The sequence below is a fragment of the Rhinatrema bivittatum genome, chromosome 15 (genome assembly GCF_901001135.1).
Source record: "Rhinatrema bivittatum chromosome 15, aRhiBiv1.1, whole genome shotgun sequence".
NCBI lineage: Eukaryota > Metazoa > Chordata > Amphibia > Gymnophiona > Rhinatrematidae > Rhinatrema > Rhinatrema bivittatum.
In genome coordinates this window covers 28,907,434-28,979,522 of record NC_042629.1, presented here as the reverse complement: position 1 = coordinate 28,979,522, position 72,089 = coordinate 28,907,434, and the positions used below count along the sequence as shown (strand labels likewise).

Genomic DNA, 72,089 nt, shown 5'->3' with positions numbered 1-72,089 from the left:
CAGACCGAGGTGAGGTATTCTGTTAGGGTGTAACTTCTGGTGGGGATCTATAGCAGCTTGGCTTGTTCTCTTTATCCTAATAGGAGGTGTATTGGTGTTTTAGGGTCTGGTGTAATAGTTGCAGTGTTGTCTTTTCATAGGTAGGGTTGTTACTATTTGAGTGCTGGCAATTAGTGAGTTTTCGGTATGGGAAGTTTGCTATATTATAATCGTAATTTTAGTTTGATTTACTCATAGCTTTCTGAGTGCCAAGTCCACACCCAATGCATGTTAAATATGAGTACAATATATCATTTTACCTTTTTTGCAGGGTTTTTTTGTTGGCACCACAGCAGTGCATGAGAATATAGTAAACATACTGTAATATTTTTACTTCAGAAGACTGTACTATAAATGTGGATTTTTCAGGTAAAATCTTATTACAAATGCATAATTTTTAATTGTGCGTATGGAGGGTGAGGCTGCAGCTGGAAGTTGCAAGGCTGTAAGGTTTTCCTAGGATATCTGATGACCTGGTTCCACTTGAGAAAGCAGAGTTCCGTCTGGAGCTATGCTGCCATGGGCCAGTCTCTGCTCCAGCAGTAATGCTTTAGCCATGGCTTAATTTTTCTTTTTCTCAAGCCTTGGAGGAAGCCAGCAGTACTTTTCCTCCGCCCCCCTCCCACAGGATTAGGTAGGTAGAGCAGAGTCTAGGGCACCTTCAAACCTAATCAGATGTGCCACAGAAAAGTCTCCACTACCTGATGCACTGATCCAGGCCACCATCTGAGCTCTGCTCCTAGCACCTTGAAGCAACAAGAGACACCAGTGGTGGCTCTTAAACTGATAGGAGCTCCTTTTTGAAAACATGTGCAATCTTGCTTACCTCATCCTAGTTACAGCATGAGCCCTGGAGTGTGGTGGTAAATGGGCAGAGATAGCTGGGACCCGCTTTGTACAGAAGACACAGTGCACATAAGCCTCTGCTCGTTTTCCCTGTCTGAGTCCTTGAGGCCTCCGTCTTATCCACAGGCTGAATGAGATGGGGAGAGAGTGTGCACTGGATGTAACAAATTTTGGATGCTAACTAAGTAACTAACTGAGCTGGCTGCTCACACCACACCGATTTCTCCCTTTTACCTTGGGAACTGATGCATGCGTGTCTTTGCCCTCTCTTTTCTGTTTTGGAAGAGAGACTGGTGGGGCTTTCAGTGCTTCCCTAGCTGTTTTGACCGTATGAGTCCTCTCCATGTCTGCATTGCCTGCTCTGTGGAGGTTGGTGTACCACGCCTTTTCTTGAATGTAGATATGCCTTGGGTGTGAAAAGGGAAACGCTGGCATAGGGAACCATAAAAGCAACAGATTGGGGTGAGGGTTGGGGGTGGCCCTGAGAAGTGGAGGCAAGCTACTGCAGTAGGAAGGAAGAAGGGGAGCCAGAAGGAGGTGGCTGTGCAGTGTTTGTGAGGCTTCTGTCTGTGATGACTGGGCTGAGCTCGGAGAGGAGCAGCTGGCTGTGGAACTGGTGAGTCCCCTGGAGTATGAGAGTGCCAAGAAGGGAGGAGAATGGGAAAGGGACTGCGGCAATATGAGGAAGGGCTGGCAGCAAGTACCAACTTTTTAATAATGATGTAGCATTGCTGGGAGCAGGAGGACCCTCGCTGAATGAGCACATGAGCAGCAACATAACAGCAAATGTCCGAGTGTGTGTCTTTGTGCCTGAGCCACTGGCTGGTAGTACGATTGTCTCATTGCTTAGCACCTGGTTCAAGAGCTGATTGATTGGCAAAAGACTAACACCAGACCAGGAATCCAGGATATACGAGAGCTATAACTAAACTTGTGGGGGCTGACTGAGTTCATAGATAATAGTGGGACTGCAGTTCCGTATGCTCATCATTGGTCTAAGGTGTGTTCTAAAAACTGTTTAAGAAAAACCTGAAGTTTATGTTGGAGATTTTTTGTCACAGTTCTGCCAGGCTTCAAGCCATATGATGGTACCTCTCAGTAATTCGTTTGATGTGCTTTTGGGAGCTGTTGCACATGCCACACAGAAAGCACATGAGTAGGTCACAGATACCCCGTGGGCTAGTTTTGAAAAAATCCCCCGGGCTGATATTTTTCTGCAATCCGCCCCTGCCTATCACCTTCCCAACTCGTTTATCATTGCAGTAGGTTTCTACCACCTGAGACACAGACATCTACAAAAATTAGTAGCTGATCCAGGAGATATGTTAGAGGTCAGGAAGTCTGACTCCCTTTGTAAGTATGTGTTTGTTCCACCTCTTTATGCCAGGAAATACGAAAATAGATTCACCATAATTATATATAAGATTTAGGGGCTTATCTTGAATTATGGTTTGTCAACCTACTGTATTTAATATGATTCAAGGTGAATCACTGTTTCCCTTCTTCATACCCACCTCAAACTCTGTGAAATCTGGTACTCTGTAAATTTGAATAATCAGATAAAAGAAAAAGGGACATGTATGTGCATCTGTGTGTCTGCGTGGTGAGATTATATCAGCAAAGACGTGTTGTCAGGTACAATCAAAGCGCATTCTGGAATATCCGAGTCAGTCAAAGTCTCTTTGTGATTGCCTCACTCCAGGCTTTATTCTAGCTCATCACCTCTTCAATGCATGTACTTATGATTTAGAGCCAGTCAAGGCTAGTAGCTATTATGTATATATATGCAGATGAACTAGGAAAAGGACCTTGAGTCACTGAAGATAATACCTTGAAATCCTCAGCTTAGTGTGCAGCAGTGTCCAAAAAAAGCAAATAGAATGTAAGGAATTCTCTGGAACAGAACAGAAAAAAAACTGGTAATATAACAGTGCCTTTGCATCAATCCATGCTGCAGCTACACCTTGGGTATAATGTGCAATTCTGGTTGCTCCATCTAAAAAAAAAAAAAAAGATATAGCAGAGTAGAAAAAGGCAACAAAAATAATTATGGGGATGAAACAGCTCCCATATGAAGAAAGGCTAAACAGGTTAGAAGGGATATGACAGAGCTTTATGTGCGGTGTGGAACAAGTTAATAGGGGACGCTTATTTACTATATCAAGTAGTACTAGGATTAGGGGACACTCTATGAAAGTAACTAATAACAGATTGAAAACAGATTTAAGATTTTTTTTTCAGTCAATACTCAGTTAAGCTATGGGATTTGTTGCCAGAGGAAGTGATCAGAGCTTCTAGTATAGATGAGTTTAAAAAATGGTTTGGACAAGTTTCTGGAGGACAGGGGCTATATTAATAATTATCAGCTTGATAGATTGAGGGTCTCCACCTCATTACTTCTGGGACTGAGCAATATGGAACAGACTTTCCTATTGGGATTTTGGGCTCCTTCCAAGTGACCCTGGACTGGTCCCTGTTGGAGACAGGATGCTGGGCTTGATGCATCATTGGTCTGACTCAGCATGGCATTTCTTATGCCATCTGCCTTGTTGACTCAGGGACACAATACGCACAATATCAGAGGGCAATTAGCCAGGAATATTTTTGCCTGGTAGGCACATAACCCTAAGCCCATCTAAGGTAGTCACTACACTTTTCCAACTTAACATTTGCCTATCCAATTACGTGCAGTCTATGTTGAGGGTGAGGAACACTCTTTTTTTCCAAAGAAGGTGAGTCATGCGAGAATGCAGCTTATTTTAGCAATTCCTTTTGCATTGCTGTGGTCCAGAAGTGAGTAAGAACCTGCTAGAAACAACAGTTGTGTTACAAATCTCTGTGCTAGCACTGGTGTTCACTCTGTGGATTATTCTGCAGCCTTATGGAGTAGAAGATGATGCACACATCTTATTAACTCATGACTTAATGTAGCCCTTTTTACCTCCAGGTTTCTTGAAAAGGCTTATGTGAGTTAACAATAATACCTGGTCATAATACATAGATAGATCTAAGTTCTTCCTAAATAAAACTTAGAATATGTGGGCCCTGCCACATATCAGAGACAAGAAAACCCTGATTGCAGAAAATTTAGTGCCCTGGAATATCCCCGTCTGCACAAGATACTGCTACTAAGGATGTGCATTTGTTCAAAACAAATATATTATTCAAAACAAATAGGTCCCTATTCATTTCATTTCTGTGGTCCCGAAATGAATGGGAAACGTCCCATGAATAAAAGATATCCTATTCGTTTGTTAGTACCATTGCCCTGATCTCATCACTGAGAAAGTAAGGCAGTGCTAGGCAGCCAGCAGTGGCAGTTTGCTGCTGATTTTTTTCTCCCCTGGGAAAGGGTGCAGTCTGTGTGTGGGTGGGAGAGAGTGGGGAGAATTGCAGCAAACTAGTGGGTCCAGTCCAATCCAGTGAGATAAGCTGCACAGTGCATAGAAAGTCTGTAGTAAGCAGCATTCAAGGAAGACTGTCAGTGTTTGTTTTGTGGAGCCTGTGTACAGAGCGGTCTCCACTGAGCACTAATGTACAGCATTAAACTGCATTGTCTGTTTATGTGTGTAATTTTCCACACTCATACACAGAGCATTACAGTCTGTAAATACAGTGCAGCACCCAGATCCACCAGGACCATGTTCCTCTATGGTTACTGCTTCTGAGGTAATTGAGGCAGTATTTGCGAATACTGATTCAGAAGAATAATCATGTCCTGAATATTAGCTAGTGGCTAAAGAACATTTGGTATCTCTACTTAGTAGCATCTTAGCCTCCAGTGAAGACCAACTCCAAGTCCAAACAGCCAGCTCCTCTGAAAATGACATTAGGCCTTCTCCAGGGATTTCCTCTGGCTTCTTCCTAAATAGGTTTTCTACCAATTTGGTTGATGCCCTTTGCCTCTAATTTGGAGCCTTGGTATGCTCTTGCCACTTTAGGTGGCTGCTTTGTGCCTTTCATGATTCTTTGGGGTCTTCTACCACACTTTCACTTGCTTTCACCTTCTGTTACTGTATTTGGGGATTTCTTTTTGCCTCTGGTGTTTTATTCTCCTTTCATGGTGCCTTGAGCTATTCATGCCAAAACTTGGTGCCTCTTTGCCCCTCTCCTATAGCTTTGGAGTGTTCATGCCATTGTTGTTGGTGGCCCTTTTTGAAGGCTTGGAGTGACCTTCCCACTCTATCTTTCTTCTTTGTTTGTTATAGGTGGGGGGGTTTTTTTTTCCCTGGAACAAAAATGTAAAACACAAAAATCCCAAGTTTTCTCCTCCCATTGCACCTCTTTTGTAGTTCATTTTCTTCTAACCCCATCTATAATTCCAGCCTGATTCTCCGACCCTGTTTGTTGATTATACTGGGGTGGCTTGTCAGCCCTCAGTCAGAAAGGAAAAATAGAGGCAAAACAGGCAACTTGTAGACTAGAGACCATTTCCATATTCCGAATGTGGTAACAGCTTCAAAAGGAAGAGAAAACCAAAGCAACACCTGAAAATCAACAAAGGGAAGAACCTATGTTCAGCTATAGAATTTAGTAAAACCTTTTTTTTAATAAAGCAAACCTCACAACTTACCAAGATGAGGAACCATTTTGATATTCTGAATGTAAGTAAGGACTAGGGGGCAATCCATGAAGTTAACAAGTAGCACATTTAAGACTAATCAGAGAAAATTCTTCTTCACTCAACGCACAATAAAGCTCTGGAATTTGTTGCCAGAGGATGTGGTTAGTGCAGTTAGTGTAGCTGGGTTCAAAAAAGGTTTGGATAAGTTCTTGGAGGAAGAAGTCAATTAACTGCTATTAATCAAGTTTTACTTAGGGAATAGCCACTGCTATTAATTGCATCAGTAGCATGGGGTTTGGGTTAATTGCCAGGTTTGGGCCTCTGTTGGAAACAGGATGCTGGGCTTGATGGATCCCTTTGTCTGACCCAGCATGGCAATTTCTTATGTTCAATCAGAAAGCAAATTACATAAGAATCACAAAATGCCAACCAACAGCAAGATAAAGCTCAAGAGGGGAAATGAAATAAAAGCTAGTAACCTAAAACTTATTCTGATGACACATGATTCCTTTGTACTAAATTTAACATGTGGCAAATACTTCCACTAGGAAAACAGATATTTCCCATGCCACTCTGCCTCGCTGCTATACCCAGTATCCCTACACCTTGGGGTCTTTCTGTTACTCTACCTTGTGGCCATACCACAAAGTCTACACTTTGGGGTATTCATGCTACTGGGAGGGGGGGGGGGGGGGCTGTTTTGTACTTCTCATGATCTGTTAATGTGTGGATGCCATGCTGCCTTGCCCCTTTATTGTTGCAAGGAGTGTGGGGCTTCTGGACACTGAAGCCTGGAAAGGTCAGCCTGTGCTCTAGAGTCTTTTCCCAGGGGCTGCTGGGTAAAGTATGCAGATAAGTCTTCCAGTCTTCTTCTGCTGCAAGGAGTGCAGGGGCCTCTGGAAGCTGGGGCTGTGGAGACTGAAGTCTGGACAGCTGGTGGTGACCTCTGGAGTCCTCTCCCGGGGCAGCTGTGTAAGGTATGCAGATGAACCTTCTGATCCTCTTCTATAGACACATATGCTGCACAGGATGGAGTCAGATACCCTGCAGACTGGTTTCGAAAAAAAATCCCCTCTGACTGATATTTTCCTACAATCCGTGCCTGAATATGAACAACTTGCCCCATGACCATGATCAACCGCATACTCCTTATGCAAATTATATATATAAATTATTCATCACACACCCTAATATTTTACCTCTGCATGCTCACATTATTTATAATTGCCTTTGCTATACTTTTTGGGTTATAATCTACCTCCATTTGTTTATTTCGTGCACCTCTTTCATTCCTTTAAAAAAAAAAAAAAAAAAAGGTGAATTTTAAAAGCTGGACACGAGCATCAATTAGGGGATGCGAAAATATTATGGGCTGGCACGCACCTAGCAAATTTCAAGAGGCACCCGGATACACGCGTACCTGCCACTGCGCACACAAATGAAGAGTTGTTAAAAAAAAAAAAGGGGGCGTGGTCTGGATGGGACACGGGTCTTCCAGAACTCTAATCTAAAATTTGCTTTGTAAATACTTTACGCAAACTGGCACACACCGGGGTCCCCCACCGCGTAACTTTACTTCTGCTACGGATGACGTGTAAGATGTTAAAACAAAGAAATCCAGGCAGATCGGCGGGGTTTTAAAGGGCGGGGCTAATAAGGGGGAAGCGGATTTGGCTGCTTCATCAAAGAAAATCATGAAAAGGGATGAGCCTTTCAATCATGCAAACACTGTGCCATATTTGCAATAGGTCCTCAGTCCTCCGCCGCAGAAGATGCTCTCAGCTTCAGGGTTACTTTTCCACCTTCCTTCCCCACAGAAGCAGCACGACTGAAGCTCTTCAGGTCCTTTTCAGGCGTTTTACCCAGGCCCTGACTTCTTCTCATACGACTGTAGCTATCTATGTCTGGGAATGTACGTGGGAAAAAAAGTTCAGTTTATTTGGCTCAGTGATTCATTTGGTTTGGGACCAAACAAAATTATTAGTTTATTTGTGTTATTCGTTCTATTTTGAGCTCTAAAATTGGGGATTTCTATCCAAGTTTAGTAAAACTTGCAGGAAGGCATCAGAGGCAGTGGAAAAAAGCGCTCCAAGACAAGCGTATATGACAAAGAGGCACCAAGGATGACATGAAAAGCCCAGGGCACGAAGCAAGAGGCAAAAACAGCCCAAACAGAGGCATCAACACTTGCCAGACATGCGAGAGGGGCAGAGCAGCACCCACGGTGGCATGAAGATCCAAGGCACCAAAAAAAGTGGCAACAGGCAACAAGAACAGTAGGCATGAACACATTGAACAGCCCAAGGAACTGTTAGATTGGAAAAGCATCACAAACAGAGAACTGAAGCTAGAGAAAACTCTGCAGAATGTCCATAGTACTGGTCCCAATGTACAAACTGGTTAGGACAAAAAAAAACTATTAGCTGAAAAATGGGGAACTAATGGTAAAAACCCCAAACCACAGATGAAGAGCAATGAAGGAAGAAGAGCATATCTGGGAACTTTTTATTTCCAGTCACCTTGAGATTGTCGTGGGATGGTGGGCGGGGGAGGGAGGGGTGCCAGAAGCTGTATGTACGCAAACTTTTTCACACACAACATGTTCACTCACACATACATCTATGCTCATTCTCACACACATTTACTCTCATACCTCATTCACCCACATACCTACACTCTCATACACACATGCACTCACTCCCTCTTCCACATACCATGTACTCTCTCATACACACTCCTCTCCCTTTTCCACCTACACACATGCTCACTCCCTCACCCTCTTTCACACATGCACACTCATTCTGTCTCCTATCTCGAGACCAGCCAGCGCCATTTTCTTGTATGGTTGTACAAACATATGGCTTACCAGAAAATGGGGCCAGATGGTCCTGAAACTGATGCCATTTGGACATCACACTTGGCACCTGTCTCAGGACCAGCCATTGTCATTATTATTAAAGAGATGCCAGCATGTTCCCCTGGGCCCAGCGGCAGTGGGCCCAAAAGATAGTGAGGTTAAGAGAGTGGCACGACGGATCCTATGCCCCGCTATTGGAACCCCATTCCTCTCCGGGGCTGAACATGGAGCAGCCCGAAAACGGAAGAGGGCCTGCTCGCTGGGACCCCAAGGTAAGGGCACTAAAAAACCAAGGGTGCCCGTTATTACGGTTCAGCCATTGGCACATCCAGCACCTCAGAGCAAAAATTGCAGACAGGGAGTCGAGGGGCTGAGAATACACAACCCCGCCAAACATGTGATACAAATGACATGCAAAGCAGCTCATTATAACAGGAGAGGGAACCTGGGCAGAGCTATGCAAAATATAGGCATATATAGTGCAATATTGCTGCTGATAGTGCACTATCGTGTGATAAAAAGGGTATATCGCAGGATAAATAGCATATATTGCGCGATACTTGCTGTTTAATGCGCATTAGAGCCCTAACACAGCTTGATGCATCTCCCAGTTGGTGAGTTATGCTGGCTGTCGCATGTGGCTGCCAGCCCTCCTCCACTGCTGTTCCTCCTAACACCCAGAATGAGTCACGTCTAGTGATCAGTGCATAATCTCCCTGTCTGACAGCCTAGAAATAAAACACAGTTTGAAGGACTCGAAAGAGGAAGCTCAGGAGGGTGTGAAGATGAGGAGGTGCTATGTGCAGTGAGTGAGTCAGACAACGTGAAGCCGGGCTCTCTATGCCCTGCATACTGCCCATTAATTACCACACTCCGGAGTTCATGTTACAGCTAGCAAGAAGAGGCATATATGATTATACATGTTCTCAGAAAGGAGCTGCTACATATTTAAGATCCACCACTAGTAACTCTTGTTGTTGTATGGTGTTGAAAGCAGAGTCCAGATGATGCTCTGGATTTGAGCATCAGGCAGTGGTGACTTTTCCGTGGCACACTGTCAGCCATCGCCTGGCTGATGGACTCTGGACTGGCTTTTCAGGCTCTGGTATTTGGTAGGGACACTCCCATGCAACTAGAAATCTCCAATGGAAGTCAATTGTAAATCCATCCTCCGGCTTTCCAGGAGGTTCCCCAGGCGGGGCTCAAACCCCCCTAATGTTTGGCTGGCTGGGAGGCAGAAGCTCTCCAGGTGAGCCACAGCTCCTACTAAGCTGGGCTTCCTGCCTGAGTCTCAGCCATTACATTATAGTCCTCTTCTTGTACAAACCAAGTCACCAACAAACAATTGTCCCCAAAAAACAATCCAACAAAGAATTTAAGTCCGGCCCTGCTGGCCTATATGCCACCTCCCTCATAGCTCTGGGCCTCTACACCTTTCCCAGAGATAACTCCACCCACTTGGCAGTTTCAGAAATCATTCATCAGCAAAAATAATTCAAAATAAATGGATGTCTCCGGATTCCCAGGCTCACCCTTCCTGGCCCCAAGGTTGCAGTCCTTCTCCTTTCAGTCTCCCTTGCGTGCGCAGCTTCCTGGGAACAGAGTCCTTCAAAGACAGGTATCACAGTCCGAGATCCAACCTCATCAGTCTCCAGAAGGAGACTGAAACTGCTCTGGCTGAGGCTCGCTTTTATAGGGAGGAGGCTCCTCCCCTAGTGGCCAGGGATTGGTTCCTGGATCTTCACCCTCTCCCTCCCACTCCTGTGTCTCTTGTCTCTCTACTACTGGGAGAAGGAACCAGCGTGACTCCCTAGCTCTTTGTCTCCTGATATTCTTCCCTCTTGAATTCCTTCCCTGGGGATTTAGTTCCGGGGTTTTTAGTTCCTGGGGTTTAACTTCCCTCCCCGGGCCGGTATATAGACCCCGTCACACACACCTGATCAGGTCTGGAGACACACCGGTGTGCCATGGCAGACGGGTTGGGAAAGACTGGATTAACGCAACCTGCTTCCCCATCTTCTCTAAGTCTGGTACCCTCTTACTTAAAAAGAAAGGGAGAGCAACAGAATCCTTCTTAAATGATGAAACAGTGTCATTGGAAATACACTGAGAAGGGAGCAGTTTCCAGTTTGGCACTGGTTTGCCCAGTATGCTTGGCACAGGCTTTTGTTATTGGAATATGTTTTACAAGGCTGCTCATATCACTGTTTTCACATGCTCGGTTAATGTAGGCAATTTATCTTAATAATAACCTTCCAGCTGGGTCTAGTTGGCCTGGCAGATCTTTGGAACAAACAGCCTTCTAGCATGAAAGCCAGCAGCTCTGTGGGAAGTAAGATATGTGATTAGATAAGAAATGGAAAACTAACTAGTGCTTGGTGTTAGCATAATTTATAATCCCAGAGCAGTCGGCATGGGACACTCCTACAGGCATACCAAGCTCTCACTAAAACTCCTAGACGGACATTCATTCCCAGGGCCTTACCAGACACTTACTAAGCTTCACACAGGTTCACGTGACTTTTTTTTCATATGAAGCATCATCACAGGGTGTAACAATTATAAATTACATCTCCAAGGTTGGACATGCTGTCCAGATAAAGGGGTAGATTTTCAAAGGGTTACGCAGGTAACCCTCAAAAACCTACCCCAAACCCCCCCTGCGCGCACCGAGCCTATCTTGCATAGGATCGGCGGCGCGCGCAAGTCCCAGGGCTTTCCTGGGGGGGGGGCGTGTCGAGGGGCATGTCGCAGCCGGCGCATCACCGGGGGCATATCGTGGCCAGCGTGTCATCGGGGGTGTTCCAGGGGCATGGCCACGGCCTCTGGACCAGCCCCCGGACCGGACCATGGTGCGCAAGCAGCCGGCCCGGTGCGCCAAGTTACACCTGCCTTGGGCAGGTGTAATTTTCGTGATAAAGGTGTGTGCGTTGGGGGGGGGGATTAGTTAGGGGAAGGGAGGGGAAGGTGTGGGGGGGGTGGAAGGAAAGTTCCCGCCGAGGCCGCTCTGAAGTCGGCGCGGCCTCGGAGGGAACAGAGGCAGGCTGCGTGGTTCGGCGTACGCAGGCTGCCGATTTTGGCAGCCTTCTGCGTGTCGACCCCGGATTTTAAAAGATACGCGTGGCTATGCGCTTATCTATTAAAATCCGGCATACATTTGTTTGCGCCTGGTGCGCGGACAAAAGTACGTGCGGGCGTACTTTTATAAAATCTACCACAAAACTAACAGCTTCTCTGGGACCATGTGACTGTATAAGCCTATCATTTAAGCTGGCAGCTATGGCATACCTAGCTTTTTGTCATTGATTCACAACAACAGATTGTTGTGTTTGTGGACCCTTGGGCTGGGGTGAGATTGGCTCTAGCTGCAAGGAGGAGCCCTGCAGGTTCTCACCGCCAGCAGGCAGACGCAGGCAAAACAGAGACCGGGCTGGAGCTTCATCTTTACCAGCTCACGAGGGTCTCTACTGATGGCTAGGGACGAGCTCCAAGGCCAGGCCAGGGTCATAGGCAGATAGCGGTCGGGCAAAACTCTTGGTAAATTGGAAAACTTATTTTCAGGGACCATCCATTTAATGCCATAGCAAATTAAAAAAAAAAAGCTTTCTGCTAATACTGAAAATCAGGGAATCCCACCCCACCACACTCCTTAATGAATTTCAATTTCCACAGCAAAACGCGGGGAGGCTTACCAGCCCACAAGAAGCCAGAAAGTTTTTTTATCCAAGGAACAATAAAAGGTCTGGGGAAGAAGGTCTGATTCCATACTCAAAATATAGGTAATCTGTGGAGCAAGAGCCATCCTGATGGATTCTAATCGACCCCACCAAGAAAGGTGAAGGAAGAGGGCCATTGACTAGCAGTGTCATTGACCAGATGCAACAAAAGAGATTTCATATCAGCCATCATGTGATCAATGTGAGGGAAAAGACGCATACCATGGGATTTAAACCCAGCAGGAGAACACTTGCAATCAAATCCAGGAAGGTCAGGGGGTGTGCCATGAATATTCATCGGCATTAATTCTGCTTCATCCCAGTTTACCTTATAGCCAGAAAAAAACAAAAAAAAAAAGTTAGAAAACAGCTATAAGAGAATAGGAAGTGAAGTGTCTCGGGAGGATAAAAGCAATAACAAATCATCTGCATAAGCTATTACTTTACAGACATGCGGACCATACGCAAGTCCTTGAATACTAAGGTTTGACGTAAAGCCAAAAGGAGAGGTTCTAAAGAGAGAAAGGTGGCACCCCTGGCACGTGCCCCCCTTCCTAATCAGAAACTCTTACAAAGGGAACAGCCATCAATCACGATATACATGCCTAAATTCTGTCCTTGAGGAATTCGATCCCTAATATTAGAGTTCTTTACAATAATTGTAAAGAACTCTAATATTAGGGATGTGAATCGTGTGCCCGATCGTCTTAACGATCGAAATCGTCTGGCAGGAGAAGAAAATCATGTTTGGCACGATTTTTTAGTAAAAAAAATCGGTTTTTCCAATTAGTGCGCACTAACGGAAGTTAGTGCGTGCTAACAGGAAGTTAGCGCGCACTAACCATTGTTAGTGCGCACTAACAGAAATTGATACAATTTGACACTTTTCAGGTCAGTTAAGGTCAGTTTAGGAATGAATATGTATTCCTATTGGCTGCCCTCTTATTTATTCATGTTACCAAGGTTCCCACTGACAATATATGGGGGATGGGAAATGGAAACAGTTGGTAGCTTGACAAAAAAAGTAATGTGATCAGTCAATGTGACTAGAACTTGTGCCCTATCCCTGATACTGGGAGTGTTGTGATCTTCCTGCACACAGTGCCCTAACCCTGATATCAGGGGTGTTGTGATCTTCCTGCACACAGTGCCCTAACCCTGATACTGGGAGTGTTGTGATCTTCCTGCACGCAGTGCCCTAACCCTGATACTGGGAGAGTTGTGATCTTCCTGCACGCAGTGGCCTATCCCTGATACTGGGAGTGTTGTGATCTTCCTGCACACAGTGCCCTAACCCTGATACCAGGGGTGTTGTGATCTTCCTGCACACAGTGCCCTAACCCTGATACCGGGAGTGTTGTGATCTTCCTGCACGCAGTGCCCTAACCCTGATACCAGGGGTGTTGTGATCTTCCTGCACACGGTGCCCTACCCCTGATACCGGAAGTATTGTGATCTTCCTGCATGCGGTGCCCTATCCCTAATACCAGGAGTGTTGTGATCTTCCTGCACACAGTGCCCTAACCCTGATACCGGGAGTGTTGTGATCTTCCTGCACTCAGTGCCATATCCCTAATACTGGGAGTGTTGTGATCTTCCTGCATACAGTGCCCTATCCCTGATACCAGGGGTGTTGTGATCTTCCTGCACTCAGTGCCATATCCCTAATACTGGGAGTGTTGTGATCTTCCTGCATACAGTGCCCTATCCCTAATACTGGGAGTGTTGTGATCTTCCTGCACACAGTGCCTTAACCCTGATACCGGGAGTGTTGTGATCTTCCTGCATGCAGTGCCGTATCCCTGCTCAGTGCAGGAAGATTACAACACCCCCGGTATCAGGGATAGGGCACTGAGTGCAGGAAGATCCCAACACCCCTGGTATCAGGATTAGGGCACTGCATGCAGGAAGATCACAACACTCCCGGTATCAGGGTTAGGGAACTGTGTGCAGGAAGATCACAACACTACCGGTATCAGGGATAGGCACAAGTTCTAGTCACATTGACTGATCACATTACTTTTTTTGTCAAGCTACCAACCGTTTCCATTTCCCATCTCCCCAACCATCACCTCAGTGGGAACCTTGGTAACATCAATAAATAAGAGAGCAGCCAGCCAATAGGAATACATATTCATTCCTAACTGACCTGAAAAGTGTCAATTTGTATCATTTTCTGTTAGTGTGCACTAACTCCCGTTAGTGCGCACTAACCTGATTAACGATTTTTTAACGATAAATCATTAGAATTCCTATTGTATCGTGTTCTTTAATGATTTAAGACAATTTTAAAATTATCGGACGATAATTTTAATCGTTGAAAAACGATTCACATCCCTATCTAATATACTATATAAAATCAGCTCCAAAACCCTGAACATATAGGCCCCATTCCTCCCGATCGAATGCTTTTTCACTCAGCATCAATCAACAATACATAGCAAGAATGAGAACATTCTGGGTCTGAAATTTGGGTAGCATTATGGAAAAGGCGTGCATGATCAAAAATATATCTTCTGTTTAGGAAGCCCATTTGCTCAGAGTGAATCAGGTCCTCAAGGACAGAATTTAGGCATGTAGCGAGGATTTTTGAACAGATTTTCAATCCACATTAAGGAGAGAGATTAGTCTGTAGTTCTGGACCAATAATACTATATTAGCCCAGTTTTTCCAAGCAGCCCAGTTGGTAAAGCAGAAAGTAGCTTCAGAGAAGCTACTTTCTGCTTTACCAACAGAAAAAAAAAGAGAGGTATAAAGTTTAGGTGACAGTATATTTTGGACATATTTAATTTTATATTCTGCTTTTTGACACTTCAAAGCAGATTACATTCAGGACACCTAGAAATTTCCCTATCCTGAGAGGGTTTATAACCTGAGGCAATAGTGACATAGTCAAGGTCACAAGGAGTGACAATAGGACTTGAACCCTAGTCTCCCCAGTTCATAGCTCACGGTTTTCACCACTAGGCTACTCCTCCCCTCTCCGAATGCTCTGTAGAATTCAACTATCACACCATCAGGACCAGGTGACTTGCAAGAGGGGAGAGAATCCATTGCCATTCTATCTTCTCAATTTGCATTGGTGAATTTAAAAAAGGTTTTGTCCTCCAAGCTCAAGCTCAGATGATGCAGCTGTGAAAGAATTATGGCATATTGCAATGCAACAGGCTTATAGAATTTCTCTATAATATATAGAATGCTCCCCCATTATTGTGAAGTAGTTGATGTATCAAGTATTACATACTTACTTCATGCCCCTAGATATTCATTCTTTTTCTTTTGAAACTTTTTATTTAGAAGTTGGAGGTGCACCAATACAAAGACAGTGGCAATTCATTCCTAGAGTAACAGAAAAATCAACTCTACAATGCCGTAGATAGCTTTGGAGTTTTATTTATTTATTTATTTTATTTAAAGATTTATACCAACATTCATAGGGTAACATCATATCGGTTTCCATATAACAATAAATATAGCAACAGTGCTTTACAGGGACCAAGACATAACTGTTAACAATACAGAAATATTTGCGTTCTTGTCTCCCATAAAGCATTCAATGAAAGTGCTCTCCACTATGCTATAGGCAGTGACAGAAAACAACTAAAGAGTCATTCTTTTTCTTGATATTTCATGTATTACATTTGATTATATTGCCTTTTATGCAACATATCAAATTGATTTACAGTTAAAATATGATGTTTTCTAGGGATGTGCAGGCCCAAAAATTTTGTTTCATATTTTTGTTGTTGCTTATCGAGGGTTTAAAATCCAAAAATTGTTTTAATGTTTATTTTGTTTCGGTATCTTTACTGAAACAAAATAAACATTTAAACCCCCGAAGTCTACCCCAGAGCCACTCTGACCTCTCTCTCCCTTTCTTGAAATGACCTCTGCTTACCCTTCCTGTAGAGTCGAAGGAGAAATAAAAGGGGCAGGAGGGAATGGATGCCCCCACTCACCTCTTGCCCCATCCGTGTTCTCTTCAGAATGGCACTGGTCAGCTCTATGGTGCCATAGCAACTTTAGAAATGGTGATGGCCTCCAGACTGGAAGGTGCCATATGTTTGTATGAGGCTTCTTTGAACAGAACGTATCAAGGTCCTTACTGGTTGCAAAGCTTGAGGACTTTTTTTCTGGTGGAAGTGTGGGAGAGAGCACATATTTCAGGGCTGCATAGCGTGCTCCAAAAGGAGACCTTGACTCCTATATTGATTTATTAGCCTCCTCCAGAGAGAATCAGAGGTACGTCTTACCATGCAGGGGCTACTTGGTTACTTCAAAAAATAACTAATAATGTACTCTAAATGTATGCGCTGAGTTTATATCACCCTGGTTAGAGCCTACAAAGTTAAACAAACGGGCTCCGACTAATGACTGAAATGTGTCACGACTCCGGGTTCTCGCTCCCGTGCTTTTGGCATTGTTTTGTAATCTTTACTTTGTGGCAAAAGATTGCCGCTGTCTTGGTCACATTTTAGGTTGCGGCATTCTGTGAATGCAAGAAGCAGGATTGTTTGATGGATGTTTCTGGTCTGAAAGCTGGAGAAAAGAGGATGCGGCTACTTGTTCAGAAGGCTTTCCTCCTGGAGAAAAAAAATCCATTCTGACAACATGGAGAGAGATCACAGGCCCTCTCTTTTTGGCATTGGCGTGATTTATTCCATCATACAATGCAGATGGAAACTTTGGCCGGTTGTGAGGATGTGCACACACAAATTTATCTGCAATATTTTTTATTTTAGAAAATACAGCAGGTAAATGGTTTCCCCCACCCTAGTTCCGCCCACAGGAATGCCTCTTTCAAGTGCACAAAATCTCTGCATGAAATTGCGTCCACGCGTACTTTTACACATACGACCCTTGAGGTCATTTTCAAAACAATGTTTTATCTGTGTATATGCTTTTGAAAATTCACTCTTACATATGCATGACTTTGTTACTAATGGTCAATTTTAAAAAGCACACACACACAAAAAGCAGGGGTTACGTGCGTGGCTGGGCCTCGCGCACGCTGCGTGCATTTTAGAACCAGCCTGGCCACGCGCAGACCCCCTGTTACATGCAGAAGTGCTGGGCCCTGGTCTCAGTGGGACGGGTTTGGGGAGAGGGCCAGCCGGGACAGAGGCAATTAGGTCCTATCCCGAGGAAGCATGCGATGGCAGCCGGCCGGCGCGCGTAACTTACTTCTGCTCTGAAAGAGCAGGCGAGTTACAAAGTAAGAAAGAAAGCCTAATTAGCGTTAGTAGTATAGGGGTCGGGGAGGAGATGGGAAAAGGGAGGAAGGGGAGATGGGATAAAGGAGAGTTCCCTCCCAGTCCGTTCCTTAATTGGGGCGGTCTGGGAGGGAACTGGGCAAAGGCCCGATCGCGTCGGTGCGCGCAGATTACAAAATTTCCCCCCATGCGGGCGCGACTCACAGGTCACCCACACATGCACATGGCCATCGGATTTTACAACATGCACTCACGTTATAAAATCGTCACGTCCGTGTGCGCACGTGCGGACTTTTTTAAATCAACCCCTAAAGTCTATTAACAAGCAGGATCTGCCAAGTGATGCCTATAATAAATGAGAATTCCTCAGTTCACGGAGGGCTTTTCTATCTTTGGGCTCTGCTAGAGGCAGCACCCCTCCTAGCCACCACGCTCCTGTTCTCGAGTGACAATGGCCGAGGCAGAGGTCAGAGGTAGGTGTGGCCGGCTTGGAGTTCAAGAGGGTGAGCCATGGCTAGGATGGAGGTCCTGTCCTTGGAGCTATCACGCGATGTGCGGCATAAACGATCCTGAGCTTTCAAGGCCATACCGCTCCTGCGCAAGCCTTCTTCCTAGGCTCTTAATGACCTAAAAAGGGGAAAAAGATGAAATTAGCTCTTGTGCTCTTCTTCTCACACAGAGGCAGACTAAATATTGTCACCAGACACTATTTTTACGAATGGCCAAGCTGGCTCTGTTTAGCTCACGCCAGCTATTTCTAGTTCTGACTCAGCCTGGGTAACAATTATAAAAGATAATTAGAGACAGATGAACTTGTTGTGCCACATTTAGAATGCACTAGAATATTATGGGTTTCAGCTCTGGCAAAGACCTATGATTTATAATTTCACCAGTTTTATTTTCTCCTGGACATGGAGCAGACAAATGGGAACATGATCAAACTTTAGAAGGGATTTTCCCACTCCTTGCCTCCATAGTCTCTGGTTTTTGCAGCTTATGTACATCCTATGCTAGCCTGAGGAACTGCGAGACAGGAGGGGGCGCTACTATTGGTGAGGAAGACTCGTGGTGAGGAATCGAGGCCATGCGCAATATATAATCATCATCAAAGATACACATCTCTAAACAAATGTGCATAACCTAATGGTCAAAACATAATAGAATGGAATAATTTGAGAGTGCAATGGTTTTAAGGATGAACTTTGACTTTAAAGGTGTAATCGTTATAGCTGTAGGGCTTGGGACATTGTGCGCCTCCATTGAAATAAATTGTAAAACACACATCCAGATCTAGTAGTCTTCCTTACCAGATGGGTCTGGGCAATAAATGTACTGGCAGGAACCTTCACTGCTATTCATGAGGTCCATTTTCAAACATTCCGGCTTCTCTCATCTTTCCTCCACTTTGCTACACTGCTCTACCTTTCCTTTACTCGCTTACAAAAGGGGAGAGCAAAACTACGACATCTTCTTTTTTGTGCGGTCTCAGACAGGGACAGTACTGGCAGGGATTGTCAGAGACGAAAGGGCTAAACTAAAGTTATAACATTCAATAAAAATTAAATTAAAAAAAAGCAGAGTTGAGAGAATGACTACTATAAAAAAAAAAAAAAAAGCCAGAAAATCCACTGTACAAAAGCAGAATAAATTAAATCCTCTCTTTACAGAGGGTAATTTTCAAACAGCCCTGATACTGGGAAAGCCTGCGTATATATTGTAAATACAGTCTTCACCAATATTTTCAGAGCAAATGAATGTGCATGTTCCCTTTGAAACTAGTTGGTTAATTGGCTAAGCATGCACACACATTGCATCGCACAAAGTTACATCTGCTTCTCTGAAGGTATAACTTGTGCAATGTAATTTCCACACATAATTTTTAAAATAGAAAAGCATGCATTTAAATCCTGTGGCAGTGCATAATTTGCAAAATTACATACTAACACTTGGACATACAAACTTCAGCTAACCATTCAAGCTGAAGACAGCTGCAAAATGACAGGCCTGCTACCTATACTATGGATGCCAAGCTGACAATGCACTGCCAGACAGTGAGAAACGCTGATTTTGGATAACAGAAGTAAGATCAGCATTGCTTTACTTATTTACGTATTCTTATTTATTTTATATTCCACCTTTCAGCTCTTCAGTGTGGATTACATTCAGGAACTGTAGGTATTTCCCTATCACCAGAGGGTTTACAATCTAAGGCCTGGATTTCCTAAGCTGGGATAAGGTGATAATGCATGATAAATAGTGTTTAATGTATTTTAAATGCTGTATGTTGTGTGATATCACCATATTATGGTAATATGACGTGTTCTTTTTAAAATAAATCCACACCCTATGGGAATTACCTGATTTGCATGCATACAATTAACTAATGCATGCAAATCTGCTCATTGATAGTCAATTTAATGCAAATAAAATAACAGAGCTGATAGAAAAAAATTAGCCCCATTATTTTCTCACATTTCAGGGAGATGTACTTATTTTCCGGGGCCATCGGGATGCTAACATGCATCCCAATGGCCCCCGGGGTGAGCTGTATAGGACCAAGCGGCCTGAAACACCCCTCCCAAAAGCATCCAATGAGACCCCTGCCCACTCCCTTTAAAATGATGGCGACCCTACACGAACCACGTTTTTTTTTTCTCGTGCAGAGTTTTCACGCTGCGATATTTTGTTGGGGAGGTACAAAGTATTGCGTAACCACCCCCTGCAAGATTTTGTCCCTCCCATGATAAAATATTACGGCTTGGTGTATAGCCCACAAAGTTTGTGCCTGAGGGTAATGGAGGGTAAATTGGCTTGCCCAAGGTTACACGGGTGAGCCCTGATGTAAAAATGCGGAATGCTTATATGTACATTCCCACAAGCACATTCTCCCGTTCCCGAGACCATGAGCGACAGTGTGGCGACGTCATCCTGCTCCTACAGCCTGGGCTTGAAATTCAATGGGCAGGCGTGATGATGGTGAATGACAGCAGACCCCCCCCCCCCCCCGTCATGGACAGGACCAAAGAGCCATGCACCTGCCCTGCCAGAATCCAGAGAAAGACCAACTCCAGAGGACGGCTCCTGAAGCTGAGCCCGCCGGTCGCCCACTCATGGTCTGTCGCTGCCAATACTTTCTGAAAGATGCCAGACAAAAGCGAGCAAGTACAAGCAATTATACCGTAATTTGTAATAGATTATAAGGTGATTTTGTTTTCTGATGATAATAATAAAAATCAATATTAGTGACTTTCTGGTCTCCTGATTATTATCATCAGGGTGATATTTTTCTTATAGCTAATGGCCCAATCTCAAGCACATGGAGCAATCCCAGCTCCGCCCTCAGAATGCCCCTCTGCAGTTCACATAAAAATTTGCGCAAAACCATGTTACACACAAATTTTTACACAAACTGATCCTGGGGCTATTTTTGTGCAGCTCTTTATGCGCATACATATGATTTTACGCACATAAATGGCTTTAAATATTTCCCCCATATAGCTCAGAAGTAGAAATACTGCACAAGAAGCAAACAGCTTCCAGGGAAAAAAAGTAGAACAAATGATCACAGCGTGAGGCTACTCATGTGCTTCACAGAAAAACAAAATATGACAACTGATATAAACCACAAGACCCATCTAGTTGCTCTTTTTCCCTTACTGATGCAATACCACAGATTGCACGTGCTTCTCCACAACTCAGGAGCCTCTGCGCTTATCTCAGGCTTTCCTGAACTCTGTTGTTGTTTTGGCCTCTAACACTTCCACTGGGAGTCCATTCCATGCATTCACCATCCTCCCCGTGAAGAAATATTTCCACATGATATTCCCGAGCCTATGCCTTTCAGCCACAGACCACAACTGCTTACTTCCTTTTCACTGAAAAATGTTTGTCTCTGTGCATGATTTATATTTTTGAGACACTGAGGTCAATATTCAAAGCCATTCAGATGGATAACTCGTAAGGCTGGGCTGAACAGTTCTGGTGATGGCTTATGCTTCCCGCGTGGCTGCTCAGAGCTGCGCTGGAAGCGCCCGGGATCGCATCCTCCTGTGATCCTGGTCCTGGGAATGGGGCCCTGCCTGGGTAGGGGGCTTGGGGGGAGAAGTGGGTGAGTAAGTGGAGGGGGCCGAGGAGCCCATATTTTGTTTATTCTCCGGGAAGGGAGGTGGAGCACGGGACGGGGAGGGCCAGCAGCCTGATTAGGGATCTTTCAGTGTTGGAGGGGCTCTGGCAGCAGGAATTTGAAGTGAGTGCAAAGGAAGCTCTCTGGACTCATTTCAGCAGTATCCAATAGAAAAGTCTTTTCTGTTAACATTGGTGATGAATCCACAAAACCTCAAAACTGCAGCACCACAGACTTCTCTTCTCAGTCATTGCAGCCTCTCCCCTCTATCTGTGCAGGACTCACTCTCTTGGGTTTAGAAGAAGAGGAGTTCCCAGATGGGGAAGGTCTTTTTAGCTGGACAAGACCCCTCCCAAACTGATAAAGAGAGGATTTTCTCTCTGTGCCATAGTCTCTAACATTTTTCTCTCCCCAGGGTGGAGAAGCACCTGTTGGGTGTTCCCAGTGATGCTGCTTTCCTTTACTCAGGGTGAGGAGATCTTCTGGATCTCCGTGATTTTGACACAATCTCTTTAGTACTCTCTGCAGGGTCCTTGATGCTAAGGAATGCTCTTGGAAACAGGAAGGAAGGGGCAGCCAAACTTCCTCTTGGGTCTTCTTTCCCCCCTAAAGGAACAGGATCTAATCAGCGGAGTCCCCTCCTCACAGCAGGTCACCACCACTTCAGGGGTGGGCAGCCCACACATAGGGTTCCCCAGTCCCTGTGGGCAGGAAAAGTCCAGGTGTCCAGTGAGGCTCCTGAATAAAAAATCTCAAAATCCCTGAAATTAGACCCAGAGTGAATCTTAACCAGCCAGGTTCTGGACTGGAAGAAGAAACCCCTTCCTGACCCTGGTCAGGATCCACAGGCTGGGCTGGCCTGCTTTTACTGACTCTTTCCATCTCTGCACTCTTTGTAAACCTAAAGGGACTGCCTGCCGCGCTCACTGTAGAGAGCTCCTCAATAGACTCTCAGGGGGGCGGCCATTCCAGACTCCTCAAAAGGAGGAGGTGCATTTGAATGGAAGCTCGCTCTACTCTAACCTGCTCTCTTGCTAGCTAAAACAAGGGCTCACCCATGTCTTATTAGTGATGGGACTGGGGGTCCCTGTGTCATTCTCTATAACTACTTCTCTGACATGCCACTCTTCCTGCTCCATGGTCCCCTCCTAATCACTCACTCAAACGAACCTGGGGCTTAGCCAATCTCTTTAGGTCCTATCTAGTCATTCACTGACTTACTATCCTGTCCATACACATTCTAACCTCTGCATTCATAATTCCCTCTCTGATCACGGCTGTTTCCATCCCTCTTGACTTCCATATCCAGAAGCATTCCCGTCACTCACCCCATGGAGGCTGCCCAAATGTAGCAATAACTTCCATCCAGGGGCCCACACCATCCCCTTTTTCTCCTCCACCATGGACATCAAAGCTATACACCACCCGAATTACTTGCAGTGTCATCAGCACAGCAGGTTCTTAAAGAGAAGGGCTGGATGACAGAACATTCAGACAATAGGAACCTCAGTCCTTGCCTCATTGCCAGCAACCTGCCACAGATCAAAGAGGTGCAAAGCAGTAAGCGCTCCCCTGCTGTCCCCCTGATCTACTCCCCTGTGTCAGCAATGCAGGCATGGGAATGGCTTCCCTTGGTTCTCATCCTCCCTCAGGCTCTACAGGGGAGGGGGGTTTTCAAACCTCTGATAAGCAGAACAGAGATCCAGCGAAGGAGGCAAAGGTGAGCTAAGGGCAGGAGTGGAGAGACGACCATTAGTGGCAGAGCAGAGATGGTCTCTGGAAGATCTAAGATCCCCAGGACAAAAGGAGCAGACAGGCAAAGGATGGCGATAAATGAAGACGGCGTGAGACACCGCAGGTGAATATTAAAGGCATCACTCACCTGTTTAAAAAATGGGACGGTCAAAAATAAATATCCCATATCGTACAAAATAGTTCACCCTACATTAGCCCTACGAGGTGAGACTTGAAGACCTAAACGTGTATATATTAGAGAGGGGAAGAGAGGAGAGGGGGATAGGACAGAAACATTCACATAAAGTATTTCAAAGGCAGTTATGGAACAAGAGATAATGAAATGAGATGGAAAGCAATTAGACTCAACAACAGCATCAGAAAATATTTCTTCACAGGAAGGGTGACTGATGTATGGAGGCAAAGAGACAGATTCTGAATTGAAGAGATCATGGAATAAGCACAAAGGATCCTTAATGGTGGGAAAGAAAAGTAAAGCTGCTCTGTTAATGCTTGATAATGCAGGACAAGGTGAGAAAAACCTGTGCACCTGTAGCCTATTCTGCAGCAATGAAAACGAATTATTTTCTGACCCTGAATATAGTGAAGAGCTCACAATCTCTGTATCGGTTATTTACTCTTTCGGATAGTAGAAAGACTAGGGGGCACTCCATGAAGTTAGCATGGGGCACATTTAAAACTAATCGGAGAAAGTTCTTCTTCACTCAACGCACAGTTAAACTCTGGAATTTGTTGCCAGAGGATGTGGTTAGTGCAGTTAGTATAGCTGTGTTTAAAAAAGGATTGGATAAGTTCTTGGAGGAGAAGTCCATTTCCTGCTATTAAGTTCACTTAGAGAATAGCCACTGCCATTAGCAATGGTTACATGGAATAGACTTAGTTTTTGGGTACTTGCCAGGTTCTTATGGCCTGGATTGGCCACTGTTGGAAACAGGATGCTGGGCTTGATGGACCCTTGGTCTGACCCAGTATGGCATGTTCTTATGTATTAACAGAGATTGTGTATCTATATCATCATACCCACCAATATCTTTTTCCTTCATCTCTTTTTTATTTATGCCCTTTGACCTTTGAAGTTCTGGAAACAGTTTTTAAGGGTAGTGATTCAGATGAATTGAACCAAATCACAGTGAACATGGAGGATGTAATAGGCCAGATTGAGTAGCAAATCACCTGAACCAGATGGTTACACTTCAGGGTTCTGAACGAACTAGAAAATAACAGTTCAGCTTTATTATCAGTCATTTATATGCTATAGAGGTGTGAATCGTGTAATCGATCGTCTTAACGATCGATTTTGGCTGGGGGGGAGGGAAATCTGATCGTCGAGGTTTTTTTTTTCTAAAAATAGTTAAAAATCGGGGGAGGGCGGGAAAACCGGCACACCAAAAAAACCCTAAAACCCACCCGAACCTTTAAAACAAATCCCCCACCCTCCCGAACCCCCCCAAAATGTTTTAAATTACCTGGGGTCCAGTGGGGGGGTCCCGATGCGATCTCCTCCTGCTCTCTGGCCACCGCTGCGTTAAGAAATGGCACCGGTGGCCCTTTGCCTTATCATGTGACAGCTAATACATATATTGTGACATCAATCCAATTCAATAATCTTTATTGGTGAAAAATTCATGAAAAATATTCACAATTAATCCATAGTACCCCACACAATAGATATAATATCTTTATAAAAACAATAGACAAAATTCACACACCACCCATACTACACATATACACATACATTCTACATTCAACTTCTCATAAAAATCATTTCCAATTTTCTAAACATTCAAATATAAACATTAAATATAAATCTTCACATAGCACATCATCAGGTGTTGATACATTTCACTTCGTAAGCAGAAAGAGTTATATTGCAGTTTAATTCTTGCGTTACAAGAACGTCAATCCTTTTATTCTCCTTTTGTTCTCTCTACATGTTTCGCCTTTCCTCAGGCTTCTTCAGGAGAGTTCTTTCAAACAATCTCCCACTGCTCATGTACAACATCTATCCATAGGGTCTTCTAAAAACATTCATACAAAAAAAATTTTCACCAATAAAGATTATTGAATTGGATTGATGTCACAATATATGTATTAGCTGTAATTGGTTTGTGATATATGAATAATTAGCCAGGATTGGGTATCTTATCATGTGACAGGGCAAAGGTAGCGCCGGCGCCATTTTGTTTCCTGGCTCCCGACGTCACTCGTGCGGGAGATCGCCCCCGGACCCCTGCTGGACCCCAGGGACTTTTGGCCAGCTTGGGGGGGCCTCCTGACCCCCACAAGACTTGCGAAAAGTCCAGCGGGGGTCCGGGAGCGACCTCCTGCACGCGGGCCATATTGCCAATCTTCAAAATGGTGCCGGCGCTACCTTTGCCCTCACTATGTCATACGGGCGACGGCGCCATTTCTCAACGCAGCAGTGGCCAGAGAGCGGGAGGAGATCGCGTCGGGACCCCCCCACTGGACCCCAGGTAATTTAAAACATTTTGGGGGGGTTCGGGAGGGTGGGGGATTTGTTTTAAAGGTTCGGGGTGGGTTTTAGGGTTTTTTTGGTGTGCCGGTTTTCCCGCGCCCTATTTAACGATACAATACAAATGCCCCTGACGATAAATCGGGGGCATTTGTATTGTATCGCATATCTAACGATTTTGGACGATTTTAAAATTATCTGACGATAATTTTAATCGTTCAAAAACGATTCACATCCCTAATATGCTATCATTAAAATTATCCATTGTACCTGAAGATCAGAGGGTAGCCAATATAATCCTGATATTTAAAAAGGGCTCAGGAGTGATCTGGGAAACTAAAGACCAGTGAGCCTGACTTCAGTGCTGCAAAAAACCATAGAAACTATTCTAAATCACAGAGCATATAGAGAGGAGATATGATATGAAAGAGATCTATAAAATAATGAGTGAAATGGAATGAGTAAATGTTAATCAGTTGATTACTTTTTCAAAGACTACAAAGATTAGGGGACACACAATGACCTTACTAAGTAATATATTTAAAACTAATAAGTATTGTAAGTTTTAAGTTCAGCTCTTGGTGTCCCCATTCCCTGGCTACTCACCTGACCACATTCTTTGGCGTTTCCGGCAATATACCACAATCAGAATCACCGCCAGCACCGACAGTGTCACTGCGATTACTATCAATGCAATGGAAAATGGGCTGAGTCCATGGGCTGAAATAGAAAGGAAAAATTATATCAATAACTCCTCTCATGTTTGATACTTGGATGGCCTCATGTGAAGTGATGATGTAAGGAGAAGAACAGCATCATATGAGGTGGTGTTATGAGAGAGAGGATTTTGAATGGTGGTGACATTTGTGGGGGGGACAGATGGCCTCCTGTGAGGTAATGAAATTTGGAGTCAGTCAGCCTACTGCTAGGTGATGTTTCATGGTAGATAGCCTCAAATGGGGTGATGTCATTTGGGAGTGTGACAGCCTCACATGAGGTTTTGACATTTGAGTTGGGTGATGTTGCCTGACACTGGATGTGGTGATGTTTCACATAAAAATCTTGTATGTAAGTGGGATATTTTAGCAGAAAGTAGTCAGTTTATGTACTGTAAATCAATAATCCATCCCCCTCTTCTTTCCCTGGGTTAGGGATCCTTGACTTGTGGAATCCAAGACAAGGTACAATAAATAAGAATAGCAGCATACAGTCATCAGGGTACAACATATTAGGATAGCAGCAAATAATCAGGGGTCATTTGCAGCTCAACCATATTAAGGTATACAGTACACTAAGGACTAAAATAAATCAACAGTTTTGACTAAGCTTGAGTAACAACTCAGCAGAATACCGACGCCAACCTCAAACGATATTTACAATAAATAATAATTCCGCAGACAATGGTATTGTAGCAGCATGTTCAAGGCATTTGAGGCCATGTCATGCGATTCCTCATAGTCAATTCAGCAGCTTTCTAGCAAGGGGGAAGTTTTGGGCTTGGCATTTAAAGGCCTGACAGAAGACCCAGACCTTAATTTGCTTCCTGCAGTGGAAGCACTCGTGTATTTGACCGAGCTATTCTGGGAGGGAATTCCATAAGGCAGGTGCTACTCCTGAGAAAGATCAGTTGCAGGTATCGGTTTTTTGTTTTTTTATTTCTTGTGTTGATGGCATGGCATGGTTATGGAGGGTCCAAGTACTAGGAGGGCATGTATAAGAATAGCCTCTCTCTCAATGTCAGGGTTTTGAATTTTGTTCACTTGATGTATTAGTTGTATTACAGTATTTAGGGGGTAATTTTGTAACACCATGCATAAATTAGCCAGAAAACAATCACCTATGTTACTAAAAAATGTCAAGGCTGATGGAATCAGAGGAGAAACACTTTTCCAGTGACATCACCCCTGCTACATAGGCAGGTCAAATTAACAAAGAGAAATTCAACCATTTTTTTTCCCAGATGGGGGCTGGAGAAGTTTTGTCTGAGGATATTTTCCTTCCAATTTTTTCTGAAGTTTTAACATTTAGTTTTAGAGGAAATGAAAGTTTGTTAACAGAGGAAATGATAAAACACACACTTGGGCTCTCCCCAATGGAGTAAAGAAACACTTCTGTAATCCAGAGTCTTTCACCAAGAGAAAACAGCACTGTCCTTAACTTCCTGGAGGGGTCCTGGACTGATCTAGCACTATACAAGGAAAGGAAATTAACAGGTAAGATTAAATGTCTTCTTCCTTATCATCTTGCTAGACCAGTCCAGATGAATGGGAATTATCCAAATCCATCCTAAAGTGAGTGGGAGGAAGTCAGTCCACCATGAGAATATTACCCCCACAGGCTATATCTCCTTTACATGCTGATACAGTACAGTGCGCTCCAACGGAGCGCACTGTTAACCTGCTCTTGGATGCGCGTTTTCCCTTACCCCTTATTCAGTAAGGAGCGGAAAACGCGCGTCCAACCCGCGGCACCTAATAGCGCCCTCAACATGCAAATGCATGTTGATGGCCCTATTAGTTATTCCCACGCGATACAGAAAGTAAAATGTGCAGCCAAGCCGCACATTTTACTTTCAGAAATTAACGCCGACCCAAAGGTAGGGGCTAGTTTCTGCCGGCACCAGGAAAGTGCACAGAAAAGCAGTAAAAACTGCTTTTCTGTGCACCCTCTGACTTAATATCATGGCGATATTAAGTCGAAGGTCCCGAAGGGTAAAAAAAGTAAAAAAAAGAAAAAAAATTTTTAAATGGGCTGGCGGCTGTCGGGCCGAAAACCGGACGCTCAATTTTGCCGGCGTCCGGTTTCCGAGCCCATGGCTGTCAGCGGGTTTGAGAACAGACGCCGGCAAAATTGAGCGTCGGCTGTCAAACCTGCTGACAGCTGCCGCTCCAGGCTAAAATGAGGCGCTAGGGACACACTAGTGTCCCTAGTGCTTCCTTTTGCCTGTTTCTACCGCACCACCTAATCTAAATACTGCCGGGAGGGCAGGTGTTCGTCCGCTCTCTCACGGACTTTACTGAATCGGCCTGTGAGTGAATACATTTAACTTGTAATGCTTTGTGAAGGAATGTAAGAAATACTAAGTGGCTGCCTTACAAATTTCCTCTGGAATAAGAGACATAGACTTCGCCAAAGAGGAAGCCTAAGCCCTCGTAGAATAAGCACGATGAAGTCGATATTCAGTGGATAAGTTTGAATATCCAGCCACGTTCAGTGGTCACCACTTAGCCAGATAACTATTTGTCTGATTAAATAGTTATCTGGTTAAGTTGTGGGGGGAATACTGGCTAATTTTGCTGGATAAGTGCTGATATTCAGCCTTACCTTGCTAACTTAGCTGGATAAGTTAGACCCTCTATTGAGCAGGTCTAAAGTAAGCCAGATAAACATATCCTGCTAACTTTTAGATATTGGCAAGGTTGCACCACTGAATATTCTAGCTAAGTTAGCTGAATATGGTTTTCCAGCTAACCTTCTCAGCTAGACAGTGGCTGAATATCTACCTCGAAGGGCTTCTACAACCTGCCAGCCCTTCAGAAGATAAGCTGTAGAAATTGTCTCTTCAATTCAGCTGGAATGAGGAAATTTGGAGGCTGTCTCACTTTTTGAAGGCTCTCCAAAAAGAACAACCAACCTACTGATTTTCTGAAAGACTTTCAAATATCTAAGGAGAATAAGCCATACATCCAAAAACTGAAAGGATGTATCTTTACCGTGATATTCCTCCTCAGTAAAGGCTGGAAGAGAAATTATTGGATTCAGATGAAATGCAGGAGCAATCTTTAGTAAAAAGGACAGCAATGGCTGAAAAGAAATGGAAAACCCTTGGCAAGAGAGAGCTTGTAATTTGGACTTAGGTAATCAGAATAAATGGCTATCAGAAAAACTGTCTTCAAGAAGAGATCTTGAAGGGAATCCCAATTCAGGGGCTTCCCTGAGCCCTAGATTAAGATGCCATTGAGGGGCCAGGGCCCTGAAATGAGGGGGAATTAGCTTAATTCCCTGATGAAAATGAGAGACATAGATGGGGAAGACAACTGACACTCCATGGCTTCAACCCTTGTAACAGGAAATCACAGCCATGGAGCTGAGGACTAGCTCTCTAGTCTTCTCTGCAGGAAGGTTAAGATGGCAGGAATAGCCAGTTGCCATGCAGAAATGAACAATTCCCTGGATCAATCCTCAAACAAACACCAGATTCAGTCATAAGCCTTCAAAGGGTAGAAATCACCACTGCAGGTTTGTCTTTTTGCAGAAGATACCAAAATCTGCAAAAGGGTAGACATTGGGATAGTTGTCATCCTTAGTTAATTAACTTGATTTCTCACACGATAGGAAGCTTCTGAAGCCAATATGGCTGTTGAGAAATCATTTAATTCTTATCGCATTGCTGGGGACCCTTTGTATTATGGCACAATGCAGTGTTCAGAGGATACATGCATCAAACAGTGCTACGCATCACATAGGGTAGTAATACTCACATTTTTCTACCACCTTTCTGTAGAAGAACTCATCTTGATTCTGCAGAGCTCTGCAAACCAGCTCCCTGCCATGGAAACTTTGCGAGTCATTCAGAAACACCCAGCTGGTGACTGTCACTGTGCCGTTGGCATTTTCCACTTTGCTTGTATTCCCGGGGCTCTTTTCCATTCTGGGCCAAGAGAGCATGGGAGCTGGCCAGCCAGTGGCTACACAGATGGCATTCAGTTGGCCATGGGATACAGTGTACTGCAGAGATCCCCAAAGCTGCTCTAAGACAGGAGAAACATGTCATTGAGAAGGACTGGCAAGCCAAGGATTAATGACATAAAATTGTGAGCTCTGGGCCAGACCAGTGGCAGTGCTTTCCATTGCCATGCAAAAGACCTAGGTTGATTTCCAGGACTGATTTTCTGCTCCCTGGGCTGGATAAAGCTGAGGAGGCCATGGAGGTAACACTTCAGCCCCTCTTGGAGGAGTGGGAGGAGTCTCAGCCATTGCATAGTGGTGACAACTAGCAGTCACTCGATCAGGGTCCATGTTTACTGTATCCTAGATGGAGCCACAGTGTGTGTCTCTTGGCCGAGAACTATCACTACAATGGCTGGGCTAAGTATGTGTTTGTGAGGGTGGAGGATGCTAATTGTAAATGAATGCTCATGGTAGAGTAGCCCAGCAGAAGTTGTTTTTGACTGAGCTGGAAGCCTAAAGGAGTAAGTGGATACTGCTGGGTAACCTCCCCTGATTTCTACTAAAAACGTTTTATTCAACTGCTAAAGCAGCAACTCAGAAACTGTACTTATGGGATGCCATTCCACATCCCTGCAATAATAACCAAAGTGTTATATGCACGTATGCATTGGTAACCAAAGTAATCGTCACTGATAACTGGGTGTCTTATTTAGAGTATGCACCTATATCAAGAACAGGCAGCCAAGTCACATACATGTGTGAATTACAGGGCGCTGATCCACATCTACTATCGCAACCATCAGTGGGCCAATGCTAGTCAATAGATTAGGTACTGATATACAGAACTGATCCTCTCCAGTGAACAATCAGCATATCAAAAATAAACCACAGTCCTGACAAGGCATAAGATTTCAATAACTGACATCCAGTAAATAAGAATCACTTATTATATGGTTTTACAGTTTTTCATCCAAACAAGATCTCAACCCAGTGTACAATTTAATTTTTCAGAAGCATACATTTGGCCAACTCTGGGGAAGATAGACCGGCAGCACATTTCTGGCATCTAAAGTGCTTGAAAACTTACAAAATTGAGAAGAGAAGGAACAATAATAATAATATTATTATTTTTTAACTACAGTTGGTTAAACTAAGGCAAGAGGAAATAAAGGGAGGCAATATTAAGCCACTTGCAAAGTTATCCAGATAAACTTATCTAGTTAATTTTGTGGGGGTACTCTACTCAGTGGTGCAGCGGCAGCACTAAAAGACAGCTGAATAACTATCTAGTTAACATTAGGATTACCTTACGGTATAACCAGAGTTAGCCGTCTAATTTATCTGGCTAACTCTGAATATCGGAGTTAGCCAGATAACTTGTCCAGCTAACTTAGCTCTGCCCCAGAAATCCCTTATGTTTTTCTGGATAAATTTGGGCTAAGTGCCCAAAATATTTTAAAGTTTGCATTTAGTTGGATATGTCACAAGTTATCCAGTTAAATGACTTTGAAAATGGACCCCAAAGTGACAAAGAGGAAGTCACTGGCAGTGCCAGGGTTTGACTCAAAGTTCTAATAAATGTATAGCATTTATCCTAGTTATAAGGAGGTCCAAGCTATCAACCATGAGACCTGTCTGTCTATCATGATACAGAGGGAAGGCGTCTGACCCAGTCGCTTACATAGTTAAGAAATTAAAAAATCAAAGCCAAACAATGACCACATAATAATGAAAACAGTGCTAAAAATAAGGTCTGCTGGGTAAAGAAAGATACATCGATGTATATCTCTAAGAGGCTATCTTATATAACGTAGGGCTGGGGAGGCCAAGCTTTTCCACATCGAGAGCCACAAAACCAGAATTCACAGAGGAAGAGAGCCCCCAAGCCTTTCACAGGAGGGCGAGAGATCACACACCACCACCACCACCACCACCACCACACATACACACTGACTCACTCACTCAGACAAACTCTCACTCACTCTCTCAGACAAAAATACACACACACACATTCACTCGCTCTGACACAAAGACACATACATTCTCTCTCAGATACAAAGACACACACATAAACTCTGCTATTGTGCTGCTGTGCTCATGTGCTCACTCAATAAGTGCCCACATCCCAGTACTGCCACAAGATTTTCCTTGTTGCCAGCCCACAGGCTGCAGGAGCCCCCTCCCGTTCTCATTCCCAACCCTTCTTGCCTCTCCAGGAGGCTCATTGGTGCCACAGCCAGTGCATAAAGCTCACAAGACACTCACACCAAATACAGAAGCTCACAAGACACTCACACCAAATACAGAACAAAAAAAGAGATCATAAAGTAGAAATAGAAACGTGCAGACAAAAACTAAACTGGAAACCGCAACATACAACTGTATAGTGGAGTGTAACAATGCAAAAAAAAGAATCGCTATTATTCTCATAAAACATCAAGTAAAATCAAGAAATATCAACAATAATAGTAAAAACATACTAAAAAAAAAGATAAATATTTAATAGCTGCTGATGAATAGAACATCCAGTAATGAAAAAAAAAAATCACATAATTTTGTTTTAATATTTCCCCAAACATCAAAAAAATTTTCAAAACAGCAGACACAAACAGCACCCAAAAATTAATCCTATGAAGGATTAAAAAATCTCCTGCTCGCCATACCTAGGATTGTTTAATGACCAGTCTCCTTCAGATTGTTGCAAATTGGGTGGAGGGGGACACAAACTTTATCATCTCTCTCATACACATATTCATTCTCTCATTTTCTCACAAGCTTTCTCACAGGCACAGGCACTCTCTCTCACACACACACACAGAGGCACTCTCACACAAACACACACAGCCACATGTTCATTCTCTCAAACATTCTCTCACATGCTCTCATATAGGCACAAATCTCTCTCTCACACATACACATAGGCACAGGCGCACTCTCACACGCACTTACATAGGTTCATTCTCCAAAACATTCCCTCTCATGCTCTTACACAGGCACTCTCACATACTTATAAATGTTCTCTCAAACATTCCTTCCCATACTGTTACACAGGCATAGGCACTCTCATACACACAGGCTCTCTCTCTCACACACACATACACACACACACACAAGCACACACACAGGCACGCTCTCACTCACTCAAACACACATGCTTCTCAGTGCCTTATCTTTGGCTGCCGCAAGATAGGCTCTGTGATAATCCCCATCTTCAGCCACTGTGGAATGGTCTCCGCAGTGGCCTACCAGTCCTCTTTCATGGTGGCCTGTCGGGACTTCATCTTAGGCTGCTGTCGGATGGGCTCAGTGGTGGTCCAGCCACACCTCGTCTTTGGCCATTGCTTGGAGGGATATGGACATGAAAACAGGCAGCTCCTACACGCAGCAATCCCCACCCCTTCTCGGTAGCCGATCCTAAACTTACAACTTCCACCCACAAGCTGGCTGCTGAGAGGTGGGAAGATCACAGCATACAGCAGGCACAAGAAACAGTCAGTGGTATAGGCCAGATTTCTCTTGTGATCCGCAGTTTGTTCTCCAAAGAGCCACATGCGTCTCACAAAACACCAGTTGGGCATCCCAACAGAGGGTATAATTCATATTCATAACCCATTGCTTTATAATCATGACCTAGTTAACATTTTGTCCCAGCCTGCAAATTACAAGTAGTGCTTAAGCGCCAATCCAGAGCTAACACATAGGAATCCATCACACTTCTATAAGAAAAGACATTTAAACATCTCAATATGTGCTGGAAAAGATAACCAACACATTCTATGTTTCAGCAAAATTGCCTGCATCAGGGTAACGTAATTAAAACGATCCTGGTATCATGTCCATACACCAAAAATTCATACACATAAAAATACTTGCTCTATTATTTCCTTTAAAAAGGAAAAAATGCTGTGCACAACCTTAAAAAGGGAACAACGCTTCGACTTGATTGGAATGTGCTTTCGTTAATCACTAACTGAATCATGTTGGCACGTGGGCATTACTCGAAATTTTCTCACTGGGACAAAAAGTAAATCAGGACTGAAGATGAAAAGCTATGGGTTGCAAATGTATAAATTATACTTTAAATTGTGTATGATAGTCCCTTAAAAGGATTAATTTATATGACTTTTACCATTGTTTTCTTTCCCCAATAACTTGTAGGATAATCCCTGTGAATAGTTGTACAAGCCTTGGTCGTCTTCATATCTAGTCTCTAGTTTGGATTAATATCTCTAGAGATGCTGGTAGAGGAGATTCATCCAGCAGGCTAAAGAACCAGATTTATCCTAATAAATGAAATAAGCCAGAAAGCTATAGGAGTGGTGGAAGCTCACCATAGATAAAGAGGCAGGTTTTGCCCTGGATGGATCCCGACGGAAAGGTGTTAAATATGCACACGTAGCAGCCTTCATCCTGGATCCTGGTTCTCCACAGGGTGATGGCCGTCTCATTCAGCCCCAAAAGGGTGAAATTCATATGGTCTTGATGTGCACTCATAACTGTTGCCCCTTTAGCACTGGTATACGTTGCCAAGTTTTCCGGGACTTTTCCTGTCTTCTGCCATGTGACCTGCAGCACATCATAGTACTTCTGAAGAGTGCACTTTAAGCTGGCAGCTTCACCCAACTTCACCACCTTCTTCTCTTCAGTCAGTATATCCCCTGTGAAAGTTCAGTGACAGAAAAAAAAAAAGCAGATAACTATTACAGACAGCAACATCCATGATCCAAACAGTGACATCCCAAGAATGAGCGAGAAAGCATGCCATATATAGCTAGTGACAGCATGCGCCATGGACACCTTGTGCTTGATATTCAAGGGGATTTGTTCAGATGACTTTTGAGTTAGCCTGAAAAACCCTAGGTTTGAATATCTGGCTTCTTTAACCTAATAAATTGTATATGGCTAAGTCATTAACCAGATAACATTTATCTGGATACACTGGAGGCATTCTGGGAGTGTTCCGAGCAGATATTTGACAAACTCTAATATTCAGAGTTAGCTGAATAACTTATTTGGATAAGTCTGGACGTGTCTAAAGCAGGTGTAAAGATTATCTGGATAACATTTCCTTAACTGGCTATATTCATATTATTTAGCCAATTACCTGCCGAAAAGAAAATGAAAAAAAATGGTTTGTGGGCCAACCTTTGTGCAGCCCCCCCTACTCCACAAGACACTTTCAAATAAGTGCCGATCCCACCCCCACCACCTCACAATCCCAAATTTTGCAAAAATAAAACAGCCATAATGCCTCCTCCTGCCCCAAACCATCCTTCCCACTCACCTACAATCTCTAGGAACCTCCATCATGGATCCTTCTGAAACCCCAGCTGGGAGCAGGGTTGTGCTTACCCGTTCCCGATGGCTTTCAGCGTTGTTCTGACAGCCACAATGGAAGCGTGTCGATAAGAACGTTGCTGCTGACTGCAATGCTGACTTTTTTTTTTTTTAATTATTATTTTGTTTTTGGCACTATTTTGCTATATAATTTGAATGTAGCCAGTTAAGGTAAAGTTATCCAAGAACATGTACCTGGATAACTTTAAACCTAACTAGTTATCAGGGGCGGCTGAAGGCAATCTGCCGCCTGAGGCGAGGGATGAGATGCTGCTTAAAACATTTTGCCACCTGAAGCGGCTGCCTCACCCTGCCTCATTATAGAACCGCCCCTGCTTTATATATAAAAACATAGCCAGTTAGATTTCAAGTTAGCCAGCTAACTTTAGGGAAGCCTATTCAGCAGGTCGATTATCTCTACTTTTCTGAATATTGGCCAAAAGGAAGTAGATATTCAAAATTAAATGGCTAATAAATTAGTCAGTTAAGTCTTATCAGCTAACTTACAAGGGATATTCAGCAGCATGATCATGCTGTTAAATATTCCCATAAAAATCACTAGTTAGCTGGATAGACTTATCCAGCTAACTTTAGACCTCCTACTGAGCAGGTCTAACTTATCCACTTAACTGGATAAATCTAAATATCGGCACTTATCCAGCTGAGTTAATCGGATAAATAACTTCTCCCAAAATATCTGTCCATAATTACTTATCTTGATAAGTGGTGGCCGCTAAATGCAGTCAGATATTCAGCTGCCACCACTTAGTTAGATAAGTCCCTACTTAACCAACAAACTGGCGCTGAATATCAACCTCCCTATTTTTAGAGCAAAGTAGAGGAATGTGCAGGAGAGACAAACATCTTAGCTGTAAATGGATGACTCCTCTCAGCGGGAGGCGGCTGCAAATAATGAGCGCATTTCTTCCTTGGCGAGTGTATACCACCCTACCTCATCCCATCCAATGCATCCTTCTCTTTCCTCTACAACTCCTTACCTCTCTCTCTGCTGCTCCAGTCCCCATCCCATTGCTCTCCTCCTCCTCCCCCCTTCTCTCCCTACTCCCTCTCCTCTTTTCCCCTCCCCCTTCTTTACCTCTCTCCTCCTCCTGCCCCACTTCACCCAGCCCTATCACTCTCCTCTTCTAGCCCTCTCTGTGTCCTGCCAGGCCCCTAACCTCCTCAGGAAAGTGGAATTTTCAAACCCTTATAGTTATTTATTTATTTATAATATAAACACATACAGATATAGACAGAGAGATCTAACCAGACACATTTAAGAAGGGGGAACTGGGATGACCACTCCAGACCCCATGCTTTTAGGGGCCTGCTCTGCTGCAGTAACTCTGCCCCCCCCTTGCATCACATCCTTAAGCCATGCCCCTGCTGCTCCTCATCCTTCTCTCCCCCCACAGTGCAGGGATATGGGGTAGGGTGGGAACTGAGAGATGAGATTGAAGGGGCAGGGCTGTCCTGGGAGGGGGGAGGGGTGGATGAATCTTGGTCACCCCCTAGCATAATTTCCAGAGTGGCCAGACGATATTATAGGTATGTGGTGGGGGGCACATAAGGAATGCTTTGCCCCTTCAACTTCATGGTGGGAAGCCCCATTCTGGACCATTTTTCCTGGGCCCTACAATCGTCTACGGTCAGCCCTGTGTTTAAAGTTTAATATTCTCTTACTTTGCCAAGAGCGTGAAACCCTGGAATCCTAGCTTGAAGATGCCATTTCCATTTTCCTGACTTCATGGACAGCATAAATATGTTCCTTTTGAAACAGAAATCAATTTTGCCACTCTGCTTGGACTAAGCTGAAGATACGCATCCAGCAGACCAAGTTCAATAGAGCAAAATTTTATTCACATGACTTGGTTTTACCTTGAACCAAGGTCCAGTTGCTATCAAAATAATGACCAAGTAACCGGCCGTTCCAAACATCAACAGCAGTTCTTACCATGGAGGAAGAGGCACGTGGTGCCCTGGATGGATCCTGATGGATAGATGTTAAATATACACAGGTAGCAGCCTTCATCCAGGATGCTGGTCCTCCACAGGGTGATGGCCGTCTCATTCAGCCTCAGGAGGGTGACATTCAGATGCTCTTGGTATGCTTTCATTACATTTGCCCCTTTAGCACTGCTGTACGTTGCCAAATTTTCCTGGTCTGTACCTGTCCTCTTCTGCCATGTGACCTGCACAACTTCGTAGTGCTTCTGAAGGGCACACTTTAATGTCACTGAACTACCTAGCTTCTCCATCCTCTTCTCTTCTGTCAGCACATCCCCTGGAAGATGAAGACACAGTGAAAACGATGCAGTGTCACCAGAAACGGCTCTTTCCCCTGTTCCTAAAAGTGCATGTCCTTTACAAGCCTGTGCATACTTCCAACCTTCTATAAAACACACAATGTAGAGAGTGTGTGTTTTAGAAGATACATTTTTTATATATATATGATGCCTAGGCTACATATATATGAAAACAGAATCTTTGCAATGCTTGTTTAAAGAAACAAAAAAAGCCCCCTGCAGATTCATTTCTGCTCAATATAACAAATATCGGAGAGTTTCATTCTTTTCGGCTTATTTTTTTTTTTTTTAAGAAAAAAGAAGATTGAACATCAGACATGAACAAGATCCATCCCCTTGAGAAGAAAAATGAAAAAGAGTGTTCTTATATTCAAAAGTTAGCCAGCTAAATAAATATTTGGGCACTTATCCAGCTAAATCCTAGCTGGCTAATAAATTAGGAGGCTAAAATTCAGCTAAGTTAAGTTAGGGGCACTCCAGGGACTGCATTATGGAATATGCCTCTAAAGTTAGCCAGATAAGTTTGCTTCTAATTTTGCTATCCAGACTGTGTCTGTCTGAATATGGACTGCTATCAATATGAGGACGTACAAGTTCAACTAGCATTTCACTACGAAGCAACCCAGTTTTGGGAACAATTTAAGAACAGAGGAAAAGTCAATTAAAGCTGAGAAACTTGCTACTCATTTAAAAGAGTGCCAAAGCATTTTTGTTGCACAAGCCACAGTTCAAGAAGCAACTACAAATTATATTTTGCAATTCACGATTGCTAAAGAAAATAAGCCATTTTCAAAAGGAGAGCTTTTGAAACAAAAATACGGCTACTTTGAAACAACTGATATTGCTACTTTGCTGTGCCCCAAGTCTCAATTAAAATTTGAGAGCCTTAGGCCTAGATTTATCAAAATGCTCTAAATATAGTGAGAATAGCACTTGTGATTAAAAAAAAAAAAAAGGACGTGATTAAGCTAATTTCCTGTCTATTCCACAGCATAGGTAAGTAACGCATGGCGCATTGCGTCAGCATGTTGCATCAGAGCGTGGCACATCGTTTTATGCAGCTAGCGTTGATTAGTGCATGGCACGTTATTTTTGCAGTTTATATATCCCGGCTTCCTGCAGCTGCCTCTTTCAGCGTATGTCAGGTGTGGGAGAGAGAGAGGAGAGGAGAGTGGGTGAGTTGGATACTGGGAGTAGGAGCTTTTTCTGATTAGATTACCTGAGTGCGTTGTCTGGTCTTCTGTTCCCATCTGTCTCCCTTTACCTTGGTTTTTTTTGTCTTCTTTGTTGGAGTGAAAGTTTTTGTTTATTTGTCCAGGTTGTCTGTCTGTCTTTTGATGAGGAGGATTGGTGGTGATGGAGGAGTGAGGAGGAGTGGTAGTTGTGGTGAGGAGGAGTGAGGAGGATGGAGCATGAGAGGCGTGGGGAGAGAGGAGAGAAAAGGCATGAGGAGAGGTAGGGGAAGAGGGAGGAGAAGAGGTGGGAGGATAAGGGCAGGAGTGCTATAGGACGGGGTACTATTAGAATCCAGCTGCCTTCCCAGACTCCTTTGCAGCAGATGTTCACAATGCAGCAGGGAGCTGCCATTGGATGCTGTGACGCGTGTGATACTAGGATCCAGCAAACAGATGCTTAGGGCCTGTATGCATCAGTATGCATGATTTGATGCATGCTGGCGGGAGAGTTGGAAACCATCCCGATGATGATATCACATGCTCAAGACTACTTAGCCTGCCTGGAGTTGGCTTCATTGCCTCAGCAAGAAGGTCTCCTGGTTTCTTTTCTCCTGATTCCAGTCTTTGGTCGTGCTCCAGCCTGGTTCTGTCTTCTCAGCCTTCAGCTTTGCTTCAGCCTCAGCCTCGTTTCAAGCCATCAGCCTTGCCTTAAGCTATAAGCCTTGTCTCAGGTCATCGCCACACCTATGCAGTTCCTTACAGTAAATCTTTAAAAAGCTGCTTCTATAACTTTGGCTAAAAAAGATACATAGGCCTATAATTATTGAGCTCTGACATATCATAGAAACATAGAAATGACGGCAGAAGAAGACCAAACGGCCCATCCAGTCTGCCCAGCAAGCTTCACACATTTTTTCTCTCATACTTATCTGTTTCTCTTAGCTCTTGGTTCTATTTCCCTTCCACCCCCACCATTGAAATATCTAGCTTGATTAGTTAGGGGTAGTAGGGGTAGTAACCGCCGCAATAAGCAAGCTACACCCATGCTTATTTGTTTTACCCAGACTATGTTATACAGTCCTTAATGGTTGTTTTTCTTCTCCCCTGCTGTTGAAGCAGGGAGCTATGCTGGAAATGCGTGATGTATCAGTCTTCTCCCATGCCGTTGAAGCAGAGAGCCATGCTGGATATGCATCGAAAGTGAAGTATCAGACACATTTGGTTTGGGGTAGTAACCGCCGTAACAAGCCAGCTACTCCCCGCTTTGTGATTGCGAACCCTTTTTTCTTCTCCCCTGCCGTTGAAGCAGAGAACTATGCTGTATATGCATTGAAGGTGAAGTATCAGGCTTATTTGGTTTGGGGTAGTAACCGCCGTAACAAGCCAGCTACTCCCCTCTTTGTGAGTGTAAATCCATTTTTCCACATTTCCTCTTGCTGTTGAAGCTTAGAGCGATGTTGGAGTCACAGTAAGCATGTGTATGTTTATTGAATAAGGGTATTGTCTCCAGGCGGTAGCTGTCATTCTGGCGAGTCACCCACTCTTCATTGGCGGCCTCTTGACTTTATGGATCCACAGTGTTTATCCCACGCCCCTTTGAAGTCCTTCACAGTTCTGGTCTTCACCACATCCTCTGGAAGGGCATTCCAGGTTTCCACCACCCTCTCCGTGAAGAAATACTTCCTGACATTGGTTCTGAATCTTCCTCCCTGGAGCTTCAAATCGTGACCCCTGGTTCTGCTGATTTTTTTCCTACGGAACGGGTTTGTCGTTGTCTTTGGATCATTAAAACCTTTCAAGTATCTGAAAGTCTGTATCATATCACCTCTGCTCCTCCTTTCCTCCAGGGTGTACATATTTAGATTCTTCAATCTCTCCTTGTACGTCATGCGATGAAGATCCTCCACCTTCCTGGTCGCCCTTCTCTGTACCGCTTCCATCTTGTCTTTGTCTTTTTGTAGATACGGTCTCCAGAACTGAACACAGTACTCCAGGTGAGGCCTCACCAAGGACCTGCACAAGGGAATAATCACTTCCCTTTTCTTACTCGACATTCCTCTCTCTATGCAGCCCAGCATTCTTCTGGCTTTTGCTATCGCCTTGTCGACCTGGATTGCAAATTGGCTGACGGACAGAAGACAATGTGTGATGGTAAATGGAACCTTCTCTGAAGAGAGAGCGGTTTTAAGTGCTGTACCGCAAGGATCGGTGTTGGGACCGGTCCTGTTCAATATCTTTGTGAGCGACATTGCGGATGGGATAGAAGGTAAGGTTTGTCTTTTTGTGGATGACACAAAGATCAGCAACAGAGTGGACACGCCGGAAGGAGTGGAGAGAATGAGACGGGATCTAAGGAAACTGGAAGAGTGGTCGAAGATATGGCAGCTCAGATTCAATGCCAAGAAGTGCAAAGACATGCATATGGGGAGTGGAAATCCGAATGAACTGTATTCGATGGGGGGGGAAAAGCTGATGTGCACGGAGCAGGAGAGGGACCTTGGGGTGATAGTGTCTAATGATATGAAGTCTGCGAAACAATGCGACAAGGCGATAGCTTTTATAAGAAAGGGTATACAGAGGCCTGCTTTGATGATAACTGCAGTGTTTCAGATTTCAGGGAAAGATTTACTTAAGATCTAAATAATGTACCAGAAGCAACCCTTTTTCAGTGGAAAGGAAGTTGTAGATCATGATATGAGGCTCAAAGGAGATAGATTCAGAAAAAATAACATTAGAAAATATTTCTTCATAGAAAGATTAGTGGATAAATGGAAGAGCCCCCAAAGGGAGGCAAGAATAGTAACGGGATTCAAGAAAACCTGTAAAAAGTACAGAGGATCTTTATCTGTTATTTGTAAGGGCTCCGCCCAATGGTTTTTTGTTCACTGTAAACCGATGCGATGTGCGAACGGTCATCGGTATAAAAGAAACGTTAAATAAATAAATAAATAGTTGCAGAGAAGCAAGGATATTTATTTATTTATTTATTTAGGATTTTTATATACCGACATTCTCGATACAAATATCAAATCAAGTCGGTTTCCATAGAACAAAACTGTCGCGGCTAAGGCGTTACATAAAACAGGGTTTCTGAACATAAGAACATAAATATTAAATAGACAACAATAACTCGTCAAAAAAGCTAAAGCTCAGAAAGGCTCACTCTGAACAAAAGGAATGGGCGATACTCACTGCCTTTCCTCTCCTCCCTACACATAACACAGATGCCAGGATCAACAATGGCCACATTGACAAATATCTTCCCATGAATTCCAGAGAAATGCATTTGCTACTGCTACAGAAACCCCCACCCCCCCCCCCCCCCCCCCCACCAAACAGACCATGATCGCCTGATCTCCAGAATCAGCACTGGATAGATCAGAGGCTTGCTTGAAGCAGACTGTCAGCAGGTCAGAGAAGACCGCCAGCGTCGCTCAAGAAATACATTGGTTTGTTGTTCTTTTTATTTATTTTTTTTTTAAATACATAGCCCTCTTTTCAATTTAAATTTAGAGCCTGTAAACAGTGTAAACATTTTCTTTCAACTCTTCTGTCTTAGTCTCTGATCTTAAGGCAGGGAAATCAATCAGCTGTAAATAGCCATGCCCATATCAATACTGTGTTTTCTGGGCTTTGCTTTATTTTAAAGGAAGACTACTTTGTTTTCTTTTTTTTTTTTTTTTGCCAGCTATCATAGCTTCATAATCCACACATTGGGTTCACAGACTTAGTCTGCAGATGTTCACAAAGGTTCTACAGCATTCTCAAGCCTAACCCAGAGAAAAATGCAAACACTTTCCATTTATGTGTCATGGTCAGGATACACCCCCACAGGTGTGGTGCAGGACTGCAGAGCTGAACAAAGGCTGCACTTCTGCCTAGCCAGTCTTCTCCCCCAGAAATTGAGCCCTTGGGTTCTGGGGCCAGTAGGGCTTGGCTAAAGCTAGATAAGCTGGACAAGGCTGGACATGCTGGACAAGGCAGGGCAAGCATTCTGGGCAGAGAGACAGGAAGCAGAGGTCTAGGTATAGGAACAGGCAGGGAACTGAGATTGGATTGGAGCAGGCTGGGCACCCGGCAGACTAGACAGGCTGGTCAAAGCAGGGCAAACTGGACAGGCTAGACAAGGCAGGATGGACCTGAGGACTGGACACTGGAGCAGGAGGATAGCAGGATACTGAGCAAGGCTGGGACTAGATACTGACACAGCCTGGGCAGGATACAGGTTGGACAGGATATAGAATAGGGACTGGGTCTGGATATATACTGGGGCAAAGCAAGGTAGGGAATGGTTGATAGAAACTGGACTGGACAGGGTAGGACAAGACTAGAGAAGGCCAAGACTAGACAAGAGAGACCAGGACAGGACAGGACAAGGACTGAACAATACAACACAGAACACTGAGGTCCGAAGGGAGCAGTATGGAAGGCCTGTAGGCTGCTATCCATAAGGCCCAGAAGACACTAGGTGAGGAGATGCCTAAGTAGGCCACAGAGCAAGGTACAAGGTAACAGAAGGCCCAGAAGTCACAAGGGAAGGTAAGTCTTAGGTAGGCCACAAAACCAGGCACAAGATAACAAAGGCCTGGAGGATACAAGGCAAGGAGAAGCCTAGGTAGGCCACAAGACAATGTATGAGTTAAGAGAAGACCCAGAGGCCACAGGGCATGGAGCAAGGTAAGAACGGCCAGGTCAGAGAGCCAAGGATGATTACATGAAGAGGCCTTGAGGTTCTGGCAAGGCAGGATTAAATGGGACTTGAGCTTGGGTGTGGTATAAGCAGCTAGGAAGAGCTTGGCATGGCTGGAGAAGCTCATTCAGGACCCCTGGTGGAGGGGAGGCTGCACAATAGGCTGAACCAAGGCACGAAGAGCCTATGATACAGGTGAAACCGTGACACTATGTCCAATCCAGTAAAGTACTCCTTTTAGTTGAATACATTGGTACCAGCTTCACAAGATTTGAGGTACATAGTTTTATTCAAAATCAATAAGGATAACCTGTATCCACTAGAGATGTACTTCATTAAGCCCTGTCATCTCAGGCTTCATTTCGAGGCCCCTCCCATGGGAAATTTTTTTATTTCCTGCAGTTTGGGCGGGGGCCCGATTTTCATGTTAGTGCGCACTATTGGGAGTTAATGCACACTAACTCACGATTGTGTGCACTAACAGAAAAATTTCTTTCGTTTATGGGTTCCCCCAAACCATACCGAATTAGGCAATTTCATTAAAGTTGCCTAATTTGGGAAAAATGAATGCACATCACTAGTATCCACTGTCCCAACCCACAATTGAATTTTACTTACAGATCCCATCAGGTGGTGATGAAAAGAGCAGCAATTGTAGATGAAAATTTCTGTTCCAATTTATAGTCTTCATGCACGACCCTCAGCAACAAGTAGGACCACTTCACAGCTCCCACTCAGCAGCAGGTTTCCAACAATGCCTATGTAAATGGACCTATGAACCCTTTACCAGGTTCAATGCTTCTCCTACCCAGGGATATACTGGCGTTGTAAAGTATAGTGAGTGGACAAAATCATTTGCTAGGGCCTTCCCCTCAGGAATGGCCTCAATAGTACCATCCTGGGGAGGGAGTTAGTATGGAACTTGGAGAGATGGAAGTCGGCCCTTTGCTTCTGACCTAAAGTCGATTGCAGGTGGGGTCACAAGGTCTGCCACTGTGATGATACACTTGGTTTTACACATGGGACATGTGTTACCGTCTGGAATGGAAAGTTTCTCCACGCTGAGAGAGTAAATCTCTCACTCCTGGATTTACCTTCAAGAGAAAAAAAAAAACAAAAAAACGTGTACACCTGGGACTCTGGAGCAATGAACAAAAGCAGTGTTTGGGAAAAGTGTTGTTTGATCTGGTGTGAAGGAGGGAGATCAGCCTACCCAGCATCTAGGTACCACACTCGTAGGAGAGAAGAAAGGCGAGAGCTAATCCAGCTTTCTATCTGAGGAGAACAAACAGAGAGGAGAAAGGAGCAGAGATGAAACACTGGAGAAAGTTATACTAAGGTATCCTAGGGAGTTGGGAACCCAACACCAGTCCAGAGGAAACCTAAATCTGAGGGAAGAGAGGCAATCCCAGGAGGGTGTCCAGAAGAAGATCAGAAACCCCATTTGTCTATTCCTGCTTGACATTATGGATGCAACAAGGAGAAAATGTACCATGTGCCAAATTGTTCACGTCAAACACATTTTGCAGTATAGATTTTTTATTTTGAAACACTAGCACTGTGTAAAGAGCCTTTGTGACCAGTTCTAAATCTAGCACCATATACACCATATCCTACCATAATTGGAAGATGTGAGTCAGAACTTAGCCCAGTATCGAAGCTGTAAGCTTGGTGTAACCCTCCCTCCCAGCACACTGTAGTACAGTGGGTACCACAGTGTGCTGGGAGGGAGGGTTACACCAAGCTACAGCTTCCAGCAATTTTAGAATAGCCCGGGACTGTCCCAGGGCAGGACTATACCCTCCAACTAGTCACAACTGCCGACCATCTTTCTTCTCTGTCGGACTCTCCTAGCAGCTCTCCAAGAAGAGCCCTATTCCCTCTAAACAGTCAGAACTTTTTGGTGAACCTCACGACATCAGCAGTATTCTAGCAACGGTGTTCTGGGATATTGCCCTTTTCAACTTCTGGAAAAGAAAATGCACTAAGCCATTGCAAATGTAAAAAGCCCTGGGTTTAGCTCAACAATCACCAGCTTCTTAACTCTTGCACATTCAAGAGTCCCTGTGTGAGAAAGCGAACTGCAGGCTGCATGCAGGACAGTACTAGCGGGACTTTGTAATTGATATTGTAATGATGAGGAACGGGAGGGAAGGTTAACTGAGAGATTTATGACTTGAAAGTAAAACCTGACCCGCGAGGAAGCATTACCTTCTGAAGTATGCCAGGGTTTTGTTACTGGAAACTGTTGCAAGAGCCAAAGCGAAGTCACTTTCCATCTTGGAAATGACGACATATAAAATATTACTACTGCAGAGTTTACTGCCAGACTGTCTAGAGGATCAATATTACTGAGAGGATTTTTTCTTAACTGCAATGAATTTCATGAACACCCCCATAGCAGGTTATCTTCCAGTCTTATGGGTCCCTAACTTCCCTTGGGATGAGTTACTATCCTGTGCTAGGTTTTTTGCTGCTCCCCCCCCCCCCCTCCCACCACAAATTCAGTGCCTATCCCGGGCCCATCAAATAAAGCTCAGCTCTGTCCTGCAGTCTATATTTTTAAAAACTGACACACCCGCACTCACCCCAGAACCCATGGATAAGGAAGTGTATTAGGTACCCTAGGCAAACTTACAGCCTTGCATGCACACACACACACACACACACCTGTCCCCACCACACACACACTCCCACACCCTTTACAGATACACACAAATTATGCATTTATAACACATTTTACATGAAAAAGAACATTCAAGAGTACAGTCTGCTGAGGCAAAATTATCACTTACAAGCTGCATATTATATTTACATGCACTCCTGTGGTGCCAACCAGAAAATCCTGCAAAAAAGACCCTTGGAACTCCATGGAATTAGACTTTTTGTAATGCCTTGGCCCTCAGAAAGCCATGAACAAACAGAATTATCATTACAATGAGTAAACCTCCCATACCAAAACCACCCTAAGAACCTTATATATGAAAAGGCAGCACTGCACATATTACACGAGGGCCCAGAACACCAATGAAAGCTCTTATTGGGAAACCAGGCTGCTATAGATCCTTACACAGAAATTACATGCTAGCAAAATACCTGACCTCAGTCACATATGCAGAACACAGAGAGGCCCTGACCAAATACAGAATAAAGAGATCAGGAAGTATCAACAGAAACGTGCTGAGAAAAACTGAACTGGAACCTACAACAAGCCAGCCTCTGTATGCAGAGCAACAAAGGAAAAACAGAAACATTACCATTCTTCATAAAACATGAAATAAAATCAAGAAATATAAAACATTAATCATAATAGTAAAGTCATATTCATAAACAAGCACATTTTCAAACGGCCATGCACATAAATAACGGAGGTTACTCATGTGGCCGGGCCTTGTGCGCACCACGCGCATTTTCAGAAGGGTCCGGCCACAAGTGTAACCCCCGTTATTTGCAGAAATGCCAGGCCCTGAAAAGGGGCAGGCTGGGGGCATGGTCTGGACAGGGAAGGGCGAGGCGGGACAGGACGGAGGCCGGCCGGGAATTGAGGCGGACTGGGAGGGAACTGGGGGAGGCCTGATTGCACTGGCTCGCGCATGTTATAAAATCTGTGCATCCATGTGTGCGCACCAGGAACTAATTAAAAAATGTTCTATTCCCCCCTCCAAAAAAAAAAAATATTTCAAAAGAGCAGAATCATCAAATTACACCAAATAATTGCAATTAATAAGGATTTAAAAATCTGCTCACAAAACCTGGGATCTGATTTCCAGTCGCCCTGAGTTGTCGTGGATTGGGGGTGGTAGGGCACACACATTTTATCTTCTCTCTCACACACATGCACAGTAACACATTCATTCTCTCACACACTCCATCTCTCTAACATACACAGGCTGCCACTCCCTCACAGTCGCAGATACATTATGCGTGTATGTGTGTGAGCGTGCCTGTGAAAGCCTATATGTCACAGGCACACAAACATACACAAACACACAAGCTCTCACACAGACGCATTCACAGGCACATAGGTTCTCACACAGACACACACCTAGACTCTTACACAGTCACACACACATACAAGCTCACACACACACACACACACACACAGTCTCCCTTTATTATCAGGCCATGGTGGGATGAGCTCCAACAGGGTCCCACGGGCCTCCTGCTGTCTTCGGGCCTTACGGCCCACCAAGCTTCCTGCTCGGGGGCAGGAGAGAGCAGAAGCTGTGTGTGGGCGAGCCATACCCGGAAGTCGAGCCTCACTGAGTATGGACGTGTGTGAGCGCACGCCGCACGCCCTCGCACAGCTTCCGTTTCCCCCCCCCCCCCCCCAAGCAGGAAGCTTGGTGGGCTGTATGGCCCGAAGACAGCAGGAGGCCTGCTCTCTCTCCTTCTTCAGCCGCCGGCCGGTTAGGCTCCGCCGGTGGCCCGCGGCCTCTCCTGCTGCTGAGGGCCTGCCACCTCCCCAGGTGTGTCACTCCGTGCAAATGTACACCCGGTCGTGCCGGGCCTGCCTGAAATGCCTAGGCCAGTCTGCCACCCTGTGTCCTTACAGGTACTAAACCAAGAACACCAGGGTGTCCCTTTGTGTGATTTACTGAGAAAGGAATATACTGGAACAGATACCATGTGTGTCACAGTATACCTTATGGGACAATTTTCAAAACTATGTGGATTCTTGCATAGTCCGTGGATACTTGTCCCCATGGACCTCACACCAGTTCTCAAAGGGGAAGTATCTGATTACTTTCCATTTGAAAATTGCCTAGAGAAAAGGTACCCACAGGGATCTGCATCTGGTTTTTTTTGTATGGATAATTTTTCCCTACAAAACAGCATGCACAGTTTGAAAACACTACGTGCATTGTTGATTCCCCTGGCCTAACTCTGCCCCAGGAATGCCTTCTCGAAAATGCTTATTAAAGAATAGTGTATGTGCTTTTACTCACTTAAAGAGTGGGTGATTTTCACAAAGACTTTTTACCCTGGTACATGGCAGAGTAAAATTGCCCTCTATTTTAACAGAGTGCTGAGTATTCAGTGTTGCATCTTGTACAACTGTGCATCATATTGTAGCATGGAATATCATTAGTGAACAATGCACAGCACTGTGCACAGATGTACATCCAGAGGCAGACTGGGATCCTCTCTGAGTGCTGATTGTAGGGGGGGGGTGTGGATTCCACAGGGCTGTGCACAGTGCATTCCCCATCGTCCTTACCTTGAGTGCTGCAGAGCGCCACGGAGATTACCCAGAAAATTAAGTCCCCAAAACACAGGCAGCAGGCAGAGCATCCTCTCACCTGGAGAAACACAAAAGGAGTGATGTGATAAGGTTCAAAAGGTATACTTGGGCCTGGTTTTACAATCAGAATTCATCCCCAGTGCTGTGCTGTGAGTGCAGCCGGTCTCTATTAACCCTGTTTTAGTAGGCTCACTGTCGGGCCGATACAGTACAGTGCGCTTCGACGGAACGCACTGTTAACCCTCTATTGGACGCGCATTTCGATGCGCTAGCTTTACCCCTTATTCAGTAAGGGGCCGAAAACACGCGTCCAACCCCCCGAACCTAATAGCGCCCACAACATGCAAATGCATGTTGATGGCCCTATTATGTATGCACGCAGGATACAGTAAGTAAAATGTGCAGCCAAGCCACACATTTTACTTTCAGAAATTAGCGCCTACCCAAAGGTAGGCGCTAATTTCTTCGGGCACTGGGAAAGTGCACAGAAAAGCAGTAAAAACTGCTTTTCTGTGCACCCTCCGACTTAATATCATGACGATATTAAGTCGGAGGTCCTGAAAGTTACCAAAAGTAAAAAAATAAAAAAATTTGAAGTCAGCCCGTGGCTTGCAGGTCGAAAACTGAACGTTCAATTTTGCCGGCGTCCGGTTTCCGAACCTATGGCTGTCAGCGGGCTCAAGGACCAACACCGGCAGAATTGAGCGTCGGCTGTCAAACCCGCCGATAGCTGCCGCTCCGGTCCAAAAGGAGGCGCTAGGGACGCGCTAGTGTCCCTAGCGCCTCCTTTTACCGCCGGCCCTAATTTGCATGGTGAATCGCACACACAGGAGAGTGGCCTGTGTGCGCGCCGGGAGAGCAGGCGTTCGCCCGCTCTCCCACGGACTTTACTGTATCGGCCCGTGTGACTGTAGCTGGGATTGCTGGTTATGCTGCGTTGTGGAGCTCAGTCAGTCTTTGTAAGGCTGCATTAGGTTGGTCTCTGCAGTATAATATTACAGAGACCAGTTTGGTGTGATTGTAACACAGTAAATATAAATATTTCAGTAACATAAATAACAAGAGGCATGAGCTGTCCAGGAAAGAGTCCACTTCGTCAGATGCATCTGATTTAAAGGAAGACAATTATTCTCTGATTTCAGTTGTCATGGATAATGGGGGTTTGAGAAGGAAGAATTTTGATATAAATAGACTCAGAGCACAATGTTTGGTCCTTTCTGATTTTATCAGAGCTCTGGCCCCTCATTCTGAACAATTGGATAGAAAATTTTATCATTTGCATATATTAACGCTCAATCAATTTGGAAAAAAGGTCTTGAATTAGCTGATGTTATACAAGATAATACTTGGGGTCTGATGTTTGTAAGTGAATCAGGGCATATAGATAATGATCTGCTACTGTGAAACTTAATGACTCCACCTGGTTATTCTTTCATTGGGGAAGAACAGGAGGGCGAATGAGGTGGTGGACTTTTAAAGGTCCATATTCAGATACAGTCTGGAGAGTAAAGTTATGTGGCTAACTTTGAAGGTATATTCAATAGTGCAGCCACACTACTGAATACAGCCAGCATCCTAAAGTTAGCAGGCTAACTAAAGCCGGGTAACTTTAGCACAGCTCTTTGGATGACCAGACTTCAACTCCTCCCAGTTACACCCCTGAAATGCCCCTACTTTATCTGGCTAAATTCCAACCGCCTAATTTATTGGCTGGCGAGAAATTAGCCAGATATGCACCCAAACATTGAGTTAGCCAGCTAAATGCTTTTGAATATGGATCTCTTAGTATTTTCTAAAACTCATTTAGTTTTGCAAAATCTGCCCCTGGTTTTAGATGATAAAATTGCTCTCTTTTAAATTGTTAAACCTTCATTTTGGTTTATTATTTATTTATTTACTTATTTACATTCCGCTTTTTGCACTTTTTTCAGTGCTTCAAAGTGGATTACATTCAGGTACTGGAGGTATTTCCCTAGCCCCAGAGGGCTTACAATCTAACAGGTCGATTCAGTAAAAGTCGCGGGAGAGCGGGCGAGCTGTGCGTTCTCCTGTGCGCGCGATTCAGTATTTAAATGAGGGCCCGCGGTAAAAAGAGCGGCGGCTGTCAGCGAGTTTGACAGCCGACGCTCAATTTTGCCAGCGTCGGTTCTCGAGCCCACTGACAGCCATGGGTTCGGAAACCGGACGCTGGCAAAATTGGATAGGCTTTAATTTCTCTCTTTATATATGCGGGCAATCTGCAAATTTATTTTACCTTTCGCTGCTAATGATACACTCCCTGAAAAAAATGTGTGGACTATATGACTGCAATTTGGTCTTGGTAGAACTAACCTAAGTTGGTTTTAAATGTTAAAAAGAGAGTACTTCTACAGGTAAGTGGTAAATAGGTAAATACAACCTCCAAGATTAAATTTGGAGATACATTGTTTCCCATAGTAAAGGAGGTAAAGCATTTGGAAATTCATTTTGATACAAGTTTAACTTTAAAACCACATATTTAGAAGTAGTAAAGGCTGCTTCTGCTAGATTGCAGTTACTCCACCCATTGAAACAATTCCTGTCACCTTGTGATTTTCGTACAGTGATTCATGCTTTGGTAGGATTGAAAATAGATTACTGAAGCTCCCTGTTTATTGGGCTGCTAAGGAAGTTACTCCGTGCAAAATGGTGCAGCCAGGGTTTTCACAGGAGCTAAATATTGTGAGCATATACCACCTATCCTGGAATCAGTGTCCTGGCTACCAGCTGAAGAACCGATTCAATTTAAAATAATTACTTTAGTGTTTAAGGTGTTGCATTCTGATGGGCAGCCTTTGGCTGATTCTAGTGAGCTTTATGTTCCAGCAAGGTCACTGAGCTCTGATGGGCAAGGAAACAAGCTGTAAATCATTAGAGATGTGAATCTGTTCCGATTCACATCGTTAATTTTTTTTTTTGTGCGGCCCGATCGCGGTTTTGTTTATCAGCTGCGCCTGAGCCAATAAACAAAAAAAACCCACCCGACCCTTTAAAACTGTTCCCTTAGCTTTCCCCACCCTCCCAAACCCCCCCCAAAACTTTTTACAAGTACCTGGTGGTTCATTGGAAGTCCCGGGAGCGATCTCCCGCTCTCGGGGCCGTCGGCTGCCACTAATAAAAATGGCGCCGATGGCCCTTTGCCCTTACCATGTGACAGGGTATCCGTGCCATTGGCCAGGCCCTGTCACATGGTAGGAGTAATGGACGGCCGGCACCATCTTTAAAAATGGCACGGGCTGATAAAATGTCATACCAAACTGATTAGCTTAACTTAAACAAATAGCTTATTGTACTTTACTGTTACCGTACTATGATGGCACATGTTTAATTTGTAATCTATACCACTCATAATTTTTAGCGTGCCTATATGTAAACCGTTGTGATGGTTTTCCAACTTAACGACAGTATAGAAGAGTTTTTAAATAAATAAATAAAATAAAAATAAATAAAATTAAGTGCATCTTTGCTCAATTCGCACATTTATGGGCGCACACACACTTCTTTTAAAAATTGCCTATAAAAATATTATTGAAATAAATATAAGGTGTCACCCACCACTTAGCATTTTTACTATACCAAATTAACACAGCTATCTCTCTGAAAAGTTTCAACACAGTAACATAGTGAATGATAGCAGATTAAGACCTATTGGCCAATCCAGTCTGCCCAGAATTTTCCTCTGGATCTATACCACCCTGGATAGGTGAGCATACAAATTCCCATATGCAAACTAACACTAACTCCTTACCCTGTTCCCCCTCACTGGTTTCCTCGAGAGAGAGAGAGAGGTGCAAGTGAAAATATGTGTAGTGATTGGTGTGTAGGTGTGATCGAAATACTAAAAATAATTTTAGAAAACAAATATAAAGTCTTTTTCTCACAGTCTCCAAAAGAACTCATTTGAACTCTCTTGCAATGCTGCTGGGAAGATAACTCCTATGGTGACAGCCTACATAGGTTAGGGATGCTCAGCTTAGAAAAGAGAATGGCTAAGAAGGAACATGATAGAAGTTTATAAAATCAGAATGGGGTGAAACAAGGTAATAATGCTAAAACACTCCATGAAACTAACAATGAGCAGATTCAAAACAAAACGTAGAAAGTACTTTGTTACTCAGTGGTAGAATCTGTTGCCAGAGGATGTGGTCAAGGCAACTAGCATAGCAGAGTTTAAAAGAGGTTTGGACAAGTTCCTGGAGGAAAAGTCCTAAACACATTAGCCAGGTAGACTAAAAACCGATATTGCTATCCCTGGAAGTGAGTAACAGGAATTAGATCGACATTATAGGATCTGCTAGGTATTTGACATTTAGACATAGATTCATCAAATTGCCATAAATAAAGCTGAAATATAGCGCATTTACAGGTTGCGATAAAAAGATGGGCGTGGTTAGGGGAATTAACGACATACCACAATGCATATTTAAATATCACATTGCATGATATTTGTTTTGCATCATGCATCATTTAATGCTTCATGCATCATTTTATGTGACGTGTGTCATTTTACGTCTGGCATGTTATTTTCTTTGTTTATATATACTGGCTTCCTGCAGCTGCCTCTTTCTCAGGCATTGGAGAGAGAGGATTGGAGGTGAGTTGGTGGTTAGTGTTAGTTGGAGTTTAAGAGCTTTTTCTTGGGATTACCTGAGTGAGTTCTCCTGTTTAGTATTCGTATATGTTTACCTTTATCTCTTGGCTTCATCTGTGTGTGGAAGTTTTTGTGTGTCTAGTTTGTCTGTCTGTCCCTTTGTATGGAGGAATGTGGATGGGAGTGTTGAGGAGCAGGAGAGAATGGGGGAGGAAGAGAGGGGAGCGGGGATTGGGAACAAGGGTAAGAACAGTGACACCTCTCCAGAAGTGGAAGTGGCAACCCGATCCTCCAGCAGGTCGGCTGCATCTATGTGTTTACAAGTTCAGCGTGGAGGTCAATGAGCAGCTCATCGCCGGCTTCCTTCAGCATTACCACCGGCTGTTCAGCAACCAGGCCAGGACGACTTCCAGGACTTCCAAGGCCCAGATGTGGTGGACATCTAACAGGCCATATAGCGACATAGTGGCTGCAAGAGGACTGGAGAGCAGGTGGTCCAACTTGCCCAATAGTGCTGACACCGATGGAGGAGCAGCTGATAGAATGGCTAGGGCTGGTAACTCACATTACCTGTAAATGTCGTCTGCTCCAGGTGTCCACACTTTTTGTGCATAGGTTGCTCACATTGAATGATGCAAGTGCACATCTTATGCAAAACAGTACATATGCACTTCTTAGCATTCATACTTATGTCTTCTTCTATGTTTCCACAGCTCTCGCCCAGGAACCCCTGGTCCCAGCCGTGAAGCCCCAGGTACCAGTGGCACTTTTCAATTGGATGCAGAGACACAGTGGACTGAAGAAGAGGAGGAGCAGCAGCAACAACAGCCACAGCAGCAGCAGCTGCTACTTCAAACCCTTAGATCACACCTACCCCTTGTCACCAGCCTAAGCCTCTCCAGCTTTATGGAGGAAACTGCTCTGCCATGGCAGCAACCATCCCAGTTGCCACCATGCCATGTGTCCAAGAGAGACAGCCATCTCATCCCCTGAGCCCAGTGATGCCAGTATTAGAGGCTCAGACTGTACCTCAGCAACCATGAGCCCCATTACCTGCAGCACCAGCAGTGGATCCTACAGTGCAGGCCACACTAGACCACGCTGAGAGGAGGCATGGCCTACATCTTCACCATATATAGGCAGAGATGGTGCGGTTGAGGACAGTTCAGATCAGCCACACCAAAGCCGTGCAGCAGCAAACATCAGCTCTTACAGATGGCTTAATCACCATCTCCACTTCAATTAATAATTTGACCACAGTGGTCAGCCAACTCATTCAACGTTTGCCAGAGCCTGCACTTATGCCATCCCCATCCTCCCAGAAGTCCACACAGCAGTCCCTGCTCTCATAATGGCTCAGGAGTAGGCCCACCAAAAAAATTCCACCCCCAACCACCAAAAAGAAAAAGGTCCATGAGTTATACAGTTAAAAAGGTTAAAAAAAAAAATGGACTCAAAGATGACTTGTCCAAACAAGCCAGGCCAGTTCTCTGTACAGAGTTCCTGTGCCAGCTAAATAGAAGAGGAATCTTACCAAGAATTTAACCAAGGGTTCATCAAGCCCAGCATCCTGTTTCCAACAGTGGCCTCACTACAGAGTTCCTGTGCTGACTAGATGGAAGAAGATTGCTGGACCCGTCCTGACTACAGAGTTCCTGTACCAGCTAGATGGAAGAAGACTGAGGGGCCCATCCTGACTACAGAGTTCCTGTGTCAGTTAGATGGAAGAAGACTGAGGGGCCCATCCTGACTACAGAGTTCCTGTGTCAGTTAGATGGAAGAAGACTGCTGGGTCTATCCTGACTACAGAGTTTCTGTGCCGGCTAGGTGTAAGAAGACTGCTGGGCTTGTCCTCACCACAGAATTCTTGTGCCAGTTTGCTGATGTGGATGATCTAATGTCTGCCTGTGTTGTCCTGTTGCTTACTTGTTATGCCCTCCTCTATGCTCTGCCTATAGTCCTGCCTCCTTGATGTGGTCTCCAATCACAGTTCTGCTGGTATCTCTTCCCATCATGTTTCATCTCCTGCTTCTGCTGCTGGTGCCACTTCTGATCTCATCCTGCTGCTGCCTCCATGCTGTGCTCTCTGGTACTGGTCCTGCTGCCTGCTATTTGAACTTTGCTGCCATGGCCTCTTTATAGTCCCTTTTCAGTGCACTATTTCAACATGGCCTGTCTGGGCCTTCTCTTGAACTTTGTTGCTGTAAAATTATTATTTTATTCAAAAAGAACTTGCTGGAAATGGTATCAGATTATAAAGTGCTCCCAGTCTCATGGACTCTTGCCCTTACAGGGCTACAACCCCTCTCTTGTTTAAGCACTGTCTGATTACGTCATCTACCATTTCCAGATATAAAAATTTACACCCATCCGGTGTATATCTGGAAATGGTAGATGACGTAATCAGACAGTGCTTAAACAAGAGAGGGGTTGTAGCCCTGTAAGGGCAAGAGTCCATGAGACTGGGAGCACTTTATAATCTGATACCATTTCCAGCAAGTTCTTTTTGAATAAAATAATAATACAGTTATCTGCCCTTTAGCAGTAATCCTCAAGGGATTTTTTGGATTAATATTGAGTAGAAAAGCATCTTACCATATAGATATTGAGGGTTCTTTAAGACTGCTAAACTAAGAGATTGGAAGTGGATACAGGTGCCCAGGAAGATACAATGGAAAGGTATCCTGCCTATGAGCTTTGGAAAGTTGCCAGATTGCTAAACTAGAAGCCTGACCAGGAAAATACTCCCTTTTATGTGTGTATCTGAATCCCAGCACTGCATAGGATTTGTTGGAAAAATGTTCTACTTCATGAATATTGAGGGTTTCCAGCAATGCGAAGGAAAGAGAATGCAGATAGGTGAGACTGGGGGCACACATGGTTCTTCTTTGAAATCCCTTGACTGCCTGTTTATATTGTCATAGGACAATGTGCACCCAGGTATAGGTCAGCACAACAAGCCATCCAGAAGGTTTGAAGCTGCCCTGAGACTCTGCGCACACTACATAAGGCAAGACTTCCCTTTGCTGAATTCATCTTGGCTCTCCGCCATTAAGCCCCATCCATATGCCTGCCCAGTACTTCTGCCTTTACCATTTTGTCTGGCACTGATGTCAGGCTCACTGAGCTGTAGTCTCTCAGCTTACTAGCTTTACATTTGTTGCCCTCAGTCCTTAGGTGCACTGGTAGATCTAAATGATAGTTTACAGATTACCAGTAGCAGGTCTGTAATTTCATATCTGAGTTCTTTCAGAACCCTGGGTTTCTCTCTCAAATCCGTGTCTGATACCCATTTGAAATATGAAAATAACTTTTTTTTTTACAGAAATTGGTAGAATCTGCTCAATTTTTGCTGAACTATTTTTTGCATCCACTTCCATATTAAGTAACAGTGGGTGTTTTTTGTTTAGATAGGTACACTTTAAGGTAGCGGATGTACACATCACACAGAGTTATAAAGCTCTCTTATTACTTCTTCCTATTTGCAAGGCAAGGCCAGTAATATTTGAATAAAGAGTCACATGAACCAGTATTCTCACATTTTTACAGAAGAAACTAAACTAGCGTAAACAAGACTAAAACCAAGATAAAGTGAAAGTGTTTGAGGTATTTAACTCTAAGCTGGAGGGTTAGAACGGATATTTGTTCAAAACCTTTTCCCCCCCTTGATGAAATCAAGACCTGTAAAACTATTAATGCAAGTCAATGGGAAGTCCAAACTGAAAGCCCCCAGGAATATCAAAATAAAATGTTCTCTACACTTTAGTGCTTGCTTTTTCTGGCAGACGCCCAATGTACAATTGCTAGGTGTTAAAAAAAAAAAAAAACAAAACCCCAAACTCAGCTCTGTTTCTCTCTTCCTGGTGTGCTGACACTGTGTCTGGTTCAATCATCAGTCAATCTTACTTTCCAGAGATTAAAGGAAGGGGTGGAAAACATAAGGAGAAGCAGCTCCAGGAAAGGTTTAGGGTGCATGGGATCAGCACAGGTGATATCCGAGGGAGTGATGGGAATTGACTAAATTAGTTGGGCAGATGGTCAGACTAGTTAGGCCATATGGCCTTTTTCTGCCATCGCGTTTCTGTATTTAAAGGCTGCTGAGTCTCTATCAGTTCGAGGGGGATGTATTCCCTGTAACCAAAAGAACCAAGGCAACAGGTGGGCTGGTAGACAGCTTGCATTACATTTACATCCTGTAATTTGGTTTTTATGCAGTTAACTATCTCAGTTGAGAAGTTAGCAAGCAATAAACCTGCAATATGTGTTGTATCCTGTTCCCTACTGTAGACAGCCACATATTCATTTCTGCCCTCAACACAGCTTGGAAAATCTCTATTTTAGAACTTAAAATTGAGTGATATTTCATCTAGAAGTCTAAAATGATCCAATAACTTTTTGACAGCTATATCATATCCACAGTTACTATTTACTAGCTGGATCCAATATGTCTAATAGGACAAGAAAGGTCACCAACCTGAATCTTAGCGCTTTGGGAACTCTGATTACAGAATCCAGGCTTTTATTTATATATTTAAAATAATTTATTTTCTGCCTTTACACAGTTCAAGGCTGAGCACATAAACAAAAATACCATATATAGCAACTTTGTAACAAAAGTACAAAGTCAACAAAAGTAGTCCAGTCAAAACATTAACTTCAACCAAAATTAAATTATCTTCTATCATAGTTTCATATTTTTGCCCAGTAGATTGTATACAGAGTCTTTGACTGCAAACGCCAGGTGGATAAATGTTTCTGCAAGATATGGAGTGAGCTCTGAATTCACTAATGGGATAATCATGTTTGCTGTTATCAATAATTAACAGAAACCATACATAAGAGAACGGCTGTTCATAACAGGGATCACTTTACTAACAGATGTTATACTAGGCATGCAAATAAAGCAACATGCCCAGAAGTCAACGGCACTAGAGCTCTTGGATCAAATGGTATTAAAGTGTTTTTCTATTTGACACAAAACAGGAAAACCCCTTTAGCACATCTGGCCCTGTTATGTGTACTAACCTTCACGTACGTCCATAAAAATCCTACAGCGACCCAGAGATGTAAATATCCTCCTTCATGAAATGTACATAAGAACATAAGAACATAAGAACATAAGAAAATGCCATACTGGGTCAGACCAAGGGTCCATCAAGCCCAGCATCCTGTTTCCAACAGTGGCCAATCCAGGCCATAAAAACCTGGCAAGTACCCAAAAACTAAGTCTATTCCATGTTACCATTGCTAATGGCAGTGGCTATTCTCTAAATGAACTTAATAGCAGGTAATGGACTTCTCCTCCAAGAACTTATCCAATCCTTTTTTAAACACAGCTATACTAACTGCACTAACCACATCCTCTAGCAACAAATCCTAGAGTTTAATTGTATGTTGAGTAAAAAAGAACTTTCTCTGATTAGTTTTAAATGTGCCCCATGCTAACTTCATGGAGTGCCCCCTAGTCTTTCTATTATCCAAAAGAGTACATAACCGATTCACATCTACCCGTTCTAGACCTCTCATAATTTTAAACATCTCTATCATATCCCCCCTCAGCCGTCTCTTCTCCAAGCTGAAAAGTCCTAACCTCTTTAGTCTTTCCTCATACACACACTTTTAGCTGGCAGTCTCTCTCTCTGTACGGCAGGATGGGAATTAAGGAGAGGCGGTCGGCTGGAAGCTGTTGTATTCCAGCCACACTCCTTTCCTGCAGGTCCTGTGGCAATTAGACAGTTTATAAGAAGTATCCCAAATCCTCCAAGGACTTGCACAATTAACTGTTATTTAAATATAAGTCCTCCAGGCTTTAAATCAGAATCATAGGGGCCTCTGAAGCATTGATCAATGCAATTATAGAGCTCAGAGGGTCGTTTTTCCCTTTGAAAGGAAAAAACCTCTCCCTATATATCTGTGATTATACTGTAACTAAACGCAGTTAGTCATAATAGTTATTTATAAATACAGATGCTAATGGAAAGACCAGTAAAGAAATGGCACGTGGAGTGGTTGAATGGGGGGTGGTTTGTGTGCAGGGGTGGGGCGTGTAGTAAGATGTTTCGGTGAGGGATTGGGGCTTTGAGTGGGATCTGTGTGAATGTGAGTGGGGGATCTGTGTGAACAAATGGTGGCGGGTGTGCGTGAGTGGAAGCTGAGCAAGTGAGTGGGTGTGAATGGGTGGGGGTTTTGGGTGTGAGTGGGTTGACTGTGTATGTGTGTGTATGAATGGGGGGTGTAAGTGTGGCACCCCCCCCCCCTCCAGCCTGCCCACCAGATGTCCCTGTCCCTGTATAGAACTCACTATTACAGAGCCACACATTTTATATCGGAGCGCGCGTGTGTGCGTGAGCGCCGGCTCGCACGTGCAAGGTAGGGGAATTTTGTTAAAAGTGCGCAGTGACGTGATCGGGCAAGCAACCTCAAACCCTCTCTCACTAATTCCTGCTGAATATTTATCATACTATTACCATTCACAACTGTCATATTTATTCATTTGATTACCTATGTACCGTTTCATAGTCTTATTTTTTTCACTTGCTATTCTAATGTATCAATAGGCTGAAATGTAAATATTGTGCTGTTCAATTTCTCCCCTTCCATCCCAAGTTTATTTTCCTTGTTTTTTGTAACTTTCCCTCTCCCTTTTTCTGATTCACTGTATTTAAAGTTCAAGGTTCTTATTGAAAATATTGTTTTTTACGTTACGTTATGCTTTACACTCCTTGTTATTTGTAAACCGGGTTGATGTGATGCCTATCATGAAACTCGGTATAACAAAAACAATAAATAAATAAATAAATTTTCCCAGTTCCCTCCCAGTCCGAACTTCCTAAAACCCCTACTACCCCTACCCTGCCTGCCTTTTCCCCTCTCCTCCCTGACCTCTAAAACCCCTCTAGCTAGCTACTTTTTTTTTTTAATACTTAGCTGCACTCCGGAGCAGCAGTAACTTGTGCATTTATTTTATTTTATTTATCTGAAGCTTTTTTATACCGATGTTCGAAGAACATCACATTGGTTTACGTGTAACAGGTAGTGCTTCACCCAGCTGGCCCCCGCTCCGCCACCGACCAGCCCAAAGCCTGCCCCCAGCCCACCTTTTTTTTTTTTTTAAGGCAGTCTTCGGCGCTTACTAGGAGATATGCACGTGGGCAGGGCCGTTTAAAAATCCCCATGGTGCGCACGCGGCCCAGCCACATGTGTAGCTCCCGGTTTTTACGTGCACCAGCATTTTAAAATTTACCCCTTTGTGTCTGTGCAAGTGAGTGGCTGGGGTGGGGTGGGGTATGTGAGGGCTCTGTGTATGTGAGTGGGATGTGGCTGGGTGCAGGGGCTGTGTGTGTGTGTGTGTATGAGCAGGTAAGGCGAATGTGTGTGTGTGTGTCTGAGCGGGTGGGGTGGTTATAAGTAAGTGGATGTGGTATACGTGAGTGAGCATGTGGGCTCTGGGTTTGTACGAGTGAGTGAGGTGTGAGCTGGTTTGGGTGGTGAGTGTGAGTGGCTAGAGTGGGGTGGAGTATGTGAGGGCTCTGTGTATGTGAGTGGGATGTGGCTGGGTGCAGGGGCTGTGTGTGTGTGTGTGTATGAGTAGGTAAGGCGAATGTGTGTGTGTGTGTGTGTGTCTGTCTGTCTGAGCGGGTGGGATGGTTATAAGTAAGTGGATGGGGTATACGTGAGTGAGCATGTGGGCTCTGGGTTTGTACGAGTGAGTGAGGTGTGAGCTGGTTTGGGTGGTGAGTGTGAGTGGCTGGGGTGGGGTGGAGTATGTGAGGGCTCTGTGTATGTGAGTGGGATGTGGCTGGGTGCAGGGGCTGTGTGTGTGTGTATGAGTAGGTAAGGCGAATGTGTGTGTGTGTGTGTGTGTGTCTGAGCGGGTGGGATGGTTATAAGTAAGTGGATGTGGTATACGTGAGTGAGCATGTGGGCTCTGGGTTTGTACGAGTGAGTGAGGTGTGAGCTGGTTTGGGTGGTGTGTGTGAGTGGCTGGGAGGTATGTGCATGTGTGATTGGATGGGGTGTGAGTGCATGAATAAATATGTGGACTGTTCAAAGTTCAGTCTTTACCCATTGCTTGGTCCACTTCCAAATAGTTCCTGGCTCCCCCTTTCACCCCTCAATCCCCTTGTCATCCTGATCTCATCCAGCGGTACCTCTTCCTCTAGGTAGACTGGCAGGTCCTGCACTTTCTGTCAGCCATGATGTCCAGGCTGCAGGTTGTTACTTCTGTTGCAACCAATGGGGCTTCTCCCAACCTGCTGTGCCACACTTTATCTGCTGCACCTGTTGTTCAGCTAGCAAGGCCCAGCCATGCTGAACAGGTCTGTTAACGTCCTCTCCTCTTCCACAGCCAGAACGCAATTTCCCTACCTGCGGTACCACTCACTATCTCCAGTGCTGCCATCGATACAAAGCACTGAGGGATACGTGCAGGCCAGTCATACGCACTGACAAACCCTCAAGCACACGAGCCATTGCCTTCTATTAATAGTGGGATAGATATAAATATAGATACCAGGCTCTATTTAAATCAGGGTTGCCAACTCATGAAAAAAAAATTTTTCTGACATCCAAAATGCTAGATTATTACAGCCTAACTCTTGAACAGACAAATATTTTGCCATTTTTGCACAGCCGGATCTTATTATACCAAGATTCGCCCTTTACGCACCAAGACGTAGCACCCAACTCCTGACTATGGCAACTTCACATAGCCTGAGCCCACAGCAACCAAGATACAGGCCCTGTCACTCAGGGCATTATCACTGACATGACTTGGACCAGGAGAGGGACTGTGGGGTGGTTGTGTCTGGGGATCTGAAGGCAGCCAAGCAATATGACATCAAGACTGTAGCAAAAGCCAGAAGGATGCTGGGCTGCGTAGAGAGAGCCGGCAGGAAAAGATTAATGCCTCTGTACAGGTCCTTGGTGAGGCCTCACCTGGAGTACTGTGTTCCGTTCTGGAGACCGTATCTTTGAAGGGACAGAGACAGGATGGAAGCATTCCAGAAAATGGCAACCAAAAGGGTGTGGAATTTGTTTTGGAAGACTTAGGATGGAGAGGCTGAAGGATACCCTGGAGGACAGGAGATGCAGGAGAGATATGCACAAACAGCATATCTGTTCCATTGGAAAGGAAACTGTACAACTAGGGGCCACGATATGAAACTCCAGGAGGGATGATTCTGAACCAACATCAGGAAATATTCTTTACAGAGAGGGTAATGGATGCCTGGAATGCCCTCCTGGAACAGGTGGTGAAGACAAGAAGGGCATGGGATAAACTACAGATCCCTAGAGGCTTGAGATTGGAAATGAAGAAAGGGGATAGCCTATGTTAATACTAGGTGTAACATTTCTGCATAGGAGTAACCTGCATGGGTGGCAGTTACTACCATAAGAAACATTTTGGGCAGATGGATGCACCGTTTGGCTTTTTAATGCTATCATCACTATGTTACTATGAAATATAATTTAATATATATTTTTTTACGTTGTCATTACTACATTAATCTGACATTTTATATTTGTTCTTTATGCCCTCATTACTGTTACTATGAAATATTTTATATGTTTTTTATGCTATCATTACGTTACTTTAACATATTTTATAGTTGTTTTTTCATGCCGTCATTACTAAATTACTATGAAATATTTTATATTTTTTATGCTGTCAATACTAAATTATTATGACATTTTATATTTGATTTTTGATGCCATCATTACTATGTTACTATTACATATTTTATATTTGTTGTGTTATGCTGTCATTACTATGTTACTATGACACATTATATTAGCTTTTTTTTATGCCGACATTACTACGTTACTATGATATATTTTATATTTGGTTTTTATGCCGTTATTACTACATTACTATGACATTTTATATTTGGTTTTTTTATACTGACATTACTACGTTACTATGACATATTTTATATTTGTTTTTTTATGCTGACATTACTATGTTACAATGATATATTTTATATTTGGTTTTTATGCCATCATTACTATGTTACTATGACATATTTTATATTTGCTTTTTTTATGCCGACATTACTATGTTACTATGACATTTTATATTTGTCTTTTTATGCTGTCATAACTATCTTACTATGACTTTTTTATATTTATTGTTTTATGCTGTTGTTACTATATTTCTTTGATATTTTATATGTATATATATATTTTTTAATAAAAGAGGCTGTGCAGTGCCCTTTGGGTGCCTATTCCTTTTCTTTCCCTTCCCTATATCAGGTAATCCTGCTTTCAATAGCTTTGCTAGATAGGACTAAACTAGACCCTGTGTCTGGGACACAGCCACTATTATCTCATTATGGAGCAGCTTTCTACAGAAATCTTCAGAAAACCAGTGCTCTGTAGGATCCACCCTCCCCTTACCTTAAAACAAATAAAAAAAACAAACAACTGGAGCCTGCAACAGCTGAGAAAGAGATGTGCTTCAGCATAAATCATATTCTAACTAAAATATTCCATTAAAACCGCTCTCAGCTTTTAACAACTTCCGCCCATAAGCCCAACGCCATACCCCTCCTGGATCGGAGGCGGCATTCCTAAACTTATGTGGCTGTGTGGTGGAGGCAGCGAGCTTTCCAGCATTTACAAATGCTGCAGTCACTTACACCTGCGGCAGAGAGCCAATCCCTCGACAGCTGGCCCCCCGCTCACGTGGGACTTTGTGGGGGTGATTTTCTGAAGGATTCAAGTGCAATAACCCCTGTTTTTTGGGGGCGTAAATCAGCTTTTGAAAGTTGTTTGGGGGGGAGGGGGGCGGAGGGTTGTGCAGGGAAATATTACCTGCAGTGGGTGTTCTGGGGCAGAGTGGGGGTGGGGAGAACATTGACAAGCACACGTTTGATTTTCAAAAACGTGTGTACAGCTACACAGGGAGAAAGAAAGCCACCCCTGCTTGGGAGCAGCTGGGACCTCCTGTGCAGATCTGAACCCAGGTACTGGAGCTACCTGCAAATTTACAAAGGGGACTTAGGCGCTTATGGGCTAAGGTCTGTGGGTACGTGGCCTTTGCAGGCTGCTGAAAGCTCACCTCTTCCCCTCGTGTATTCAAATCTGGGGCCAGCTTTAAGAAGAATATTTTGGGAGTCGCATACACACTTTCCACAAACCATGCCTGCAAAAAAAAAGAAAAAGGGCAAAACAACACACATTTGAAAGGCAAGAGCACTCGTGCCAGTCATCAAGGCTGACACGTTTCAAGAGTGTGCTCATTCAATATTTTGTTTGTATTTACCATCTGCCTAATATGTGGTATGCGTTCATTTCTAAAAGTCACAGAAAGCACTGAATCTCGCCTTCATTCAGTCCCAACAAAGAGTGTTTCACATCCTATGCTGGGTTTTGGATACCAGAAGCCTTGAAGCTCGCTACAGGAAAGCGGATAATTGCCTCTCCTGTACAAGTAAAACACTATCCTGGAGCTAATTTTCCTTAGTCCTGCTGGGTCCGCAGATTCCTGCTTGAGGCTCCTCAGTCAGGGCTCATTGTCAGGAGGTGCTCAGCAGAGCGCATTATTTTATTCTTCGTTGTCTGCAAATCTTTGTCTGTAAACTTTACTTCTGACGCAGCCAGGACTTTTGCACATAAATAAATGAGTATATAAAACTGTGCTTATTGCTTAACTCCCTCATATATAAATCTGATGCTAATAAAGGCATTATCCATAACCCTCCCCTCCTCCTAATGCAGAGAGGTACATAGGCTTAACCTCACTTTTGTTAGCGTTCAAAATTTAACTCCTGGTTAGAGGTGGAGTAAAGTTCCTGGGGCCAGAACTATGGGACAGATCTGGGGATTTACACACAAAAAACCATGGTTTATGTGCACAAATCATGTTTTCTGTGCATAAAATAGGGATTATGAGGTAGATTTTTAAAAGCCTATGGGCCAGATTTTCAAAGAGGTACGTGCGTAAGATATGCACGTACCCCCTGAAAACCTGGACCAAGCTCCCCTGCGCGCGCCGAGCCTATGTTGCAAAGGCTGCCGGCGCGCGCAAAGCCCCGGGACGCACGCAAGTGCCGTGCTTTCCTGGGGGGCATGTCGCGGCCAGCGCGTCATCGGGGGCATTCCGGGAGCATGGCCGCGGCCTCTGGACCAGCCCCCAGACTGGACCATGGCGCGGCGAGCGAAAGTTGGCACGGTGAGCGAACGTTGGCGCGGTGAGCGAAAGTTGGCACGGTGAGCGAAAGTTACGCCTGCCTTGGGCAGGCGTAACTTGGGCAACAAAGGTAGGGGGGGTTTAGATAGGGCTCGGGGGGGGGGGGGAGGTTAGGTAGGGGAAGGGAGGGAAGGTGCGGGGGGTTGGAAGGAAAGTTCCCACTTTGGTGGGGTTACGGGCACCGGGCCTATTTTAGAAAGGCTCAGCAATGCACGTATGTCCCAGGTCTTCAAAAAAGGGGCGGGGAGGTCCGGGAGCAGGGCAGGGGCGGGGTCAGAGGCTCCTGGCACAGTGGCCATTTGCCGCTGTGCTGGGGGATCATGTGACGGCAGGCTGCCTGCGCATGCAACAGGTAAAACAAAGGTCAGGGGGGGTCTAGGAGAGGTCTAGGGGGCAGGAGGGTTAGGGGAAGGGAGTTCCCTGGGAGGGAATGGGTGAAGGCCGCGGGTGTCTGTGCGCACGTTGCACAATTGTGCACCGCCTTGCGCACACCGACCCCTGATTTTATAACATGTGCGCGCATGTTATAAAATCAGGCATCCATGTGTACGCGCGCTCAACCTTTTAAAATCTATCCCTCTGTTAATTGTTGTATTTATTTACATTCTGCTAAGTTTACATAAAAACATAAGATTGCCATATTGGGTCAGACCAAGGGTCCATCAAGTCCAGTATCCTGTTTCCAACAGTGGCCAATCCAGGTCACAGGTACCTGGCAGGATCCCAAAGGGTAGATAGTTTCCATGCTGCTTATCCCAAAAATAAGCAGTGGATATCTGCAACTCCACTTTAATAATGGTTTATGGACTATTCTTCCAGGAACTTGTCCAAAACTTTTTTAAACACAGCTACAGTAACAGCAATGAATTCCAGAGTTTAATTTTGCTTTGAGTAAAAAAATATTTTCTAGTAAAAGTATTAAATGCACCACTTATTAACTTCATTGCGTGTTCCCTAATCTGTGTGCACTTTGAAAGAGTAAACAACTGATTGTTTACCCGTTCCACTCATTATATAGACCTCCATCCTATCTCCCCTCAGCCATCTCTTTTCCAAGCTGAAGAGTCCTAACCTCATTAGCCTTTCCTCATAGGGGAATTGCTCCATCCCCTTTCTCATTTTGGTCGCCCTTCTCTGTACCTTTTCTAATTCTGCTATAATAAAAACTTCCAGCTCATTTAGAACCAGGACTGAGATCTGGCTTCATTTACAACTCTCTGGGATTCTTCCCCTTTTCTATGTCCCTGCACCCTGCCTCCAGCATACCCTAGCGTGGGCTGGGGCCCTTCCAGAGTCCTGCACAGGCTCCAGATCTGCTCACCAGGGGTCGCTCCTAAGCAAAGACCATGATTCCCTCCTGCTAGCCCCTGTCAATCCATGTTTGTACCTGAGGCAATGGAGGGTAAAGTGACTTGCCCAAGGTCCCAATGAGTGGCAGCGGGATGTGAACGCTGGTTTCCTAGGTTCATAGCCCACTGCTCTAACCACTAGGCTAACCCTCCACTCCATGTACTAACAACATGATTTGTGCACATAAAAGTTAACTCAGCATTTGCTTGCAGAAAATGTATTTCTGTGCTTCAGTTATATTTTCAGCATATAAAACATGGTTTATGTACACAATCACATAGGTCATATTTTATGCACGGAAAATACGATATGCACATATGCCACGTTTTCTTCGCAAACGTGAAGATTAGCACTTTAACTCTTGCTGCACTGGCATACAATTAGTTTACTGCAATTGGAGTTAAAACATTGTAGCATGCACATGAAGAAACGGGGTGCTGAATTTCAACACCCAGCTTATTATATTGTCCTCATGGTAAGAGTTCATGTTTAACAATCCCCAGTCTCGTCAGGGGGCCGGACACAACCAAGAGAGCCTCCTCTCGGCCCCCACCCAACCCCACCACAGAAGTGAGGGATGCGCTGCACTCTGTGATACACCTGTGAGGAGCATTGACACCTGATGGTCCCATACAACAGTACATGTCCCTCTAATTCCCACCTGTTATCAATACAGGAGCCGACTGCTTGTAGGTACAGTTACATAAAGTACACAATTAAGTGAAGTAACAAACAATCAACAGCTTTTTGGGTCATTTCCAGCCTTCCTAAGTCAAAGGTTTTGAAGTTAGAATTTCTTTAACAGCTATCATAATAAATAAACGGCTGATACCATCGTTTATAAAAGCCACTTCATTCCGTGTAATAAGCTCAGTTCTGTGCCGGTGCAGGTACAGAAGCTAAACTTGACATTCTGCAATGCCCCTGTTTTGGTTCCATTTGAAAATCCAATCGTTTCCAGGTCAATGTTTTTTACCTGCTAGTTTTCATGTCATTTAAAATTCTGACACTTTAAATTTGAAAGGAGCTAATAATCTAAGTTTTGGACAAGCACAGCACAGAAAGAGTACAAGCAAACCCGAAAACTATTGCACTTGTACAGGGTTTAATTTGCTTCAGCTTCAGGAAGAGAAAGATCTGCCCAGAAGAAAGCGGATAAAAGCCAGGCGAGACGCTTTTCTCTCCGCTCAAAACTTAAATCCGGCTCCAGAATGACTGCAGGAAGGCGGGGATCCGGTCCTTCTTAAACTAACGCTGGTGAAACCGGGGCAGAGAAAAAGGAAGCGGACAGGAAACAGGGAAAAAGAGCCCTGGAAACAAATAAATAAATAAAAGCTGCAGGGAGGATGGGGGAATAAAGACCAACGCGCCTGGAGACAGAGAGTGGCCCGACCACTCCTGCCTCGGGAGCTCGCGTCCGTACCTGTCTCCGGCTGCTCATCCTCACCGGTGGCCCGGGACCGCAGCTGCCCGCCTCCGAGCCAGGCTCCGGGGCTCAGCACTGAGCTCGCCCCCCGCGGTGCCCATGATCGGGCGCCTGGAGCCCTGGCTTTACCCTGCCCCCCACCTCCCCCTGCTTCCTGCGCCCCGCCCTCCCCAGCACCGCCCGCACGCTGCAGGGCCCCGGAGGGTCTGCCTGCCCCCTGACTCCTTCTAGGGAAGGACAGAAAAGGAAAAGCCGGCAGCAAGTGCCGATTCCCTAAAATCACCCTTAGCCCTAACCTCAGGTTACCTGTTCATAATAAACACTTTTTTTATTTTCTCCTTCCCCTCCTCACTCTCCTGTTTTGGAGGCTGATGTTCCTTGCTGAGCCTGACTACAGCTTCTGCTTCCAGAAATTAGGAAGGTTCCTCTATTCCGTCCCAGCCCTCAACTCTCAGGCCAATACCATACCACGCGCGCAGGCTAGCGCAGTGGTTAACCCGCGTCCATAACTCCTCATGCAATAAATGGTAGATTTTAAAACCCGCGTGCGCACACGGACACGCCAATTATATAACATGAGCGCGTCGACGCATGATATAAAATCCACTACCCGCGCTCACGTGCGACCGATTTTATATCTGTGCGTGCATGTGCGCACGAGTGCCGACTTCCACGCGAAAGGGGGGGTGGGGGAATTTTATGAAATGCACGCGGCGACGTGATAGGCTCTTTCCCCAGTTCCTTCCCAGTCTGCTCCAACTTCCTAAACCCCCTGGCCAACGCGCTTCGCTTTTCCTCTATCTGCACCGACCTCTAAAATCCCGCTAACATTTCTTTTTTTGTTTTAAAATGTACTTGCTCGCTGGAGCAGTAGCAGGTTGCGCACGCCGGTTGGCTGCCGGCACACGCTTCAGCGGGTCACTGGCTAATGGCGCTGACCCATGGCCCTCCCACACGCCACCCACACCCCGCTCCAGACAGCCCCTTTTTGCCAAACCCATTTTTCTGCACATATGTGCAGAAAAATGGGTTTGGCAAACTATACCTTAATTTTTTTTTCAACTATACCTTAATTTTTGAGCTCTTTCATCTTTTGTATTTATACTGTACTCACACTCCATTTACTCTATCTTTTCTATTTATTTTCTATATAATATTTATTACTATATTACTATGTTTAATTGGTTATTCTATTCTATTTGTTCCATCATTATTGTTAGTTCTATTGTTACCTGTTTTATTGTTCAACTGTTCTATGTAAAGCCCACTACTCTTTTTGGGCATTTAAAAGTTGTATGTAAACCGGATTGATTTGTAGTTCCTACAAGAACTTCGGTCTATAAAAATTAAAAATAAATAAATATGCACATGGCTGTGGGCATTTGAAAATTCCCGCGGCACGTATCTGCCCCTTTTGGTGCGCGCCGGGTTTTAAAAATTTGGCTTTTAGGGGATTAGCGTGTCCAAAACGTGCATGCAAAACATGTGTCCAAACCAGCGCGTAGCTAATTGCACTCATCACATGTAAATTCATGTTGATGAGGCTATAACCTTATTACCCACTTATGTAAAAATTAAATGCGCACCCGACACAGACATTTTTACTCTCAAAAATTAACACCTGCCCCGCAGCAGGCGTTAAGTCTTCAGAAGCTCCTAAATTTGACAGAAAAGCAGAAAACATTGCTTTTCTGTAGTTCCTCCCACTTATCATGGCGATATTAAGCCGGAGGAACTGGAAAAAGTAGTAAGGAGTAAAAAAAAAAAAAAAAAAAGTCTTGCGGTTATCAGGTTAGGAAAAGGGACGCTCACTTAACGAGCATCCATACTCCCAACCCAGGCACAGCCACTTCTCCTGGGTGCCCGATGCCGAGGAGGCGCTAGGGACACACATTTGTCCCTTCTGTATCGCGTGCCCAGGAGAGATGGCTGGGTGTGCGTTAGGGACGCGGCCGCTCAGTCTCAAGCGTCCATTTTTCGTGCACCGATATTGCATCGGCCTGTCTGTATATAAGGAGAGTTTGGATAAAACAAGGCAATATTTGGAGCCTGCTGAATGGAAATGCATGGACACTCCCTGTCATACCTGGCAAAATCATCAAATTCCTGAGAAGTCTGTGCCAGCGAATCAATGACACCATACCCTGGCACTTGTGAGTCGCGGTTGATTAGCGAGAGGGGGAGGTAAGAAGAAGCAAACATGATCTAATCTGCCCATCCACACCAACTGCTCAGCTTTACAATCTCTATCATTCCCTCCGAGATCCTCTGTGCTTATCCCATGCTTTCTAGAATTCAGATCCTGTCCTTGTCTCCACCACCTCCATGCACCCAGCACCCCTTTGTAAAGAAATATTTCCTTAGATTACCCCCTTTCACCCTCATCCTATCAACTTTCTCTGTTCCACCCCCTTCCACCTAATCTCCACCATCTCTCCCCTCAGCACCACTTCTCCCCTCCAGGGAGGACACCAGCATTCTTTCCCCTCCTTCCTCCCTGACCCCAGCCCTCTCCTTATAAGTCACCGCTCACAAACCCGCACAGGCGTTCTCGAGCATCAGCTGCATCCCAGTTGCAAGCTCTCCCCCCATGCTGCCTGCAGTGGGTGCGCTCCACCCTCTCCCCTCTCTGCAGCTTTACTGAAGGGGAGCACATGGAGCGGTAAAGAGAGAAGCTCGCAGCTTTGTAGCGTTTCCCTTGAGGCCCCGCCATAGATGCAAATTTCCTGAGTCTCCCTAGGGAAAGCCAGAGAGTTAACAGGTATGATCAGCACCGAGATCATGCGACATTCCTCATAAAGGTTTGGGAGTAAAATTCAAAGAGAAGGAAATATATAGGTCGGCAACTGCAGTCTTCAAATGCAACAAGCCGGTCTGGTTGTCTAGAGGTCCTTGCTGAAAATCCATTTGCATCCATCACCTCCACTGCATGCAGACACATCTCATGAAAAAGTATTGTAGAGATCCTAAGAACCCAAGCAGCTTGTGGCACTCGAGAACAGAAATTGCCTGTACAGTGTGGTCAGTGGTACTTGTGGCTGGCTTGCTTGCATGCCCCTTACCTCTCCTCCCTTGCAGTATATAATAGGGATGTGAATCGTTTTTTGACGATTTAAAATATCGTCCGATATATTTTAAATCGTCAAAAATCGTTAGGGCCACGATACAATACCAATTCCCCCGATTTATCGTCAAAAAATCGTAAATCGGGGGGAGGGCAGGAAAACCGGCACACTAAAACCCACTAAAACCCACCCCCGACCCTTTAAATTAAATCCCCCACCCTCCCCAAATGCCTTAAATTACCTGGGGGTCCAGCGGCACACTAAAACACCCTAAAACCCACCCCCCGGCACACTAAAACCCCCTAAAACCCACCCCGACCCTTTAAATTAAATCCCCCACCCCAAATGCCTTAAATTACCTGGGGGTCCGTAGCGGCGGTCCGTAGCTTAAATTACCCCCGGGTCCGTAGCTAAATCGGGGGAAGGGGGAGAGCAG

The 72,089-nt window shown here is 44.4% G+C and overlaps 1 protein-coding gene across 4 annotated transcripts; it reads right to left on the bottom strand.

Moving 5' to 3' along the window:
• Positions 1 to 15,399: 15,399 nt before the first annotated feature.
• LOC115076558 (OX-2 membrane glycoprotein-like) lies at positions 15,400 to 68,718 on the bottom strand. Of its 4 annotated transcripts, none has more exons than XM_029578132.1 (8): positions 68,586 to 68,703; positions 64,682 to 64,765; positions 48,987 to 49,068; positions 37,549 to 37,878; positions 34,589 to 34,915; positions 30,068 to 30,337; positions 26,193 to 26,306; positions 15,400 to 17,862 (listed from the first exon to the last, which is right to left on the bottom strand). In XM_029578132.1, the coding sequence occupies exons 1-8, from the start codon at positions 68,601 to 68,603 to the stop codon at positions 17,855 to 17,857; spliced, it is 1,233 nt and encodes a 410-aa protein (XP_029433992.1). In that variant the 5' UTR covers positions 68,604 to 68,703; the 3' UTR covers positions 15,400 to 17,854. The 4 variants fall into 4 exon arrangements, 3 of the variants coding, with proteins under 3 accessions (XP_029433992.1, XP_029433991.1, XP_029433993.1); XM_029578131.1 differs by lacking the exon at positions 15,400 to 17,862 and adding an exon at positions 25,080 to 25,131 and having other exon boundaries at positions 68,586 to 68,705; XM_029578133.1 differs by lacking the exons at positions 15,400 to 17,862; positions 64,682 to 64,765 and adding an exon at positions 25,080 to 25,131 and having other exon boundaries at positions 68,586 to 68,718.
• Positions 68,719 to 72,089: the final 3,371 nt, after the last annotated feature.

Excerpts from the sequence above, each read along its gene's own strand:
- LOC115076558 (XM_029578131.1), bottom strand. Across the intron at positions 37,879-48,986 it reads GGCGCTCTGCAGCACTCAAG|GGGATGTGCTGACAGAAGAG; the intron begins GTAAGGACGATG and ends TTCATCTTCCAG. Across the intron at positions 34,916-37,548 it reads CACGTGCCTCTTCCTCCATG|GGGATATACTGACTGAAGAG; the intron begins GTAAGAACTGCT and ends GAACTTTCACAG.